Here is a 72,089-nt window from a genome sequence, read left to right on the forward strand (position 1 = left end):
TTACAGAAAACTTAAATACTTCTACAGTCAGACTTGCATTATGTTGAGAAATGTATATACTCACACACATACACATTGATTTCTCCAAAAGTAATGTCTCTTATTTATTTCCATGGAAACTAGAACAGATACAAAGAACAGTAACACTATTTGATAGAGAACATTTGTAGCTACAAAACACTGTTTTTCATAGCCATCACCTTTAGCTATGCATTTTCATCAGCCATGAACAAGAGACTGCATGCTGTGCTCATAAAAATTGACACAAGGTGAGATGAACTGCTGTTTCACAGCTGCTATGATAACACTGTTACTGAAATGCACCACCAACCACCTCGCTGTGTGATCATCCACTGCCTGATCTCCAGAAACATTCAGCAAGAATTCATGAATGTTAATAGGTACAATTTTTTTTCCACATGGAGGAATTCTGTTGTGCACCTTTTATTCCTACACACCTCTGTGTCATATGTCACTTTGTCAGACTGCTCCTCTGCTACTATTTGTCACGCAACAATAAAATTTAATGGTATTTTGGTAGTAGTGTTCATTGTTTACCGCCATTCATGCTTGAAATCATGGACCGACATGATGAAATAGGAGGCATTACATTCAGAGCAGCCCTGATGTATAAAAAGTTCAAATCTAGTACACCAGGCTTATATGAATTAAGTCACTATGAAACAGTGAAGTTGAAATCTAACAAAAATGTTTGTATTGCATAGTTAAATGTCAGAGCACATGTTTCAAAACTTACTATAAAAAAGTCTTGTAGCACTCATAGAAAGTACTTGAAGGAATAAAAGCAAGCAAACAAACAAACAAAGCAAGACATTTGATGCATGAGTAATAGAAATAAATGATAGTACACTGCCTACCAACAGAATTTGGATAAGAAATTGGGAAAATTTATGCAGCAGTGAAGAAAGTTAATATAGTATATTTCAGATCTTTGTGTAACTCTGCTGTTAGAAATATAGAGTGTATGTAAGGGAAAAAATGTGATTTAGCTAATGACAGCCAGTGAACCCTAAAAAGTATTTGAATATATTATTATATATATGTATATTAGACAATTAAAAAATACCTTGCCCCAAATTCTTCTAAAGAACTTAAAATAATTCAATAAATAATATAGAAGGTAATCTGAAACACCATTATTTTTCCCTTCTTCACAAGAACAGGATTTTTATGGGATGCTGTGCAAATGTACAAGAAAGTGACTTGAGTGAACTTTTGTCACAAGCTTTCCATTTAAAAGACATAAGATTCACAGGACACTGATCAAAGGAATGAAAAATCTCCCATAAACTCAAAGAGAGATAAGAATTCAAGTTCATTAAATGACTCAACAAGTAGGATTAATATCTTGCAGATAACTCTAGTTGAAACAGAAAGCCACTATAAATCTTAAAAAATAGTACTAATGGTCTGTCTCTTAAAAGTGAAGGCTAAAATATGAGGTGAGGAGTTTTGGACATACTGTAATCTGGACATAACTGCTCCCAGCAGACTGTAAAAGAGAGAAATACAATTCTTTGTCATTGCTACTAGTAAGATATAAAATTTATTAAAACAAAATAAAATAAAAAGGCAAACAAACTAAAAAAGATTAAATAAAATGGTGAAAGGTGTAGTAGTCCTTAAAAAATCTGTAACAGAAAAACTCAAAATGAAAAACAGAGGATTAAACTCTGTGTCATACATTGTTTTATTCTATACTATCTAGTGAAAAAGATTAGCATTGGACCTGACTGACATTTTTAAAAACTTTCCGAATGTCTGTCAGGTCTACCTCTCTAGTAATGTGTGAAATTAGTGTTCTATTTATATTTTAGACCAGTCAAAATCCAAATTTTTCATACACTAATTTTACATTATCTAAAAATAATTTGGGTTTTTTGGAGGTTTGAAAAAAATAACCGATTTGTAGTAAAAATGAAACAAGTCTGTTTACAGGAATGTGGTGGTTTAACAGATAGGCAGCTAAGCATCACTGTGCTCTCACACTAGCCCTCCTCAGTGAAAGAGAGTGATAACATGATAAAATCTCTCCTGAGTTGACATAAGGAAAGAGAGATTTCTCACAATTTACCACCGTGGGCATAACAGACTCAGCATAATAAGATTTGTGTATGCTTTTTATTTATATGCTGCATATTAAAGCAGCATTTAACTATAAGTAAATTAAAACATTCTCTTTCCTCATCTACACTCTTCTATCTCCCCTAGCAGAACAGCGAAAAGCAATTGGGGCAGTGGTAAGTTCATAACATTTTGTCCCTGACACTGCTTCATCATCACTTTTTGCCCCTGCTCCAGCATGGGATCCCTCCCACGGGATGCTGTTACTGATCCCATGTGGCCTCCTCACAGACAGCAGCTCTTTAAGCCTTCCTCCAACATGGATCAGTATCATGGGTCTCATTTTCCAGGAGCAGACAATTAAAGTATTGTTACCTCCCACTCCAAACTATCAAAATCTTGCTATATAAATTCAATGCAAGGAGCAGCTTCACTATTTGTGATCACATCTCACCTATCCAAAACTTTGATATGTGTCTGAGTGATCTTCCTTGTACTTTCTTATTTAAAATTACTTCTGTTTTATTTTCTGGTAAAGTGATATTTTTTGCTTTCACATTTTTCTTCAAATCTCGCATGCTGAGATTGTGAATGGGACAAATTTCTGGTGTATTATGCATTTAAACATGAACCTAGAGAAATAGGTTGAATTCACCTTTGTTTCTCTCAAAATTTCCACTTTTGCCATTTTTATGACATTGCTTGAACTGTAACTGAAGATCCTGGGAAGTTTTTTTCACAAAATGTCTTTACATTCTATTGGATAATCTAAGTTGTATCACGTCCATTGCTAGAATGATTTTGGTAGCAGCGGAAGTTACTCAGTTTTTCATAATAAAGCTATAACTGAATAGTAATTTTTCAGAATTTATAGTTCATCATAGCAATGCATTTAGCTGAACTGTTATTATAGCCTTGAATTATATATATATATATATATATATATATATATATATATATATATATATGTATGTATATTCTGGATGCTGAAGGCATTTTTTTTTTCCCCCCATGGTCAGTATTTAGGAAGAAAGCAGAAAACAGATTATATTCATCATAAATAGAATCTATTTTAAAATTTCAAAATGATCACTAATTATGTTTGGCTTAGCTAAGAATTTTTTATTGCTTATGTGTACAGCTTTATGCAGTATTATCATGATACAATGATTTTTATTTAACTGTGTGATTTATCCTAATATGTAGTGATATACATCAGAATATGTCATAAGTTCCAAATTCCTTCAGCAATTATTAAATAGATATCTGAGAGTCTTGGTAAATTGCCCTCTGGAAACTTCCATTTTTCCTTATTGACTACAAAGATTCCCAAGGTAATACTGACTTAGAGGTTTTGTTCACTGTAATATTAATATTGATGTAAAAGCTGAGCCCCATAACTCACTTGCATTGTTTTGTGTTATGCACATACCCAGGTTCATACATGCCTCCTTCCCCCCACTCACTCAAAGAGAAAAATAAAAAATAAAAGAAGGAGAAATTCAAGATTAGATTACTATTTTCAAGAATTTGTTCAAAACATTCCTAGATCCTTATACAAATACACTTACATCTTTAACCCATAGAGATTCTAATTCAAAATACCTAATAACGTGCTCAAAGCAGAAGCAGGATTGCTTCAGCCATGTTCCACATTGGCCAAAATTTATGGTCTTTTGGGTTTAAGCTAATGTGCTTTATTTTGGATACTGCTTCAGAACAAAATCTGGGAACTGGCATTCCTGAATGTCTATGGTGAAATCTTGAGTTGTTTTAAATCACTGCAGCCTTGACTGTGGGTTTAGATGTTTTGGGTTTTGGTTTTTTTTCTTCTCAAAAGCTATTCAAAAACATACATGCTTGAGAAGAATACTGAAACTGTTGTTGAAACGCAATGCACAGAATGGTCTTGCAAAATGTAACACGCATAATATTAGTTGCTTTTAAATAGTGTCATATACAGTGTAACACGTATCATTACACAAATTCATGTCCCATTTATTGTTGACAAACAGTAAGAATATTAAAACTGCATGCAAAAGAGAAGTGTCAAAGTAGGAATTATATAGTTTAAAAAAGACAGAAGAAAAACAAAATTGTAAATAGATGAAAAGATCCAAATGTTTTCAGAACTAAATTCTGTGCTAAAGATGTGAGGAACAGATATTTTGTCCATTCTGTGAGGAAAGTAATAATCAAATAAGAGCTGAATAATAAATTTTCTGCTTGATGAAAATTTGCATAGCATGCAATTATAGTTTGCAAAGAGTGCCACATGATTATAATCTGAGAATATCAAGAAATATTTTATGTTTGACTTACAAAATCAATCCCAGTAATATAACAATTGTTTGTGTGGTTTTTTTTGTTTTGTTTTTGTTGTTGTTGTTGTTGTTTGTTTTCATTCTGAAAAGAATGAGAGAGCGAATATAGATGCTAAAATATAAACAGTAGAAAAGTCTTTCTAGAGACATTTTAAATACAGTGTTATTATTAATAGAGCTGGTTTTGGAATGCAATTTGATATACAAAAGGCTGAAGCCAAACAGTACATATTATTTTTGATTAATACTGAATTCTGAATAAGTTCTATAAGTTCTTAAATAACATATATATGTATGTGTACATTCAAAGTAACTTACTGAATAAATATATTTTTTCAGGTACAGAATTAATTTGCTAATGGGTATGTGTCACACATCTCTAAACAAGTCTGAATCCAAGCAGCATTGTCTGAGAAGTAACTGAAATCAGAATACACATAGATGGTGAGAGAAGAGAAGACAGCCAACAGAGGATTATTCCTTCATCAATTAACATAGACAAATAGTTGAAATTAGTTGCATTTTGTAAGCTAGCAGATTCAGTGTGATAGAAAGAGCTTGAAAGTACAGTAGCTTAGAAAATATTGGAGTTGTGTTTATGACTTTTAGTCCTTCCCTGAAACCTAGACTTCTAATGTTGTATGATTATTACAGCTTATTATTACAGTAGTATCAGCTTATATGTAGATATGTTAATTTTATGCTGCAGAAGTTTGTGTAAAATTCTTCAGGCTACATATTCATAAGATAAATAAAAAATATATAGGATGCTTCTTTGGATCTGCCTCGTTGCTTACAGTATCCTGATATTATGGAAGATAAAGGGGAGTTCTGGGTTCTATGTGATGAGCTTGTTATATAAATCTTGATTCAGAACAATTCATATTAGTGCATAGTGTATGTGTGTGTACCTTTCTGAGTAATTTTTCTTGCATTTTTCTATTTATTGCTAATGAAGAAACTAGAAAAAGAATTATCATACATGAATAGTTAGGGACAATAGCAAATATTTCATTGACTGTAATAAACCAGTAATAATTACAATCTAGGATGAAAATTGGTAATGAGAGAACCAGATCTGTAAGGGAACTTTTCGTGTCATTTTCGACAAAAACTGCCACAGGTCAGGCTAGACAAGGCTCTTTGCAACTTTAGCTGTAGATGTTCCAGTTTACTTTTGGGAAGCTGGACTAGAACTTTAAAGGTCTCTTCAAACTCAAACAATTCTATGATTCTATGATTCTAAGGCCAGAGTATTATTGAAAGGACTAGAAAGGAAATAAAGCTAAAAGTACAATTAGAGAAATAAGAAATAAGGGAAAATGAAAGGAAAATACCATAGAAGACATGAGTGGATATAGTTACAATTTGATTGCAGTATGTGTGTGTTCTTGTTTGTCTGGTTGCTTGTTTGTTTTTGCTTTTGTCTGTCAGAAAAACTGAAATGTGTCGAGTTCAGTATAAGTTAATTGAACATTTCTCAAAATTTCTATTAGAATCACAGGATCTTACAATATCCAAGTTGAAGGGGACCCACAAGAATCACAGAGTCCAATTCCTTGTTCAACACAGACCACCCAAGTATTAGATCACACTTCTAAGAATGTTTTCCAAATATTTATTGAGTTTCGACAAGCTTGACGCTATGACCTGTTCCATAAGGAGGCTTTTCCAGTGTCCAGCCAATTTCTCAGTGGAGAAAATTTTCCTAATACCCAGCCTTGGACCACTCTTGATAATGGTTTATGCTGTTCTCTTGGGTCCTATTGCTGGTGACCAGAGAGGAGAGGACTTCCACTCTGCTCCCCTGTTGAGGAGACAGGAAGTTGTGATGAAGTCTTCCCTCAGTCTCCTCGAAACTGAACAAAACAAGGCATGTCACCTGATCCTGCCCCATATGTATTGCATTCACAAACGTTGTCCTCCTTTAGATGCTCTCTAATAGTTTTCTTTCCTTCTTACATTGTGGAGCTCAGAATTATGCGTAGTACTTGTGGTGAAGCTGCACAAGTGCAAAGCAGAGCAGGACAGTCCCTTCCCTTGACTGATGAGCAGTGCTGGGCTTGATGTTCAGTTGGCCCTTTTGACTACCACAGCAAATTGCTGATATTCAACCTGATTTTGACCAGAATCCCCAGATTCTTTTCTGCAAGATTTCTTTCATCCCCCAAGTCTGTACAAATATCCAGTCTTGTTTCAGATGTAGAATCTTGCACTTGCTGTTGTTGAACTCCATGATGTTTGTGATTGTCCAGACCTCCAGTTTGTTCAGATTTCTATACAGTCCAGGGATTCAACGGCTGTTCTGAGTTTAGCACTGTCCTCAGATTTGCTTAGTATACCTTCAAGTCTTGTATCTAAGTAGATGACAAAAATATTAAAGAGAGCTGGCCTAAAGAATCCCACTGATGACTGTAGACCAGCCTGTTGTAACTCTGTTTACTATGACACTTGGAGCCCAACCAGTCAGCAGATTATTCACTTATCATTATGTTTTTATTTATCTACACACTGGTCTTTCTGTCCAGAAGGATATTGTGAGAAACAATATCTGCACTTATATTATTTTGTAATTATTTTTAAACTTTCTTGTCTTTCACTGCAGAATATGTACTTCTTATTTCAAGATAGTAATAAATTATGTGTTGCTTATGTTGCAGGAGAAACTGAAGGAGGTAGGCGATTTTCAAGCATAAAAAATCCTCACAGTGCAATAGTTTTTGACTCTGTCAGCTATTTCTAGTTAGTCTTCCCTTCACCACAGCTTTTTTTTTTTTTTTGCTTTTTTTTTTTTCTGTACTTATTCAGATTATTCTGTTCATAAAATGTTTCTTTTTTCTTACTTACTCCATAGTTCTTCTACCATGTAAAAAAATGTTATTAATTACTGAAAACAACAACAACAACAATAATAATAAATAGTGATATGTTGCCTGAGAAGCTGTGAAAACTTGTGGGTTCTACAGACTGCTAAGAGCAGTGTGTCATAAGGTGCAAGCTACCCACACTGCCTGTAAATGCTTACTAATGCAGTGACTTTTGGTATTCGTTAGCAAGATCCACTCAGTGGGTAGATTCCTGAAGTATTACAATATGTTGTCAGTAAACAATATCTAGACAAAAGTTTTAAAACTACTGTATTTTATCAAAAACTTTCTATCTTGAGACTTTTTCCCTAATTTGATTTTTTAATTAAATACACCTGGCATTTTCTTTAAGGGTAGTAGAAATCTGACCTAACTAGGTATTTTTAAGGATTAAGAAGGAATTAGTCTTTTTTGGCAAAAGCTGGTGATAACTATTTTCTCTGGAATACTGACTAAAGGATATTTACAACACACTCATTTGCTTTGCTGGCCTTATTTTGAAGGTAGAAACTACAGTATTTAATTTTACAGCATATGTGACAAAAGAAATCTTCCATGAAATGTAATAAATCATTTTGAAATTTATATTTTTTCTGGCTATTGTTATTTTATGATGTGAATCATAGAACAGAATCATAGAGTAATAGAGACATTATTGTTGGAAAAAAACAAGAAGTTCATCTAGTCCAACTATAAACCCAACTCTGTGATCACTCTAGGCCATGTCACTCAGTGTAACATTTATACTTTTCTTGAAAACCGCCAGGGACAATGACTCCACTCCACCTGTTTCAGTGTCTCACCTGAGCAAGATGTCTTACCTGAGCCTTTTCCTCTCAGCTGCTCCTTACAAGACTTGTGTTTCAGCTTTGTTGCCCTTCTTTGGACATACAAAAACATGGAAGAAGATACGTGAATATTTCACTTGCTGTTCAACACAGCAGGTTTTTTGTTTGTTTGTTTGTCTGTTTGTTTGTTTTTCCCCCTCAGTTTCCCATTCAATGTTACTACTAAAAGTAATCCATTCAAATATTCTAAGGGTCTGATTTGGTTAAGAGAAAGCAGGATTAAATGGCTCTATATCAGAGAGTAGCATTAGAAACATTAAAATACTAAGCCTATTTAAGTGGAAGTGACTCATACATTCATTACTATGCTTTTAGAATTATATCATAATTGTCCTGAGCTTATGCACACTCTTTTTTTTTTTTTCTTTTTTTTTTTCCTTTTATTTTTATTATTTTTCTGGTAAGCCTAAAGCTCAGTAGTTCTTTCTGAATTTATGGTATTCAAGGAGATAAGGACAGAGATATCCCCAAAGAACATCCTAACAGATTGTGTTTTCCTTTGGGAAGCAATTATTTTGTCCATAGAGCTTTTCATATACTTTCTGATTCTTCATTATATTGCTTGTAGTTCACTTTTTCAGTAAATGCTGTAAAACAGTGCTTGACAGTTCTCTCCTTCACACACACACACACACACACACACACATAAAAATGAACTTAACATACACACACACAGACCCAAAAGAACTAAACACCACACCTCTTTCAAATACATCAAAATATATTCCTAAATTAAAATGTTACTGATGACAAAAAGATACAAATGCAATAATGTAAATGATGGCCATTTTCTCAATGATCTTGAACACATTTAGGACCATTCAAGTCCCCAGAAGTTAAGCTACTAATGTTGATCTTATTATAGCAGTATTTGGAGTTTAAGAGATGGGCTAATACTAAAATCTGTATTAAAGGAGACCATAGGACCCTTATTCCCTTAATATTTTAATTTTTACCGGGGAGTTAAGCAGGAAATAAAAACAATTCAGGAAAAGGTATAATAGATAAAATCCACAGCACAAAGATGTTGCATCAAGACCAACGGTGTGATGAAACAGCATTGATCTCCAGTCAGAGATTGCTCCCTCTTGAAGGGAACAGATGTACCCATCTGAAGACCAGACTCTCTTCACAGAGTTTTCTGCCTCTCTGGGGCCAGGATAAAGGACACCATATTGAAGCTTACAAGCTTAGTAGTCTTTAGACTATTGGCTATTATCCACTCTTTTCAAGAGTGTACAAGCACTGTCAAAACACAAAGTCTGAGGTCTATCAAAAGAGATTTTATGGCCCTGGAAAGATGACTAAAAGGATTCAGGAGCAGAAGCAGAGTTTTTCACAGTCTGCTCAGTAACGGGGAGAAACGTGGAAGGAAACAGATAAGCCCAGGTCAGTTTGTGGCTTCAACACCAGTGCTTTCCCAAGAATTTGGGGTTTTATAATGGAAAAGTCTTTGAGACAAGTGGTATGCTACTGGCTGTTGGGGCCCACCTGTCTCAATGGGGGAAAAGTTTATAAACCTGTAGCCAGGCAAGACTAACTGATAAAGCTTTAAACTAGGATTGATGGAGAAGTGTCCACTGGGAACACTGAGGTTAAACCAAGGGATGATATGATACTAGCTGAGAGGGGCAAGGATATTGGGAGCATCTGTGTCATCCGATGGAGTACTGTGGGTTCAGTATCACATCTTCATGGATGCACAGAGTCTGAAGAACAGATGGGATGGACTGCAAGTTTTGATCCTTTCCTGGAGCTATAAAGTCATTGATATTAGTGAGAGCAGAAGAGAATATATATATATAATAGCTAAGGACAATGGTACAGATGATTTATTCTATAGGCAGTGAAGAATATACCCTCAATTAGTAACCCCCATTCTAGTGGGCAATTTAAACTTTCATACTAGCTTGACAGGCAAGTCTAGGAAATTCCTAAATCACATTAAGATAACTTATGGCAAGAAGTATTGAGTGAACCAACTAGCAGAAGTGCCTCCCTGCATCTATTGTTTGAAAACAGGAATGGCTTTGTGAAAGAGATGATGGTAGGTGACTGCCTTGGCCACAGTGATCGTGAAAGTGTTGAGTTTAAAATTTCTACTGGCAAAAGAAAAGAACCACTGTGGACATTAAAAGAGATCTTTTCAGAGTGCTATCTAGCAGTGTACCCTGGAAATCACTTCTGGAGGATTTAGGGATCCATTAGAGCTGTTTGTTTTTCAGGAACAACCTCCTAAACCCAGGAGCAGAAAACTATAAGGCAGGTCAAACAAGTGCGGCAGACAGTCACTCTGACTGAGAAGGGAACTAGGATAGAAAAAGAATATTTGTCATCTCTGGAAGCCAAGTCTTGGCTTTACAGGGAGAAAACAGAGCTGTAGTTCACATCTTCAGAAAGAAAAAAATAATAAAGAAACAAAGTTCAACTTGAGCTGATTCTAGTCATGTGGTGTCAGGCAACATAAAAGACATTTTCAAATATGTCAACAGTGGTCAGAAGTCTGAAGAAAACATTGGATTGATGCAGATGTTCATATAATGAGTAGAATTGAGGAAAATAAGGGTACATTTAATGGCTTTGGTTTGTTTGTTTGTTGTTTGTTTTTAATAGTACTGACAGTACTGAAGATTGAGGATGTAATCCATCTACATTTTAGTAAAGGTCTTCAGTAATGCCTGTAACTGCATCCTTGTAGGTAAACTGTCCATCTGAGAGAGAACCATGTTAATGCTGTGATGGGTAATGAAATCCATGGTAGAGCTCAAAGGGTCACAGTGAATGAGCCTGCATCTGACTGGTAGAAGACCATTACCTGCGTTCTCCGGTACTCCATTCTATGATTTATCCCCTTCAGTGTGCTTATTAATGAACTATGCTGTGATAAGATGCATTCTTAGGAAGCTTTCTGTTCACACTGAACTAGGATGTGCTCTTGACCCTCTGTAGGGATGAGAGGGCTTGCAAAGCAATGGGCAATCATCAGTGGCATAAAGTTCAACAAAAATATACATGGAGTTCTGCACCTGGGATGAAATAACATCAAACATAAAAACCATCTGTGCAGAAGGGGATCTGGGGATACTGGTCTACAGTGTATGTCACCAGTGTGCCCACTAGGGTAAACTGAATTTTGGAGTACATGGCCACATGATCAAAAGAAGTGATTCTCCCTTGATGTTCAGTGTTAGAGTGGCCTTACCTAGACTATTGTGTATAGTTCTGGTTTCCGTCGCATTAAAATGATATTCGAATGCACCCAGTGAGGTGCAACAAAGCTCATAAATGTTCTGTGCACATCCTATGAAAGCAGACTGAGGACAAACAGTTTGTCTAGACTGGAGAAAAGAAGGATAAGAGGTAACCCTACTGTGCTCTTCAATTTCCGAAGTAGGGAAAATGAAGGAGTTGCCTTACTTCTCCTTGGCAACCAGTAATGGGGTATATGGGAACAGCACAAAGCTGCAGCAAATTTCAGACTTCATATTATGAAAAAGTTTCTTCACTTTGCGATAAAAGCAATGTTGATAGTGCAATGATATTTCTAGCTGTTGCTGAGTAGTTCTGTACAAAGTCAAGGACATTTCAGTTTTCTCAGTTTCTCCTACTGTTCTTCCAGTGGAGGATGGGGGGAGGGAAGGAAGGAGTTGGGAAGAGCAGAAGGCCTAAAGAGCTGGGCAGGAACAGAATCAAGAAAGATGACTTAATCTGGACAAAGGGATATTCTATACAATATGACACTGTGCAGAAGGAAAGTTTTGAAAGAAGTGGGAGTTCAGTGGTCTCCGCTTCCACTGCTCAGGGGTTAGCTGGGCATCAGTTGATGAGTGATAGAAATTGCTTGTGCATCACTTATTATATATATACATGTATAACTGTATCAGGATTATTATCCATTTCCTTTTCTCTATCTTAGTAAATAGTTTTTATCTCAGTGACAGAGTGCTGGAACACATTGTCAAGGGGCTGTAGAGCCTCCTCCAGAGGTATTCACCTGGACAAGATCCTGAGCAATGTAATCTAAGTAACTTGAAAACAGTTGGGCTAGGTGATCTCCAGAGTTCCCTCCCAACCTTGACAGAGTTTGTGTGAGGAGGAAGGAACAGGCCCCATAACCATCATGTCCAAGAAACATTTCAATAGTATCGTGAATAACATGCTTTAACTTTTAATTCAACCTAAAATGGTCAGGCAGATGGACTCACTGCCCTCTGTATGTCCATTCTAACTAAACTACTGTATTCCATTACATTCCATACTAGTTCTGTCCTATCCTAGTCAATGTAATAGTAGACACAAACTTGTTATAAATCTTCAGTTTTTTTTTCACTTACCTAGCAAATGCAACTTTGCTGTCTAAAAATAATAGTTGTCTGGATAAAAAGCAGCATCTGAGTGTTCAGCAGTAGATGAGGCAAATGTATGGTGAGCTGAGTGAAGCACTTAGAATGAGGAATCAGATCATCTTTTTTGCAAGATGTAAACGTACAGATAATTCATAAAGCACTTTTTTTTTTTTTTTTTTTTTTGTCTTTTTCATGTTGGAAATCAGGAGCCAATCCATTTAGATATTTTAAAAATATAAAAATACATAAAAATATCTGTTCAGATACTTTTTTTTACTTTGAAGCTTTCTCACAGCTGAAGCATTATGTTTAGGGACAAACATAATTTTTTTACTACGATCTGTAATTCCTCTCCTTTTGTTCTTTTTTTTTCTTTTTTTCTTTTTTTTTTTTTCAGCCTACCCATTTTCTCCTTCATTTTGATGAAACTGTATTTTTGACAGCTTCAACTTATCTTTTCCTTTTTGTGCTGACTTTCCTCATGAGAAATAATTGCTGATACTTTCACCATAGCAGTCATTTTAAGGTCCCTTAAATTTCATTCACTCAAGTCCCTATTTCATTCACTCAAGTCTTGGCTGGTTAATTTTTTTTCCACTATATGGTCTGTTTATATATTGAAAGAGAATATTTTGAACTAATTTATAACATTATCTTTACTTCCTTCTCTTGCTTTTGCTCACTATTTTACCATTGGGATTGCCTCCTGTACAGAGGTCACAGTTCTAACAGTTAGTGCTGGAGGACAGCTTTTGGCTGTGCAGCTGGGTTTATATCTCCTTTCACATTACCTGAGGGCACAGTAACAGAACATAACACACGTTTTTCAACATAGAGCGACATCATCAGCATTTTAACATATTGCTTCAGGAAAAGCATCTCTAAGAGATATAATGAGTATTGTGCTCTGACTTGGTGAGTTTATAAATGCAATCACCTTTTAAGCTGAAATTCCTATCCCCAGAGACCATCTACCATCCTCCAACATGTTGAAATTTTCCCACTGCAGAATTTATCTTGTTTATGCAATCTCCAGTTCTTCTTCTTCTTTTTTTTTTTCTTTTACAAAAAAGTTGATAATTTGAACCAAGTCAGTTTCCTTCAATACATTAAAATTATAAATATAAGAGTAATTATCACCATTTTAAGAACTACAGTTCTATGTTAGCATATTACAGAATCACAAAATTGTAGGGGATAGAAGGGACCTCTGGAGGGCATCTAATCAAGCTCTCCTACTAAAGCGGGATCCCAAGAGCAGGCTGCTCTACCCCCTCTATAATTTTTATTAAAACAGATTATTTTTTGAAAGTCAGTCTTCATTTCATGTTCTCTTATCCATCAGTGAGTGTTATTCAGAGATTTGCTCTAACTGAAAAGAAAGAATGAAAGGACTTTCACTTTTTGTTATTATATTCACAAGATATTTAGAAGGACTTTGTTGATCAAGACCATGTTTTCAAATGTTCTTCTGTTTTTTATATTCTTTGTTGATCTCAGTGTACAAGTATTAGTTTGGGAATACAAAAGCTACAAACAAGTTTGATAATACATTGTCTATAATGTTTGTGAGATATTAGCATCTCTCAAGAGCCTAATCAAATCCAATGAGATGGAGAACTCATAAAAAGATAGTACCATAGCAAATTCACAGCTGAAAGGATTTACTTCTTAAAAGGAAAACAGAGACTTCCCAGTGGGAAAAAAATAAAATAAAAAAATCAGCCAATAAATCAACCAAACAAAACCAAATAAACAACAAACAAACAAACAAACAAAAAAAATGTAGAATAAAAAGCAATGATAATTATTAGTTAAACTTATTTGAATCACTGAATACCATTCACTGGTGATTTACATGCTGACAGAGAAATGATTTGAAATTTTTGTACATGGCAGAATATAATAATCTTATCAAGTAAGATTATAAAGGCTTTTCACATTTTTTGGTGATGAGAAGATCATAGGCAAATTCATTAAATGAATGCAATAATTGTCCCTTATTTTAAAAGAACAGAAAACAGAAGTTAGATTTCAGCTTTTTAATGTTTATTACTTTATTTATATTTTATAACACTATTTATAACACTGACAAGTATAATCAAAGTAATGCAATTATAGTTACAAAGATGTAATGGGTTTGCAGAGCATTACAATATAATTACATCCTTAATATCTAAGTCTGATCTAGTCCTTATAGGCTTTTATAGACATGTACACATTTATAGGACAGTTCTGCATATCTATTTTATAGAAATCTTTTAGCAGAAATAGTAATACTGCCTCTATCTTCCACTTGGGAAAATATACATATATATATGTATATATCCACATAGCTTTTTAAAAATTCTATCCTTAAGAGGAGGGCTCCATCCCTTTGATAATCACTGTAGCTCTCATCTAGACTTGATTCAACATCTCATTCAAAATATCATGAATTTGTCTAGAAAAGTCCTAAATACCTAATAATATAATGATTGAATACAATTTATCTGTCTATAAATCTGTCAATTTATCTATATGTTAAATTTCTATTAAATTAGTAGAACAGTTAATGATTCTGGTTACTTCATTCTTTTATTTTTGTTTTTCTTTCTGTGTATGCACTAAATACACAAAACAACACAATTCAGAAAAAAAATAACAGCATAAATACTGTTACAAAATATCTGAAATGGAAGCTCTGTTTCTGTGCTGATATTAAACTTGTATTTGTGCATAAATTTCTCTTTGAACAACAACAAAAATAACTATTGAATCAGTTTAATTTTGAATTGTTTTCAGCACCAATTTATTTCACTGCAAATTCAATATTTTGGTCACTCAAAAAGTAAAGCTTCTCATTTATTTCCATGAAAACTTCAACAGATACAAAGAGCACAGTAACACTATTTGACAGAGCAAATTCTTAGCTACAAAATATTATTTCTCAGCACTTGCATTTTCACCAGACATGAACAAAAACTTGCATGCCACACTTGTAAAAATCTGCGTGGCCATCTGCAATATGACTTTGTTTTTCACATCACCATCACTGCTGCTGAAAAGTAATACCTACTACATCGCTGTTCTAATATCCACTGTTTAAAAATTCAACAAGAGTTGATGAATGAGAGTGGTTGTGATTTTTTCTGCCTAGATAATTTCAGTTCCATGTCTTTGCTACATATGTGTTTCCATGTTAGATGCTGTTTTGTTAAGACTGCCCTTCTGCTGCCATCTATTGCATGGCAATAAGATGTAATGGAATACTGATGGGAAAGTTCAACCTCATATCAACATCAACTACCACTGAAACTGTGGGCCAGCATAATAAAATTGTACTACTTTTGGAGCAACCTTTTTATAGTGTTTCTTCTTATATAAATTCTACTTTGAAAGTTCCTAAATTTGAATCTCTGAAGAATTTAAAAGTATATTAGCTTCTTTTTCTACTTTTCCTCCCAAACATCACCCCTTTCTTCCTCACTCTTTTTTTCTCCAGCCTGTTCCTAGATAAAATATGTATTATCCAGTGGGGGAAGTAATAATAATAATAATAATAATAATAAAAATAAAAATATGGGGTCATGTCAGTTTTTGTTTTAAAAAATCAATGTCTTTTATCATTACAGACTTTTTCGCTACATCCACAAGAAAAGCTATGATATATTGTTTAGCTACGAGATATGGTTTAATGGTTTAGTGTTTTGTTGTAGCTATGGTAATGGGAGGACAGTTGGACTAGATGACGTTGTAGGTCCTTTCCAATCTCATGATTCTATGACTCTAAAACGAAACAACCAAAGTAATAACAAACAAACAAATAAACAAATACAATCTTGGACCTTGTTGCTAAACTAGGAGAACATACTGTCTATTTTCACATAGAAGTATATCTTCTGAAGATGACACACACTGTTTATAAAGTTAAACAGCAAGGTGATAGAAGCTGCATTTGTTTTACACATTGGATTAATCTAACCATATTGTGTATTTTAAAGGGTACTAGTGAAAATCACAAGATTAAGCTGCAGCCCACTTATACAGTGCAGGATAAACAACATTTGATCATCTAACCTACTCATTGCTCAAGCTATTTTAGCAATGATGAAAAAAAAAAAAAAAAAAAGAATTTGGATGCTTAGGGACTCTCATGTAGTGATTAGTTAGCAGAGAACCATGGTTAGTGGTCTTGAGCACATGCCTGTGAAGAAAAAACAATGAAGAATAATATTTCTGTTCTGTAGAGAGAAAGTCAAAGGGAGACCTAAGTGTTGTCTTGACCTATAAAATTGGAAGATTATACAGCAAATTGAACCTGAAGAGATATGTGCATCAGAGATGCACAACAAAAGGACAAAAAAAAAAAAAAATGTGATATGAGTTTCAGCAAGAGATATTCTAACTAAATGGAAAAAGAAAGAAAAAAACAAAACAAAACAACAACAACAAAAAAAAACCAGATAAAAACAAAACAAAACTGTTTTTGTTTGACTGTCCACTGGAAAAGGTTGCTCAGAAAGACTGTCTAATTAATATTCTTGAGGATGTACTAATGTCCTATATATATATATATATATATATATAAAGCTGTACAACTTTGTTTAATCATGGAATCAACTCTTTTGGGGGCAAAAGATTGGATTTGAAGAGCTTATGAGTCCTTTTGAACTTGAATTATTTCATGATCTATGATCTCTGGAAACTGTACAGTATTCAACTCCAAAGTTTCTACTATAGAAGAATGAAGATCACTTCTTGTACTGGAGAGGAGCAGTGTTTCAATAAATGTTCATAAGATTTCCCCCTTGTAATAAAAATATTACAACAGAACTGGAAATGTATTTCATGCCTTTTATAAAATAAAACTAGTACCGGTGTGAGAATTTCAATATCCCATCTTTACCAGTGCAAGAGTTCTGTACAAGTCAGTACACCTGAAGTAGATTCTTGAGATGCATAAAAATTGTAACAGCAATAATCAGAATGCAATCACTATGAAATTGTCCTAAATTCAAATGGAAGTGAACTAAAGCAGTGTCATCAACTACAGTATATAAATTTGTTACCACATGGTAATTGTATTGTGAAATACAATTAATATGTATTTTATGTAAGTGTATAAGCAGCGTTACCACCACTAAAAGGGCAAATGGCTTTGACCTGACATTTAAAAGGCAAAGGAAAATGCATACAATTTCTTTAGACATATATAGAATCATCAAATATCTTTTGTTGGAAGGGACCTCAAAGATCATCTAATTACAACCCTCTGACAAAGACTGGGTTGTCAGTCACTAAATCAGACATTGGATCAGGTTGCCCAGGGCCCTTCAAACCCTGCAGGGATTAGGTGCCCACAGTTTCTCTGGGCAGCCTGTTTAAGCACCTTTCTCACAGAATCACAGAATGACCCAGGCTGGAAGGGACCTCAAGGATCATGTAGTTCCAACCTCCTGCCTAGCAGGGCCACTAAACAAACATTTACTAGATCAGGTTGCCCAGGGCCCCTTCCAACCTGGCCTTGAACACCTCCAAGAACGGGGCATCCACAACCTCCCTGGGATTAACCACTCTCCTAGTAAAGAACTTCCCCCTAACATCCAACCTAAATCTTCCCTCCTTCAACTTGGATCCATTTCCTCTAGTCCTGCTATTGTCAGCCCTTTTGAAGAGTTTACTCCCCTCCTGGGTGTAGGTTCCCTTCAGGTATTGAAAAGCTGCAGTGAGGTCACCCCGCAGCCTTCTCTTCTCCAGGCTGAACAAGCCCAACTCCCTCAGCCTGTCCTCACAGGGGAAGTGCTCCAGCCCCCTGATCATCTTCGTGGCCCTCCTCTGGACCCTTTCCAAAATCTATATGTCTTTCTTGTATTGAGGGCTCCACACCTGGACACAGTACTCCAGATGGAGCCTCGCAAGAGCAGAGTAGAGAGGGACAATCACCTCCCTATCCCTGCTGACCACCCCTCTCCTGATGGAGCCCAGGATCCCATTTGCTTTCCGGGCTGCCAGAGCGCACTGCTGGCTCATGTTAAGTTTCTCATCTATCAGGACCCCCAGGTCTTTTTCTGCCGAGCTGCTCTCAAGGACAACTCCTCCCAGCCTGTACAGGTGCCTGGGGTTCTTCTGGCCCAAGTGCAAAACCTTGCACTTTGCCGTGTTGAACCTCATTAGGTTCACCCGAGCCCAGCTTTCCAGCCTGTCGAGTTCCCTCTGAATGGCATCCCCTCCCTCCACCGTATCAACCGCACCACTCAGCTTGGTGTTGTCAGTAAACCTGCTGAGGGTGCACTCCATTCCCTCATCGATGTCATTAATAAAGATGTTAAAGAGCACCGGTCCCAAGACAGACCCTTGAGGGACACCGCTTGTTACCAGCCTCCACCTGGACATAGAGCCATTGACCACCACCCTCTGTCTGAGGCCTTTCAACCAATTGCTTATTGGAATTAGAATTTCTCTTCCCTTCCCTTCCATTTTTTTTCTTCACTTGTTAAAATATGTTACCTCTCCCTATTATTGTGCCTGTTCTTCCATACGTAGCCTATTCCTACATTTCCTTAAGTCGATCAACTCTCTGTGGGTAGCTCTCTCACGTTGTCTCTCTCTCTCTCTCTCTCTATTTTTTCTTTTTTTTTTTTTTTTTTTACCATGGCATTACCAGGAGGCATTTCCAGAGACTGAACTATTTCAAGGATCCTAAGGGGTATTGATGGACCTTTGGAATAGCTGCTGTATATCCGGACAACATTAAGCAGTTGTCTGTTTTGCCTGGCCTGTCAGAAGACCTGTCTGTTGTTGGGCTGCTACAAGTAAAAGCATTTTTTTTTACCATCTAAAGGCAAGCTACTGGCCCTGCTTTCCCAACAGCAAAGCAACCAAGTAACAAGAGTTTTGTTCAGGCACCATGTAATCTCCTTTTTTTGAGCCTTGGATTTCAGTCATCTTCAGGGGTTGACGAACAATAATAGAGACTTCCTCTTTACCCCTCTCCTCTTCATGCCTCTTAGTTTTTCCTTTTGCCTTTCTCAGTGCTGATGAGGGCCCCTCACCTGAATCTTGCTCTACCTTCTCCTCCACTTCTTCTTTTTCCTGTTCTAGAGACAAGGACACCCATTTTCATTTCTTGCCTTCCACAGGGGCAACTGACATTGTTACTGGTGTCTCCTGTGACTGACCAGATTTGACTTGGGGTTTCCTTCTTGAACCTCAGCTTGGAAACTCTCTCCAGAACAGTATTATATAGAGGACAGTAAGCACAAGCCAAGCCCCAAATAAGTCTTACCTCCTTAGATGTATCTAAGCTGACTCAAATATTGGCCCTTATTTGTTTATATATGAATACAATTCCAAGACAAGAAATCATGATATTAATAATTGGCCAGTGTGTTGAGAAGATCATAATTGCTTTCAGTCCCTTAGACAGAGCAGCTAGAATACAGAGTGGATTCATGGCCAGTAGCTGCTAAAAAGGGAAGAAAAAACAAAACAAAAGACACTCTGTACAGCGTCCAGAGTTTGGCAGACTGCCCAGACTACAATCTAATCTATGAAGGTCAAAGTAGCAATGCTTTTGCAGTCTCTGGCTTAAATAAATCCTGTGGTTTTTTGTTTGTTTGTTTGTTTGTTTGTTTTTGTTTTGGGGGGTTTTTTGGTTTGTTTTGGTTTTTGTTTGTTTGTTTTTGTTTGTTTTTGTTTGTTTTTTTGGGATTTTTTTTGTTTTTTTTTTTTCTCTTTACTAACGATAAACGCTTCAGAATACTCTCATTCTCCACCAAAAACTGTCACAGAGTTAAGCAGATCAATCTATGTCTATAACAGTGGGGCCATAAGGGAAGGGAAGAGGGAAAAGGGAGAAAGGGTAGGGAGATAGAGCTGGGCTCCAGGAAACAAACAGAGCAGTGGCAGCAATCTAAGGAGGAAAAAATATTTTACTAAGTATGATATCAGAATGCAAGATAACACAGTATAACACAATCTAACTGAAATTGAGGCTAATAAATCAAGTAAAATAAGAGAGAAAATTTTCCAAAGACCGAGAAGCCTACTTTGAAATTGAAGGCGCGTGGCTTGGAATCACACCCACCCCAGCTGCCAGGTAATGAGAGAGAGAGAGAGAGAGAGCAAAAGAGCATCATTTCCATGACACATTTTCCTTTCTGACCAGGAGGTCCTCTGGGACATGCTTCTCTGTGCTCCACATGATGTCATGATGTGGAATACCAATTGCAAAAAATATAAAATCATGACAAGGAGCAGGCCCTAGGCCAGGGCTGTAGTCCATGGAGAGGACCTTGTATTCCCCAGGAGGCTTGGGGAACACTGGTGGGGACCCATGCTGGAGAAGCCTAATCCTGAAGAATAGGCTCTATTTTATGGAACTATATGGGAAAAATTATTGAAGAACAGACCACTACACTCGTTCCCCATTTCTCTATGAAAGAAATATTGAGAGATCTGGAACTATTCAGCCTGGAGAAGAGAAGACAGACAGGGGATCTTATCAATACTTCTAACGGGTAAGTATAAAGTGGATGTGAACAGGCTCCTTCTTCTAGTTCCCAGCAACAGGACAAGGGGCAACGGGAACAAATTGGAACACTGGAAGTTCTATATGAACGTGAGAAAACTTCTTTTCTTTGAGCACTATTATAGAGCACTGGAACATGCTGCCCAGAGACATCATAGAATCTTTTTCGATGGAGATATTAAAAACTCACCTAGATGTTTTTCTACACAACCTATTCTAGCAAACCTTCTATAGCAGAGGTGGTGAACTAGATGATCTCCAGAGGTCCTTTCCAACCTGTTTTAGCCTGTGATCCTATGATTCCCTTACAGTGGTTATCATTGATCAATGTTAAATGGGGTGAGTAGTGTTTTCAGTCTACTTTTTAGTTTCTCACTGCTCTTGTATGTTAGAAATGGACAGTAAATTATATTAACCTGCTTGCTTTAAACCTGTTTAGTATGGGACAGTAACTGGTAAGTTATTTCTATGTCTTTATCTCAATCCATATGCCTTTTCTTTTCTCTGTATCTTTTTTCCTCTGCCTTGAAGAGTACAAGAATGATGTGGTAGAGCTGAGCTATCTACCAGTGTGGAACCACAACCAGATGAAACACTGAATTAGAGAAAACTTGACAGGAATTTTTAAAATTTAAACTAGTCTCAGAGAGCAAGAAGAAACAATACAAATAATATAACTTGTACCCAGTCTTTTGCATGTAAATTAATCCATAATTTATATAAAACATTAAACAAACAAACAAAAATAGGAATAGAAATAAAGTGGCAAGTAAAACCAGGAAAAGGATGAATATTTTTTCTAACCATGCCTTCGCAAGAAGTCTTATTATCTTACTCCCAATAGCAGGATGAAAAAAAGAAAAGATACAGGAAAATAGCAAAGTCTGTGGTGTGCTAACTCCATATATCCCAAAGACATCAGGAACACTTATATCCATTCTGCTCTTTGAGAAATGAAATTTGAAATCCTGTAAACTGAAACAAAGCCTAAAATCTTACAAGCTATGCACCACTTCTTCATTCAGTAGCCTCACAGTACTGAAAGGTCAAGATCAGTGATCATCTATCTCCATAATTTCAGTAACAATTGGAAAAAACAATTTAGAACCTGCTAGGAAGTTAAATTGAACTCATTCTCTGGGAAAGGAGTGTCTGCTATGATTTCTTTACCCTACCACAACAACTAAGAAATTCAATCATATTTGTTGCTTCCTCCTGTTATTATATTCCTGTAACGTGCATGATAACGTATTTTTAAGATTTTTTTTTCTCTACCTCAGACTACAGTGTAAAAATTTTGAAATCTAGGTACAAGAAACATCACAAGAATGCATTCAATTACCTCCAAGACTAGATTTTTGAAAAAAAACTATGAGTACTAATAGAGCACAGTTTTGATGATACTGAATGCCCGGCTTCTAGTAACGCTGAAGTGTTTTTAGTGTTGAATCATATTTTGGATGGCAGAAAACTGAACTAGGCATATATTCTAGTGGAAAACAAGCAGTGTTTGGAAAGAAAACAAAATGCTTTTGTATTTTTAAATAAACTAATTGAAATACACTTACCAGCAGATCAACTGGTTCCCCTTCCTTCCTCCCTTCCTTCCTCCCTCCCTTCCTCCCTCCCTTCCTCCCTCCCTTCCTCCCTCCCTTCCTCCCTCCCTTCCTCCCTCCCTCCCTCCCTTCCTCCCTCCCTCCCTTCCTCCCTCCCTCCCTCCCTCCCTTCCTCCCTCCCTCCCTTCCTCCCTCCCTCCCTCCCTCCCTCCCTCCCTCCCTCCCTCCCTCCCTCCCTCCCTCCCTCCCTCCCTCCCTCCCTCCCTCCCTCCCTCCCTCCCTCCCTCCCTCCCTTCCTTCCTTCCTTCCTTCCTTCCTTCCTTCCTTCCTTCCTTCCTTCCTTCCTTCCTTCCTTCCTTCCTTCCTTCCTTCCTTCCTTCCTTCCTTCCTTCCTTCCTTCCTTCCTTCCTTCCTTCCTTCCTTCCTTCCTTCCTTCCTTCCTTCCTTCCTTCCTTCCTTCCTTCCTTCCTTCCTTCCTTCCTTCCTTCCTTCCTTCCTTCCTTCCTTCCTTCCTTCCTTCCTTCCTTCCTTCCTTCCTTCCTTCCTTCCTTCCTTCCTTCCTTCCTTCCTTCCTTCCTTCCTTCCTTCCTTCCTTCCTTCCTTCCTTCCTTCCTTCCTTCCTTCCTTCCTTCCTTCCTTCCTTCCTTCCTTCCTTCCTTCCTTCCTTCCTTCCTTCCTTCCTTCCTTCCTTCCTTCCTTCCTTCCTTCCTTCCTTCCTTCCTTCCTTCCTCCCTCCCTCCCTCCCTCCCCTCCCTCCCTCCCTCCCTCCCTCCCTTTCTTTTTTGCATTAACATGCTTGAAAAAGAAAAAATACAAAAATGATAAGTCTAACTACTGAGAAACATCTCCTTTCAACAGACATTTAAGATTGTTTCACAATTAGTACAGCATCTTGTTTTTAACTGTATAGCATTACAAACTATCTACACAAGTTATAATTTATAGTGGCTAATGTCTGCCTAAAATCAAATTGTGGTGGAAAATTTCAGTTGATATTTTAGGACTAGGATGCAACTTCTTTTAGAAATGAAAATGTTAATAGCATTAATACTGAGAGTATAATTAGGATTTGGATTGGTGGAATAAATTCCAGGGACTCCAGAATTCCCATGTGACTCCAAGGGCTGCTTAGGCTGTGGGAGGTCCCAGGCAGAGTTCTAATGGCTATCTATGAGCATTTCTGTCACTTATAACACTATGAACAAGAACTTGCAGTCTAGGAAATGTGAGGTCAAAGGCACACTGCATGAAATATAAACCATCTACATTCAAGGAATCAAATGTTAGATGTCTAAGCCTGAGCTCATCCAGTTTACTTCAGAAGCCTGCTAGTGTAGAGTTCTTACAGATTAAGGTTATGTAACATAGTGTTAATTCCTTTCCTTTAGAGTCTCTCACTGTTAGGGAACTGATTATCCCCTGACCAGTTTTAGCTGTTTAGAAAATACTAAATAGAAATCTGTAAACTCAATTTTAATTAGCAGTAAACTTTGTCACAAACAAACAAACAAAGAGTACAACATGTCTGGGAAACTATTTTTTTTTAATTTTTATTATTTTTTTTATTTTTTTTTATATATAATAATATTTGCATTGATAATGAAAAATCCTTATTTGATGGTAGTTATTTAATTGTGTTGATGCAAGTTTACTTGCAGAAGCCACATATGTTCCTGGAAAATATTGATAAATTTAATATTTGTTAATTTACAAAAAATATCTAATCCCTTCAGTCAAGTATTCAATTAGTATCTTCATTTAATCCATTAGCGTGTCACTTCATTAAAAGGAAGGTTGTGACTTATTTCAGTGTTATGCAAAATTCAATATGCTGAGTGCCTGCACTGTAGAAGAGTTAAGTACCTCAAATTAACAGCAAATTTCATTTGTGCTGAAATTATTTAAATTAATTGCAATTACTGGTCTATACATGATTTTCCCTGTTATCTATTAAATACAGGAGGATTTCAAATATTTGCCTTAATAGAATTTTCTTCTGATAATACTCCCAGTATTATATGTACTTTAAGATACTTATATTATTCAATAATTCAAACTGGCACCCTAGAATGATACCTACTCAGATGATGTGACTTAAAACAACACACACACACATACACACACACACACACACCAACAAAAAACAAAGACAGCAACAACAAATAATAATAATAATAATAAACAAAAACCAAAGCATTCTGAGTAGTCTAGAATATATTGTGTTTGACACTAAGAAATTGTAATTTCCCTGACACATTTTTCTTCTTGAATAGAATTGTATACTGAGTTAACAGTTCCCCAGATATTGAAGACAGTATCTAGTAAAATTGTTTAGTAAACTGGATTATCTTCTGACACTAGAAAAAGAATTAAAATTAAAAATAAAATAAAAAAAACTTCTCTTACAGGGTTTGATACAATGCACACAGAATGACATCTTTGAGATTACTTAGAATCCCAGAGTATATTTTTGTATGGTTAAATTATAACTCTGAGACTTAAGAATAAATTCAAAGAAAACTTAAATTTTGTAAAGTCTTGAATAATTTGCATCAATGATGTGCATCTCAGAGACCAAATGGATGAATTTCAGTGTTCTGGTTGTCTTTCTGAGGCTGTCCATGTAAATTTTCTACATAGTACTGAAAAATATGTTCTTAAAATTCAGCTGTTTAATTTAGGATTTTCAAAACTAAAGTCAATGTTTAATCATGTTTCATAGCTAAATTGTGTATGTTGCCTTGAGTATAATCAAAGTAAAAAGGCAAATTACTCTCAGAAAACAAACAAATAAACAAACAAACAAAATCCCTATATGGTAAGTGGAAATTTTAAAATTAATGAAATTAAACTTAAGATGGAGTCAGACTAACTTTCTTTGGTTTCCTTCTTGCCCAGTGTAGTAATTGCTACACTGTACAAATACTTAGCTTAAATAAGAGAAATCTCAAGGAATATATGATCAGTGTAGGTAAGTGTCTGGAAGGAGTAAAAAAGATTTAGCCAGACTTTTTCATTTGTTCCCAGTGACAGTGCATGAAGCAATGACATCAAAATGACACTCAGCAAATTCCACCTAAACAGAAGTAATAAATATCTTACTGTCAGTGTAACTAGCCACTGGATCAGGTTTCCCAGAATTGATCTGAAGCCTCCACCCCATAGAGAAATTGAAAACCTGGGCTTATGACTTTAGACAAGCTGCTTTAGCAGCAGATTGGACTAGAGGAGATGAAGAGGCCCCAAAGAACTCAGCTGTTCTGTGATCCCATGTTTCTGTGAAAAATAAATAAATAAATAAATAAAATAATATAATATAATATTAAAATTATTAAATAGTAAAACATAAAAAGTAAAAGAAGCAAATTCTTAGATCATTATTTTCTTCTGAGTTAGAAAATAAAGCTGTAAAATCAGAGCCATTCCAGGGTTTATGACCTAAGGATAGAGTAACATTTTCATTTGAAGCGTCTTATTATTTTTATAGATATGGAAGGAAAACAATATTTCCTTAACACCTTGTTAACCACTTCTCTTCAGAGATTTTTCCTAGATATATTTCATTCAGTAGAAATAAATCCACATATTAGAGCTGTGGTAATTTATATCAACAACAACAGCAACAAATATATATATATATTGTATTTTTTCAGTAAGTACACATTCTCTATGAGTTCTGATTGCTACTTTGACAAAGATAATGAAACAGAAGAAATTTTAAACTATTTGAGTCTCTAAATAAAAATGATGATCTAAATATCTTGCATAGTATTTGTAATAAAGCAATATTTTTAATGAAAACATTTTTGAGTTAATTTTCAGAGGTACACTGATATAAGCAAAATAACTTGTGTGACTATACATTAGTTTGCTGCCTTTATCATAAATTGCCAGAATGTCCAGAAATGTTATTTCTAGTTTTTCTCATTTGTTATGTGCCACATTTTGACATTTTCATCGCATCATTCTTGTGGTCAAAAATATTTTGATCTTTTTTATGATCCTTTCTTCCTTTATTGATTTGGTACTCTTCTTTGTTACAGCTGACAATCCCATGATTGAGGTATTTAATGCCGGGGAACTAGGGATCTCTGCTTGCTAGGACCATAGTGACACTGACATCAATATGAGGTTGCAACAAATGGCGTTTATTGCAGCGCAATTAGCACCTTAAATACTCTAATTACTTCGTCTATTCCCCTTAAGCCTACGCGTGAAGTGTGAGCCAAATTTACATCACAGAGCAGGGGATGGAACAGGGGGGGGGTCCTGCCACATCACAGCCCGAATTCCCGCTAACGCCTACAACACCTCTTAAAATTTTCAACCCTCTTCCCTTTACACGCTCTCTCTTTTATTTCTAGTCACATTGATGTGTCTTTGGGGATACAGAGTATTTGCCAGACTGGTGCATAGTAACTTTGAATACACATTGAAAGTTAAATTAAATGTCTAATAAATTGTTAAAATAGTTTGAAATATTTCATAATGCATAACTTTGTTTTGATCTTTTCTACATTAATTACATAGTAAGTCTATCTTAGCTGAAAACAGAGCAATGATGAAAACAGATAAGGCTCTGAAATATAGCAATTAATGAAAGTCAAAATCATAAGGAAAGAAAGATCAATTTAAGTGTTTTGCACTCAGACAGCAAAACACCCACCCACCCATGCTAATGTAGTAGTAGCAGGGAAGGCAGACAAAAGAGGAGTCACAAGTCTGTCCTTCCTAACAACCCTACTGGGTGGAAAACAGAGGACATTTTTACTGGCTGCTTGTGTGACCAGAATCAAAAGCTTCACAGGAAATAATATGTTCCTCCACTTAAATTATGGAACACACAAATATTCTGCCTATGCAACACCCAATTTTAGTTGTCAACAAAACCAATGATTCATTCCGGTCTCCTTTCCTTTTCTGTGGTAAAGTAATAGTAATTACACTACATATGTATATATCTATCTTCAAAAGAACTGTTCACATGACCATTACGTCTTCACTGTCTTGAAGTGTTTGAAATGACTAAGATGAAAAGATCTCTTTAATAAAGAAGGGGAAGATTTACATAAACTCCTTACAAATGGTAAAAAAGAAAAGAAAAGAAAAGAAAAGAAAAGAAAAGAAAAGAAAAGAAAAGAAAAGAAAAGAAAAGAAAAGAAAAGAAAAGAAAAGAAAAGAAAAGAAAAGAAAAGAAAAGAAAAGAAAAGAAAAGAAAAGAAGAGAAAAGAAAAGAGAGAGAGAGAGAGAAAACACAAACTTCTCATTTCCTGAAAAAAAAACAACAAAAAACAACAACAAAAAAACAGAACAAAACAAACAAACAAAAACTTAAAGATTCTTGCATAGATCAGACTAAAAAAACATTATTTTCTATTTTGTTCTTTTTGTTGTAGTATTATTTATACTGCGGTAAAGCCTAAAGGCAACTGATACCACTGAGAGAAAAAAATTTCAAGTAGAAAGTTTTTGCGGGTACATCACATAAAAAACAGATAAACAGACAAAATAGTTTAAGGCTATTTCCTCCTGTCCTATCAAACTGAGTAAGAAGTTTGTCTTCATCTTACTTATAAGCGATCCTGAAGTACTAGAAACCTGATATGAGGACCACCTGAAGTATGGACTACAGAGACTACAAACCTCTGGCTAAGACCATCTAACCAATTCTTTATCCACTGAATTGTTTAACCTTCAAATCCATACGTCTTCAATTTAGAAGGATGTAATGAGGGACCATGTCAAAGGCCTTGCACAAGTTTGAGTAGACATCATCAGTTCCCCTTCCTTTGCCATTACTTCACCATAAAAGGCTACCAGATTCATCAGACATGATCCATCCTTGGTGAAGCCATGCTGGCTGACTCAGATCACATGCTCATCCCTCGTGTGCCTTAGCATCTCTTCCAGGAATATTTGTTCAGTGATTGTCCCAGGCACAGAGGTGAGACTCACTGTCCTGTAATTCCCCAGGTCTTCCTTTCTCCCTTTCTTTAAAATGGAAGTGAGGTTTCCCTTTTTCCAGTCGCAGAGGACTTCATTTGACAGCCACCATTGTTTCAGACAGTGGAGAGTGTTTTGGCAAATGTATCAGCCAGTTCCTTCACAACCTGGAGGGTATACAATATCTGGCTTCACAGGCATGTGCACATAGACACAAGAGACAGACTTGCACTGTTCTTGCAGTGGGTGAGATTTTGCTTCCACAATCCCTGCCTAAATGTGCAGGGACCCATGTGATATGGGAAGACTGACCACTAGTGAAGACTGAGGCAAAGAACTCACTAAGTACCTTGGACATATCCATGTCTGTTGTAGTGAATTTTGCCTTCTCATCTATCATATAGGATCCAGTCTCCTTTGTATTTCTCTCTGTCAAATGTACCTATTGAATCCCTACTTGTTATTTTTCAGTTCCTTGTTCATTGCTGGAAAAAAAAAAAAAAAAAAAAAAAAAAAGTAAAGCTAATGGTGTTGGCTATGTTGAAAAATATTGATTTATAGCTGATAATTTTCTCTAACAGTGTTTCTATGGTCTTTGTCTCTGTTGTTATTTCCATGAAAATAAGTAGTATCATATCATCACAGAATCATAGAATGGTCTTGGTTGAAATGGACCACAATGATCATCTAGTTTCAACCCCACTGGGCTGCCACCCACTAGACCTGGCTGCCCAGAGCTACATCCAGCCTGGCTAGTATTCCAAGTAGAGTAGTAGATGCAGATCTATATAGCTTAATGATTAATTTAGCATTAATTGATTAATGCTAAACAAAGAAGTAGTAAGGAACAAAGATGCTTAGGTCTAAAAGTCGGGAGACTGGTTATATAAGAATACGATCATTGGCCAAATATACTGAACAAACTTGTCAAAGTGATTTTCTTTTCCACACTTAAATACTTCCTTCTGTAAAAATCAGGTTAATACCTGTCTTCTTGCAGGGTAGTGGTGTCTTGCTCCAGTTTATAGGAGGGAGGCAAAGTTCTTTGATATATGTACACCCGGATTGATATTAAAAAACAATGGTTCAAATGTTGGTCCAACCTATTTATTATAAGTCCTAGCCATTTAGGGAGATGGGGAAGGGAAGGTGGGTGATAGGAAAGGTAGGATATATAAGCAAGGAGTCTCTGTAGAGAGCAAAAAAGATAGTCACCACCGTGGGTCCAGCGAGGTATGTAGTAGGTCCGTTGATCTCAGGAACTCGTCTGATCACTGCAGAGGATGGGAGAAAGTCAGGAAGCTCCACAGCAAGCCGGCCTCTGGGGTTCTTCTGAAGAGGTTTTCCCCTCAGGAAATTCTCTGTCCAAGGTGTCTTTGGGAGTTTGTCTCTAAAGTCCCAAGTTTAGTGAGGGCCTTTTATACCCCATTTCTGTGTTCTTTTTCTTCTTCTTCTTTTCTCTGTTTAGTGTGACATACCTGGCCCAACAGATAAGACAGGAAGGAGTGGTGCCTTTGTTGCCATGCACAAGCGTTATCACTTTTTGTGGTGGTCAGCTCCTTCAAGCCGCACTCCTGAAAAAGACTACTTGTCCTGCTTCTGCTTATCTTTACAATCATAAGCAGAAGTACTGTGGCATGGTGACACCCACCATTCACCTTCCTAGATAGTTAGAAGTTGCCAGTCAGAGTCATCATCAGAAAGGCCTCAGGAAGCAAGCTTTGAGACAAAAAAAAGAAACAGTTTTGTCTTTCACAAGTGGCTACACACGATAATATCCTAATTAAATTCAAAACAAATGTGATTAAACAAGAACAAAAGCAACACCACACACAAAGAAATTTCTAAACAGCAAAGGCTTTTAGGTCCTTACCTTTGGAGAAACGTAGAAAAGAAAATGATTAGTTTGAGCTTTTATTTAATATATTTTTGCTTGGAAATCAAGATATAACTTGTAATAGATTGCCTTCAAATGTTATTAGTTGTAAGAAAATGTTAGAATGACTAAAAGATAAAGTATTGAGACACAAGAGAAAACAGTAAATAAATACAAAACAGTACTTAGATTTCTCTCACTCCAATTATATTTGAAAAAAAGATTTTCATCGAATTTTACACAGATACTCCTCTGATAAATTCTTCGGATAGCTTTAAAATGAACAGCATTAAAACATTACCATATATTGTGCTGTTGTATTTGACACTTGCATGCTAACATGACAGCATGTTATATAAGACAAAGAATCATCATGACATATTTCAGGTTTAATATGCACAAGAGCATAAAAGTTCAGCTGTGGTAAAATGTTATTCACTTACACTGTCTATATGGACAAACAGTGCAGAGAAGGAAGAGCTGCTGTGGACTGTAAATCAGTCAGTGCAAAGGACATGACATTGATACTATGCATATTTAGGAAGGTTGGCCTCAGACTGATGTTACTTTGGTTTTGGGAGCTGAAGGACTATTACCAGTTGGAATGCCCTAAAGGCTCCAGCATGTGTTCTGCTTTGGTTTATCTGAAAGGAACCTAATTAATGTACTCCAGGATCACACTACGATCTAAACAAAAGAATATAAAATGGGAAAGAACATGAGATTTCCTTCAGAAATAAGCAGTTGATTCAGAATAAAATAGAAATTTTTGCCCTCAGATTACCCTTGGAGTACATCTGATAGTTACATCTCTCACTTTTTCTACACAGTTTTACATTCCAAAGAGACTTTTCTTGCAATCCAACTGTTCTATATATTTTTTTTCTTTACTGACTTGTCTTATACTAAATGCAAAGTGTCATGGTTTTGTAATTTTGCTATCAGTATCAGTATTCCACATCATAACATCATGTAAAGTATGGATACTTCTATTGAATGTGCAGTCCACAGAAGAAGACTACATATCCCAGAGAACAACAGGGTTAATGATAAGTCACGGGACCAGGACGCTGTATAATCTCGTTCCCAGGCTGGAGTGCCCTCCTTCTTCTCTCGAACTTCTCGGAGAGTGGGAAGCGTTCCAGCCGTGTCGCCTAAAGTTCACAGTAGGCCTCTCGGTTTTCGGGGACTCTCTCTCTCTCTGTTTCGTTCAATTTGTTAGCCTCAATTATATTATATTGTGTTATCTTGTATTTCGGTATCATATTTAGTAAAATAAGTTTTTCCTCCTTAGATTGTCGCTGTTTTATCCCACTCCCTTTTTCCCCCTCCTTTCCGGGCCCCGGGAGGGGGGCCCACGGGGTGGCTTCCCCTGTCACGGGCATAGGTAAATCTAAGTAACCCGTGACAGATTTTTGGTGGAGGATGCGGGCATAGAGCTTTTTAGCTTTTAGAACAACTCTCTCTTTACTCTTAAAGAGCTTCGTTAGGGGAGTGTTATCTTTTCGTAGCTGCTCACTGAGAACGTGACCTTGAAATACCAGACAAATTGTCAACATTAAGGGCTGCTGTACATTCTCAGCACTGCTATCTAACTTTTGTGTAGAAAACAAAGGGATTTCTTTCTCCCTTAGAGCAAAGCTAGCTAGCTCTGACTTTTACAGAGCCTGCCAGCTATGAATCCACTCTTCATCCCAGTTGCTCTGTTTAAGGGATTGAAAGCAATTATGATCTTCTTAAAGTATTGGTCAACTATTAACACCATAATTTGGTGTTGTGGAATTGTGCAGATATATAGCCTAATAAGGTGGATACTGATGGAGACACCTGCCTGGTACTTTTATGAGATGTGGTATGGTCAGAATTTTGGCACCTACATCCCAGATGGAATTGTGAATCTTACAAACACTTGCATCCCAGATGGAATTGCGAATCTTACAAGTACTTGCATCCCAGATGGAACAGGCAATTTTACAAACACCACCATGTTTAATTCATTGTACAGGCTAAAAAAACCCTTTTTATTTAGGTTGTACTCTCAGATTTCCACACGCCTTTCAATAACTGAGATAGGGTTCATACTTGCATCCATGTTATCACTATTAATGAATGCATATATGTTCCTATGCATTCGTTCTATGCGGAAGTCTCCTCCAGAACCAGAGAATGATGACTGGCAGGGAATATGGAAAGGTTTAGGAAAAGTCTTAGAAGCATGGGGACCCGCAGTGTCATGGGATTTCACTCTTGAACACCTAAGGGACCCTAAGAAATTAAGTGAGTATTTGGGTCAGAGATCTAAGGAGGTAAACCTTATGTGGGGTTTGGCTTATGCATACCGTGCTTTGTATCATACTATTCTGGAGAGAGAGAGTTTCCGATCTGAGATTCAAGCCCAAGTTAATTCTGATCAGTCACAGGAGGCATCAGTAGCAATATCAGTTGCCCCTGTGGAAGGCAAGAAATGGAAACGGGTGTCCACGCGTCTAGAACGAAAAGAAGGAGAAGCACAGGGGGGGGCTGCAGAAGACCCAGGTGCCGGGCATGGAGCAGTACCGAAAAAAGCAAAGGCAAAAACCAAGAGGCATGAAGAAGAGACTGATGATGAGGAGGAAATCACCTATTGTCGACCTCTGAAGCTGACTGAAATCCAAGGCTCAAGAAAGGAGTTCACACGGCGTCAAGATGAAGGTATCCTTGCTTGGTTGCTTCGCTGCTGGGACAACGGGGCCAACAGCTTGTCTCTAGATGGTAATGAAGCTCGCCAACTAGGAAGCATTGCCCAAGATGCAGGTATCGACAGAGGGATTAGCAGATGTTCGGATGGAGCTGCCACTCTCTGGTTGCGGCTGTTAGAAGCCGTGAGAGAAAGGTACCCCTATAAGGATGCTTTGAAGCCTAAATTTGGTAGTTGGAATACTGTCCAAAAAGGTATTCAGCGCCTGAGGGAATTGGCCATGGCGAAAATGTTGTACAGCCCTGATCCAAGCGAACTTGACCCTGAGAGAGTGAGGGCCGATCCTGACATGTGGCAGAAAATCACAAGTACAGCACCAGAGAGAATGGCACAGTCATTGGTAACAGGTTCTAAAGGGTTCGTGGACAGATGGCCCCGAGTTGTTGAGCTGATTATAATGCTTCAAACCACCGATCAGCAGCTCCCTCAACTGCATGCTGCAGTTTCTGCCATCTCACGGCTAGAAAACCGAGTAGATGAAATGTGCAAGAAATTGTTTCCATCAACTAATCGTAATGATGATCCCGTAATAGTATCAGAAACAACTGATGAAGGTCAATCCTCGTACGGGCCACCAGGTCTAATGAAGGATCTGATCAAAGTATTCCAGTCCTACTCCTCACCTGCATCATCAAAAGTCTCAGCTGTTAAACGCACACGCTTCCCAGCTCGAGCAAAGAACAACAGTACGATTGCACCGCGTGTTTCCATGTGGCGCTACCTACGTGACCGTGGAGAAGACATGAGGAAGTGGCATGATCAGCCCACTTCTGCACTACGAGCACGGGTGAAAGAACTACTAGACATACCAACCACCAGTGGAGTTGCTCCAGTCATCACAGGTAACCAATAGAGGGGCCCTGCCCTCAGTCAGGGGAGGGAAAGGGATAATAGAGTTTATTGGACTGTGTGGATTCGATGGCCTGGCACATCAGAACCACAGGAATATAAGGCGCTGGTGGATACCGGTGCACAGTGCACCCTAATGCCCTCCAGTCATGAAGGGACAGAATCAATCCATATTTCTGGAGTGACTGGGGGCTCTCAAGAATTGACTGTGCTGGAGGCTGAAATAAGCCTCACTGGCAAAGACTGGCAAAAACATCCTATTGTGACTGGCCCAAGGGCTCCATGTATACTGGGTATTGATTACCTCAGAAGGGGGCATTTCAAGGATCCTAAGGGGTATCGATGGGCCTTTGGGATAGCTGCTGTAGATATGGACAACATTAAGCAGCTGTCTGTTTTGCCTGGCCTGTCAGAGGACCCGTCTGTTGTGGGGCTGCTACGAGTAAAAGAGCAGCAGGTACCGATTGCTACAAAGACAGTGCACAGACGGCAGTATCGCACCAACAGGGATTCCTTGCTCCCCATTCATGATTTGATTCGCCAGTTGGAGAATCAGGGAGTGATCAGTAAAACTCACTCACCTTTTAACAGTCCCATATGGCCAGTGCGTAAAGCCAGTGGAGAATGGAGGCTGACAGTAGACTACCGTGGCCTGAATGAGGTCACACCCCCATTGAGCGCTGCTGTGCCGGACATGTTGGAACTCCAGTACGAGCTGGAGTCAAAAGCAGCCAAATGGTATGCCACCATTGACATTGCCAATGCCTTCTTCTCTATTCCTTTGGCTGCAGAATGTAAGCCACAGTTTGCCTTCACCTGGAGGGGCATTCAGTATACTTGGAACCGTTTGCCCCAGGGGTGGAAACACAGCCCAACCATTTGCCATGGGTTGGTCCAAACTGTACTGGAACAGGGTGGTGCTCCTGAACACCTGCAGTACATTGATGACATTGTTGTGTGGGGTGATACAGCAGAAGAGGTTTTCACAAAAGGAGAGCAGATCATCCAAATTCTTCTACAAGCTGGCTTTGCTATTAAGCGAAGCAAAGTAAAAGGACCTGCCCAGGAAATTCAGTTCTTAGGTAAAAAGTGGCAGGATGGACGTCGTCACATCCCAACAGATGTGATCGACAAAATCACTGCCATGTCTCCACCAACTAGCAAGAAAGAGACACAATCTTTCCTGGGTGCAGTGGGCTTTTGGAGGATGCACATTCCAAACTACAGCCTCATTGTAAGCCCCCTTTATCAGGTGACGCGGAAGAAGAACGATTTTGCATGGGGCCCTGAGCAGCAGCAGGCTTTTGAACAGATTAAACAAGAGATAGCCCGAGCTGTAGCTCTGGGGCCAGTACGGACTGGACAGGATGTAAAGAACATCCTCTATACTGCTGCTGGAGAGAAAGGCCCCACTTGGAGTTTGTGGCAAAGAGCCTCAGGAGAGACCCGAGGCCGACCCCTGGGATTCTGGAGTCGATCATATAAGGGGTCTGAAGAGTGCTACACTCCAACTGAGAAGGAGATCTTAGCCGCGTATGAGGGGGTTCGGGCTGCTTCCGAAGTAGTCGGGACTGAAACACAGCTCCTTTTGGCACCTCGACTGCCAGTGCTGAACTGGATGTTCAAAGGACAGGTTCCCTCCACTCATCATGCTACCGATGTCACCTGGAGCAAGTGGATTACGCTGATTACACAGCGAGCGCGAATGGGAAACCTCAATCGTCCAGGAATCCTAGAGGTAATCATGGACTGGCCTGAAGATAAAAGGTTTGGAACATCACCAGCAGAAGAGGTATCACGTGCTAAAGAGGCCCCACCATACAACGAATTACCAGAAAATGAAAAGAAATATGCCCTATTCACAGACGGATCATGTCGCATTGTAGGGAAGCATCGCAAATGGAAAGCTGCTGTGTGGAGCCCCACACGACAGGTTGCAGAGGCCACCGAAGGTAAGGGAGAATCAAGTCAGTTTGCAGAGGTAAAAGCTGTCCAGCTGGCCTTAGATGTTGCTGAACGGGAGAGGTGGCCAATGCTGTATCTTTATACTGACTCATGGATGGTGGCAAATGCCTTATGGGGGTGGTTACAGAGGTGGGAACAAAACAACTGGCAACGGAAGGGTAAATCTGTTTGGGCCGCTGAATTATGGAAGGACATTGCTGCCCGAACAAAGAATATGGTTGTAAAGGTGCGTCATGTGGATGCACATGTGTCCAAAAGTCGGGCTACTGAAGAACAACAAAACAACCATCAGGTAGATAAAGCTGCCAAAATTGAGGTGGCTCAAATTGACTTGGACTGGCAGAATAAGGGTGAATTATTTCTAGCTCGATGGGCTCATGAGACCTCAGGTCATCAAGGAAGAGACGCGACATATAAGTGGGCCAGAGACCGAGGGGTGGACTTAACCATGGACGCTATTGCGCAGATTATTCATGATTGTGAAACATGTGCCATAATTAAACAAGCCAAAAGGATGAAACCTCTCTGGGAGGAAGGGCGGTGGCAAAAGTATAAATATGGGGAGGCGTGGCAGGTTGATTATATCACCTTGCCACGATCTCGCAGTGGTAAGTGTTATGTACTCACCATGGTAGAGGCAACCACTGGGTGGCTTGAAACATATGCAGTACCCCATGCTACTGCTCGAAACACCATATTAGGTCTTGAGAAACAAGTCCTGTGGCGACATGGCACCCCAGAAAGAATTGAATCTGATAATGGGACACATTTTAAAAATTCCCTTATAAATACTTGGGCCAAAGATCATGGCATTGAGTGGATTTATCATATTCCCTACCATGCACCAGCTTCTGGTAAAATTGAACGATATAATGGGTTGTTGAAAACTATGTTGAAAGCAATGGGTGGCGGAACATTTAAGCACTGGGAGAAGAATCTGGCAGAAGCCACTTGGTTGGTGAATACTAGAGGATCTGTCAATCGTGATGGTCCTAGTCAATCTAGCCCCCTACACACTGTAGAAGGAGATAAGGTCCCTGTTGTACATGTAAAGAACATGTTGGGAAAAGCTGTTTGGGTCCTTCCAGCTTCTGGAAAGGGCAAACCTATCCGTGGAACTGTCTTTGCCCAGGGACCTGGGTGCACTTGGTGGGTAATGCAGAAGGATGGGGATGTTCAATGTGTGCCACAAGGGAATTTGATGCTGGGGGAGTGCAGTCAATAATTTTATGTATTTATATGTATATATGTTTGCATGTGTAGTGTATTTTAGTTATTATAGTTGTACATTTAGTTATGTTACATGTAATTCTACTGTTTAGCTATCATAATTTTACATACGTGTATATATATGTATATATATATTTACCATGATGTAATAATGTAGAATAAGGGGTGGAATGTCATGGTTTTGTAATTTTGCTATCAGTATCAGTATTCCACATCATAACATCATGTAAAGTATGGATACTTCTATTGAATGTGCAGTCCACAGAAGAAGACTACATATCCCAGAGAACAACAGGGTTAATGATAAGTCACGGGACCAGGACGCTGTATAATCTCGTTCCCAGGCTGGAGTGCCCTCCTTCTTCTCTCGAACTTCTCGGAGAGTGGGAAGCGTTCCAGCCGTGTCGCCTAAAGTTCACAGTAGGCCTCTCGGTTTTCGGGGACTCTCTCTCTCTCTGTTTCGTTCAATTTGTTAGCCTCAATTATATTATATTGTGTTATCTTGTATTTCGGTATCATATTTAGTAAAATAAGTTTTTCCTCCTTAGATTGTCGCTGTTTTATCCCACTCCCTTTTTCCCCCTCCTTTCCGGGCCCCGGGAGGGGGGCCCACGGGGTGGCTTCCCCTGTCACGGGCATAGGTAAATCTAAGTAACCCGTGACACAAAGTTAAACAGCTTATAGGTATTTAAAAAAAAAAAAAAAAGAATAAATATTTAGTTTAATAACAAGATTGTTTATAGAAAGAGGAATCCCAATAAATTTCAAATAAAATGTGTATAACTTCAGAGATATATTCTACAGAAATATCAACAGTCTGAATTTATTAATATAGCTATCTAGAAGCAGGGATTTCTCTTCATAAACATTTGGAAAAATTTGGATCGTCAAGGCAAAAAATGTTTCTGCAGTACACTTACCCCTCACCATCTTCATTGCCCTCCCCTGGATATGCTCCAGGGCTTCAATGTCTTTCTTGTTGCGAGGGGCCCAAAATTCAACACAGTACACAAGATGAGGCCTCACCAGGGTCAAGTACAGAGATCACTTCCCTTCTCCTGCTGGGGACACTATTTCTGATACAGGCCAGAATGCCATTGGCCTTAGCACCTGGGCACACGGCTGGCTCATGTTCAGTTGAGTTTCTATGTCATGGTTTTGTAATTTTGTAATTTTGCTATCAGTATTCCACATCATAACATCATGTAAAGCATGGATAATTTTATCGAATATGCAGTTCACAGAAGAAGACTACATATCCCAGAGAACATCACGGTCAGGTATAAGTCACGGGACCAGGACACTATATAATCTTGCTCCCAGGCTGGAGTTCTCTCTCTCTGGGACTTCTCAGAGAGTGGGAAGAGTTCCAGCCGTGTCGCCTAGAGTTCACAGTAGGCCTCTCTCGGTTTTTGGGGACTCTCTCTCTCTGTTTTGTTTGATTTATTAGCCTATATTATATTATATTATATTATATTATATTATATTATATTATATTATATTATATTATATTATATTATATTATATTATATTATATTATATTATATTGTGTTATCTTGTATTCCGATATCATATTTAGTAAAATAAGTTTTCCTCCTTAGATTGCTGCTGTTTTTATCCCATTCTTTTTTTTTTCCCTTCCTTTCTGGGCCGGGGGGCCCTACGGGGTGACTCCCCCCTGTCACGCACATAGGTAAATCTAGGTAACCCGTGACAGTCTACTACTGCCACCAGGTCTGTTTCCTCTACACTGTCATCCAGCCACTCTGCCCCAAGCCTGTGGCATTGCCTGTGGTTGTGGCCAAAGTGCAGGACTTGGCACTTGGTCTTGTTGAACTTCATCCCATTGGCCTCAGCCTGTCCAGATCCTTCTGTAGCACCTTCCTATCCGCAGGCAGATTGACGCTTCCTGCAAACATGGTGTCATCTACAGTTACTGAGGATTCACTCAATGCCTTCATCCAGGTCAGTAATAAATATATTAAACAGGACAGGTCTCAGTACTGACCCCCGGAGAATACCGCTCATGACTGGTTACCAGCTGCATTTAACTCCATTCACCACCACACTCTAGGCCCAGCCATCCAGCCAGTTCTTTAACTAGCAAAGACTGTACCATTCCAAGCCATAGATTGCCGGCTTCTCTTTGAAATACCATTCTATCTTGGAGCATGCTTTGAATCTGAACTATGAAAATTTTCTGCTGTCTGAATCACAGAATCACAGAATAACAGAATGACAGAATCACAAAGGTTGGAAAAGACTTACAGGATTATCCCGTCAAACCATCTATCACCTATAGTTCTCACTAAACCATGCCCCTCAGCACAACATCCAAACATTCCTTGGACACTTCCAGGGTCGGTGACTCCACCACCTCCCTGGGTAGCCATTCCACTGCCTGAACACTCTCTCAGAGAATTAGTATTTCCTAACATCCAGCCTGAATCTCCCCTGTTGCAGCTTGAAGCCATTCCCTCTAGTCCTATCACCAATTACTTGAGAGAAGAGGCAGACCCCCAGCTCACAACAACCTCTCTTCAGGCAGTTACAGAGAGTAACAAGGTCTCTCCTGAACTTCCTCTTCTCCAGACTGAACAGTCTCAAGAATAGCTCCCTGTTCATCCATGCTTGTCTTCTTTCCCACCATATAATTTTGCGTCTCAGGGGGACAGCCTGCTCCTGTGCCTTTAAGACTTCCTTCTTGAAGAGCAACCAGCTGTCTTGGACCCTTTTACTCTTTAAGACTGAATCCCAGGGGACTCCCCCTACAAGTTTTCTGAACAATTTGAAGTCCACCCTCTTGAAGTCCAAGGTAGCAGTTTTGCTGTTCCCCCTCCTGGCTCCACCAAAAATTGAGAACTCTACCATTTCATGGTCACTCTGTCCAAGACAGACCTCAGCCTCCACATCTCCCACCAGACCTTCTCTGTGAACAGCAGGTCTAACTGGGCACTCCTCTCAAAGGATCTCTCACCAGCTGCATCAGAAAACCATCCTCTACACACTCCAGAAATCTGGATTGCTTCTTCTGTGCTTTGTTGTATTCCCAATATACGTCGGTGAAGTTGAAATCCCCCACAAGAACAAGGGCTGGCGATTACGCAGCTTCTGCCAGCTGCTTGTAGAACACCTCATCTATCTCTTTATCCTGATTCAGTGGTCTATAGTAGACACCCACCAGGATATCTGCCTTGTCATCCTTTCCCAAATCTTTAGCCATAGGGATTCAACCTTATCATCCCCAACCACAGGTTCAGTAACACCAAAGCACTCTCTAACATAGAGCCATGCCACCACCCCTCCTTCCTTGCCTGTCCTTCCTGACTAGTTTGTAGCCATCCATTGCAGCACTCCAGTCATGGGAGCAGTTCCACCATGTTTCTGTAATGGCAACTATAGGTCATTGTCATGGTTTTATGACTTTGGTTGTTGGCATTCCACATCACATCAGGTAGTGCACTAGGAGTTAAAGTGTTAATGCCCCAATTCAGGGTACCTGTCCAGAAGAGAACAACAACTACATTCCCAAGGGGGCTTTGCAGTGAGAGTGGAGATATAACTCCACATATCTCCACTATAAGTGGAGATATGATGGGCTGCTGCCCATCTCTACTGCACACATAACTTCATTATTACTGTAAGGCCTACAGCTTTCAGATACTCTCTCATTATATTTGATTTATTAATTTCAATTCTAATTATATTGTATTGTAGCATGTTATCTTGCATTCCAAAACCATATTTAGTATATAGTATATATATATATTAGTATTATTATATTTATTAATTTCTGTTCTGATTATATTGTGTTACAGTGTACTATCTTGCATTCTGATACCATGTTTAGTAAATTAGTTTGTTTCTCCTCAGATCATTGTTGCTGTTTTAAATTATTTTGGGGTCCCCTGTTTCCCTTTTCTGGAGGCATGTATTTTGCAAAATCCCCCCACACCACTAGTCACAGAACTGGGCTGAACCAGCCCGTAAGCTGTTGACAGTCATAGTTCACCTGACACACAAAGGCTTCCAACTCTTCTTGTTTGTTGTCCATGATGCATGCATCAGTTAGACACACTTCAGCTGTGTCCCTTGCCTCACCCCTAATCCAGTCCTTCCCCGAATTGAGGAAAGCTTTAGACAAATTTTAAGATGACAAAATATTTTTATGTGTAACTAATATGCACCTTTTTCCAGTATTAAAAATCTCAACTGATGATGAATCTGTCAGGTAAACACATGATAAAGCAGAAAAACCTATGTGTTGTGCATTTCCCTAACTTGTGAATTTGCATACACATAGCAACAATATTTAAACAATGGTGAAACCTTTTCTGGTTCCAGAAAGGTGATTTATTATGAGTAGGAAAAGAAGGAAAGCAAAATTCACATTTGGTATTATTTTAAAAATATTATGCAAACTGTGTTCCAAATTGATACATTTTAAATGAACAACAAGAAGAACAAAATATTACACATTTGAAAAATTCAGGTGCTTAGAAAATAGACTACTTTATAGACTGAAGTGAGTTTTAGAGTATTTAAGTAGAAATTAAGAGAATTTGCAAGAAAAGAGTATATAATGGGTAGAAAACTAGGTAATCAGGGGATTACATGTACATGTTGGGCAGTTTGATTAGTACAGCACAGCAGGACAATAAATCTATTTTTTGACCAAAAGTATAGCTGATTTACAATTTTTAATGTTTTTTTTTTTTTTTTTTTTTTGGAGAGGTACCATCTCTCATACTAGTGAAGGAAGCCTGTGAAAGACGGTATTCTAGAGCAAGAGATCTGTGTTACTGTCCATGCTCAGGGAATGGACCATAACATCTGGAAGGAACTAACCAGATTATCTAACGTTATAATTATCACATTACTTTTGTTTCTTTCTTCTTCTTTGAGTTCTGATTTTTATTTCAATTATATCTTACCACTGTTATTGATATACTGAAGGTAAGAAAATATTTTTAGCACTATCTCATTAAAATAATTCTATATTCTATTTTTTTCTTTATATTTGATCTTTTGTTTAGCTAAATCTATAATTATTACTTGATCTAAGAAAAGATCTAACATTGTAAGGAAAAGAAACAGGTAAGGAAAGAAACAGAAGATTTATTTGTAAATAATAGAACTGTCAACTAGGAGAGGTACTGATTCACCTGTGGTCATGGTTGTCTGAAAGCCATGTTACCATTGCTGCCTCATTGAAAAGAAAAACTGTTCAAAAAGTTTTTCATCAAAAAGTGTTTTTTTCTTTATTTGTTTTGTTTGTTTCTTACTTTATTTTGTTTGTCACTTCTAATTCAGACTCTGTAGGGATCTTATTCTATTTGGTGACAAAATCTCAGTGTTGTGATCACAGAGAAAGTAAGTATGGAAAATTTAGTGCAGAACTTATTGTCTATTCTGAATACAGTATTAATTCTAATTAAATTTAGTGTAATAATGTGTGTCAGTAGTAGTGCTATAGAATTGCTGGAGTTGTTTCTTTTTTCAAACTCTGTCATGTCAGCAACCAGAAGTCCAATTACTGATCCAGCAACAGATATCTCAGCTGTCTCCCATATGGCCAACACTTATAATTATAGGTAATAAGTGACAAGAGACTGATTTCACCAACAAGAATGTTGGTAACTGTTGAAAGAAAACATGCAGTCAAATAAAAATAATTGTAGGATTTGAGTCATTGATCACAGAATCACAGAATCACAGAATCACAGAATTACCCGGGCTGGAAGGGACCTCAAGGATCATGTAGTTCCAACCCCCCTGCCTAGCAGGGCCACCAAACATACGCCTTTACTAGATCAGGTTGCCCAGGGCCCCATCCAACCTGGTCTTGAACACCTCCAAGGACGGGGCATCCACAACCTCACTGGGCAGCCTGTTCCAGGACCTAACCACTCTTCTAGTAAAGAACTTTCCCCTAACATCCAACCTAAATCTTCCCTCCTTCAACTTAAAACCATTTCCCCTAGTCCTGCTATTATCAGCCCTTTCAAAGAGTTTACTCCCCTCCTGGGAGTAAGTTCCCTTCGGGTACTGAAAGGCTGCAATGAGGTCACCCCGCAACCTTCTCTTCTCCAGGCTGAACAAACCCAACTCCCTCAGCCTGTCCTCATAGGGGAGGTGCTCCAGCCCCCTGATAATCTTTGTGGCCCTCCTCTGGACCCTTTCCAAAATCTCCATATCTTTTTTGTACTGAGGGCTCCACACCTGGACACAGTACTCCAGATGGGGCCTCACAAGAGCAGAGTAGAGAGGGATGATCACCTCCCTATCCCTGCTGACCACCCCTCTCCTGATGGAGCCCAGGATCCAATTTGCTTTCTGGGATGCCAGAGCGCACTGCTGGCTCATGTTAAGTTTCTCATCTATCAGGACCCCCAGGTCTTTCTCTGCCGAGCTGCTCTCAAGGACAACTCATCCCAGCCTGTACAGGTGCCTGGGGTTCTTCCGGCCTAAGAGCAAAACCTTGCACTTTGCCGTGTTGAACCTCATTAGGTTCACCCGAGCCCAGCTTTCCAGCCTGTCAAGGTCCCTCTGAATGGCATCCGTTCCCTCCACCATATCGACTGCACCACTCAGCTTGGTGTCATCAGCAAACTTGCTGAGGGTGCACTCCATTCCCTCATTGATGTCATTAATAAAGATGTTAAAGAGCACCGGTCCCAAGACAGACCCTTGAGGGACACTGCTCGTTACCAGCCTCCACCTGGACATAGAGCCATTGACCACCACCCTCTGTCTGCGGCCTTTCAACCAATTGCTTATCCATCTAGTTGTCCACCCATCAAATCCACCTCCCTCCAATTTGGAGATGAGGATGTGATGGGGGACCATGTCAAAGGCCTTGCTCAGGTCCAGGTAAATGACATCGGTCGCCTTCCCTTCATCCACCAATGCCGTCACTCCATCATAGAAGGCCACAAGATTAGTTAAGCATGACCTTCCCCTGGTGAAGCCATGCTGGCTGTCTGGCTTCAGCAGGACATTGATGGACAAAACAACGGTTGACAACTGGGATTCAGGATCTTCATAAAATCGAAAGATATTTGCTGCTAACATATAAAATATCTGGCAATGAAAGATAAGTTCGCTGTATTTAATTTTCTTTATTTCTGTTTAGAGAAAATTGCATAGTTGAGCAATATTTTTTCTTGTATATCTTTCAGGAGATTATTTCAATATTCTCCCAAACTTTTATGCTTTGTCTTGCTTATCTTTCTTCACAGTTTACTACTTTAGATAAATTATTTTTGTTCTATTTTCTAACCACGCCAGGAAAGAAGAACCATGTTGAAGACCCTTCAAATGTTAATAATTTATGTTTCACCAAAATATGTGTGCCCCGGTGGCACAGTGGTAGGAATGCCGCTTTGCAACACTGGGGCCCGGGTTCGAATCCCCCTGTGGCGCAAGTGGTAGAAGTGCCGCTCTGCTACACAGGAGGCTTGAATCCTGGGGGTTGGACTCGATGATCTCTAAAGTCCCTTCCAACCCGCACGAGACTATGATACTATGAAAAGCTATAGAACATCTGGATGCCTTTACATTTCTTGGACCGAGAAATCTTCTAATAAACCAACTTATACTAAATTAATAACAAAAATAAATAAATAAATAAGCAAATATAGATATATAGATGTAGATATATAGATGTACGGTGTATCCCAGTAGTAAAGTATGGAAGATCTATGGATTCTAAACCTGACACAGGTAATACTCTCTTGGTGCTTGCTCATTGGTTGAGCATCTCAGGTTCACAATCTCCCTGACACTGTGGCTATCCTACATTTCCATACAAAGTGGTTATGAACCTGTTGTTTTTGATGTACTGAAACAGGTGGGCAATTTTTATTAAAGCACATTTAATTTGGTTCTGTATTAGGATCTCCCTCCTCCCTGCACACCTGCCTTATCTTGTACCTGTGCTCAGTCCTACCCATGTCAAAATGCCCCTCTAGTGGAAGAAAAAACAATCTACCCCTATCAGTACTCACTGAACTAGTGGAAGAAAAATGACTCACCTAACTACTTCACTGTTTCATGAGAGGGTTCAGTAAAGGCCTACACTACACACAGAAAATGTTGGTCCCACAACAAAGGCCTTCTCTACATGCCAGAAGCACTTGCTTCACTGCAAAAACATGATCTACCTCCCACACTGGACAAAATCTTCCTGGAAAACATTTTCAAACACATAAATGAAAGATGTAAAAAGGAAAAAGTAGTGTTATACAAACTGAAGAACCTTTTACAATGAAAGGGCAAGCTAAGTGGGAAGTGTAATGGTTATTATTTACCGTGAGTTTGGCCAGGCTTTTGACATCGTCTCCTATAATACCTATACAGAGTATAGATGTAATAGATAAGTGACAGCAATGTGGACTGGAAACTGGATGAGCAATTTGGCTCAGACTGTAGCCCAAATGGAAGCCTTGGGAGGATCAATACAGGAGCCATGAGTAACTTGGATAAAAGGAAAAAAATGCACCCTTAGCAAATTTGCAGATGATAAAAATCTGTGTCGAGTTAGTACATCAGATGGCTGTACCATTCAGAAAGACACCAGAAGGCTCAAGAAGTAGATTGAAAGGTATTTAACATAGTTCATCAAAAATAATGTCAAGTCACACATGTGAGCAGAACATATACAAGTTTATGTTAGCAATCAGGTGGCTGCAAAGCAGTTTTGCACAAAAGTAATTGGAAGTTCTGGTGGACAGCAAGTAGCATGTGAAATAGCAACTTGTCAGCAGTTGACATCAGAATAATCATTAAGAAAAGTGTTGCCAGCAGGTTGATGGAGGTGATACTTTCCCTTTTCTACATATCCAGGAGGCCACAGATGGAGCGCTATATGGAGGTGGATTTAACTGTGAGCAAGTCACCAAAGAGCTTATCAGACTCTTTGGTAGACCTTATCACTCCGAAACCCTGGAAGACCAGAGTGTGAGACAAGAGCAAGCAGTTTCTGTTTGTTTCTAAGGATGGACAGGAGGTTCCACTGATATGCATTGTTAATCCTGTTATTCTTCAGAAATCTTTCATCCTTTATCACTGTTGTTTGGGAGAAGCTGGGACCAATTAACTGATTAGAAGAACTGTCAGAGGAACAGGAATGTCTTGTTTGTAAGTGAATGCTATATAAGATGTATGCTGAACACAATAAAGAGACTACCCTGATGCTACAAGAAACTAAGGGAGCTCTCTAACTCGACTGAGCACTGACAGTGCTGTGTCCAGTCCTGGGTTACCCAGCACAAGAAAGACAAGGACATACTGCAGAGAAATTCAGCAAGGACTTGATATTTGTCATAGATGGAGAGGCTGAGAGATCTGGATCAGCTTAACATATGGAAGAGGGAATGAACTCAAGTTGGCCCGGAGTGATTCTGCTTGGATGTTAGGAAAAATTTCTTCTTCAAAAGAATGGCCTGGTGCTGGCATGGGCTGCCACAGAAATGCGATAATTACTGTTCCTGCAGGTGTTCGAGAAAGGTTAGAGCGACATGATTTATTGAGGAAATGTTAGTGATAGTTGGGTGGTTGGAATGGATGATCTTGGAGGTCTTTTCCAACCTTGATGATTCTTTGATTCTAGTTAAAGAATGGCAGATGTCACTGCCCTCAGGAGAGAACCTACTGTTCTTAATTAACGAATCCATCTCTTCTTGTTTCCTCGTTGCACTTGCTACAAAACTGAAATTGTGCCATTGGATGCCTAGGACTTCTGGATAGCCAGACATAATTCAGATTCACCTACCAGTACCAAATGGTGTTATCCAGACACTCCAGCATAAACATTCTGATTCAAATTGCCAAATCAGTGTACCTACATTTAAATTTTTTTAAACTTAAATTAGCTAGTGAAAGAAGATGTATTTGCCACTCTTTTACATTTCCAGGTTCTGTATTCAAATTCTTGTAATCCAAGCCAGACATGAAAACACTTTTAAGAGATTCTGCTTGTTTGCTTTTTGGTTCCTTTTGTTTTTCCTGATGATCCTAGAAAACTTCTGTCTTATATTATCAATACCAATGCATATAAATTTGATTTCCTTCTTTCTACATTGGAGAGATGTTGATTCAAAGAGTGGACTACACTGTGGATAAGAAATCGGCCAAAGTCAGATGATGTGATCAATGACTTTGTGTTCAGGGAGAGGTCAGTGGCAAGTGGTGTCCCTCAGGGGTCTGTCTTGGGCCCAATAGGCTTTAACATCCTTACCAATGACCTTGATAGTGGGATCAAGTGTTCCCTTAGTAAATTTGCAGATGACACCGAACAGAATTCTGTAGTTGATATGACAAAAGAAAGAGATATTATCGAAAGGAATTTGGACATGCAAACAAGTGTGACCCTAATGAGATGCAACAGTTCCTGTTCCCTGTGGCAGAGGATTGGAAGTAGAAGATCTTTAAGATCTCTTCCAACCCAAGCCATTCCAGGATTCCATAATTCTGTGATTCTATGGATCTATGGTTCACTTTTGTATATTCTATCTCAGGTGAGCACTCCTATCAGAAATGGACTGTTTTATTCTTTACTACAGGAAAAAAGAAAACCAAATATGTTGTGCAAATTCCTCTCTTTTCAGAAGTTGTATATTATTTCTACATTATTATTATTATTTTTAATCCATGGTTATTATTAGTTTATAATAATACAGAGAAGGCTTTTCAGCAGCTGTTGGTATTGGTTAATATTTGTTCCATTAGCCTCTGTGTAAGTATAATGGAATCAAGACTGATTGTGGTTGTGAAAACAGCATCTGCAAAATTTTCTCCCCTTTTTCTAGAAACCTTTAGAGTGAAGTAAGAGTTCTGACAGTGACTGACAAGGAAAAGAAGAAATAATCTGTGTATATTTGTATATTTAATAGAATTCTGCATGATATTTGAGTCTGAAATAAAATCAAACATCTACAGAAGAATAAAAGAAAGGAAAATGAAAAAAGGAAAGGAAAGGGAAGGAAAGGGAAGGAAAGGGAAGGAAAGGAAAGGAAAGGAAAGGAAAGGAAAGGAAAGGAAAGGAAAGGAAAGGAAAGGAAAGGAAAGGAAAGGAAAGGAAAGGAAAGGAAAGGAAAGGAAAGGAAAGGAAAGGAAAGGAAAGGAAAGGAAAGGAAAGGAAAGGAAAGGAAAGGAAAGGAAAGGAAAGGAAAGGAAAGGAAAGGAAAAACAATACTTATATAGGATTTTTTTTTTTCTCTGTCTGATTAAATTTATTTCACTTTTATAGCAGAGACTGTCACTGTGATATAAAACCTCTGTTAGTTTTGGCAGTCATAACTTACCAGTGCTTCTCACAGTCCTCTGGAGACAGATTCAGTGGATAGATGCTGGTGGCATTCAATGCCACAACATTATTAACAGCAGTATATTGCTTAATAATACCATATTTTTGACTTAGAAAATTACCATATTTTACAGCAGAGAAATATTTCTCTTAGGGAATTTTATTAGCATCACTGAATGTAAATATTGAGTAATGAAAAAAGCCATAAGACATCATCTGTAATTTTGGATTTTATATCATATTAAACATTTTATCTGTCCTAAATATGTGTATTGTAAATTTTAGGGAATAAAAGATGCATTTAGATTGCAATGAAACTTCCACTGTAACTCAGTGGTTTTGCTTTGTAATTCTACTACCAGAATCAATTACAAAAGGGTTCTAATTTTTATTTTTATTTTGAATTTAAGCAGATATTTATTTCATGATTAAACTGTATGGAATATATTTATTATTCTCATTAGTTTCTATGAGTTCTGAGAAACTTAATAATTGTTTAGCTTAGTTAAATAAATGGATTACTTTTGGGATGTACATGGATCAGAATTAAATAGACTTTTTAATATATTTTGAATCCACTTTTATTCATCTGCTGTTGAACAAGAACATACAGCCAAGAATGTAATACTGCTTTGAGTTACCTACTGATACAACAGATAGAAGGTGGTGCCAATAATTCATATATAGGAGCTGACACATTTAATTCAGAGCTGGTACTGGGGCACGTCAACAGATTCCAGGTCAGTTTACGTTCTAGAAAAAGAAATGGTTTTCTTAAGGAGCTTTCTAAGCTACCGCAACTTCTCAGTTACTTTCTAGCTGTACATTTGTCTGAAAGCAACATAATACTCTTCTCTTAGATTATGTGTACATTTCATAACATTTTTTGTAAAACAGTAGAGGCTGGGATTCCTCCGCCATGATAGTAATAGTAATAGTCTCGTGCGGAATGGAAGGGACCTTAGAGATCATTGAGTCCAACTCCCGGGATTTGAGCCTCTGTACTGCAGAGCGGCACTTCTACCACTTGCGCCACAGGGGGATTCGAACCCGGGCCCTGGTGTTGCAAGGCAGCATTCCTACCACTTGCGCCACCGGGGCACATGTATATGATGCAGATATACAAAAGACACATAAGTAACTGAGGAACGTTATCCCAAATCACACACATTTGTAAGAAGAAACAGAAAATCTAACAACAAAAATGTACACATTAAAACAAAACAAAACAAAACAAACAAACAAACATCAAATTATAGTGAGCTAGAGGACAATTGCATTCCTTCAATTGCTATAAATAATAAGAAATATAGAGATAATAGCACTTAAAACACTTCAAGGGAACTATTTTTTTTAATTATTATTATTATTATTATTCCATAATAGGTAAGTAGCACCTTGAGTGCCTACTTATTACTAAGATATCAAGAAGTAGTTTGAGACACATTGTGTTTGCAGGCTCTAATTCTGATGGATTTCAGCAATCCAAATGTATGTTGGGAAAGCAGTATAGCAGACTGCAAGTAATCCAGGAGATTACAAACAAAACAAAACAAAACAACAACAACAACAACAAAAGAGAGAAGTGTTACTGGTCCTGGTGCTCAACCACGCAGAGGAGCTCATTAAAGAGATTAAGACTGAAGAATCTAGACTCCAGTGGCCATGCCCTGGCTGAATTTGCAATGTCAAGTATAAGGACCTGGCAGAATACAAAATAAGAATCATGAACTACAGGAGAAACAACATCAGGTTGTTTAAGGAATTAACTGATGAGATCCCCATGGGAAACTGTTCTTAGGGACACTGAGTTGTGTTTCTCCTGGTCCACAGGGGTCACTACCAAAATGGAGTCATCCAAGACTCAGTGTAATTATATTCATCGATTTATTGCGAGCTTTCTAACAGCAACTAATATTCTACTTAGAAATAAAACTGGCTAATTTACTACTTATAAGATCTATGGGTAGGACAGTATAAGGAAATGACAACTAAACAGAGTGAAAGTGTGAAGATAAAACAAGAATATATAAAACAGGAGTTTATAAAACAGGAGAGAGAAAGAGGCAAACAGACAGAGAGACAGATATACAAACACAGAAAAGCAAAATGGCTTGCCACTCCTTGATCCTGTCATCCAAAATCCAGGAGGAAAGCTCTTCAACTCCCACATGATTTTAGAAAGTAATATTATTTTATTCCTCGTGATATGACTCTACAAATCAAGCCTGTTCTTTCATAGTTCACGTTCAGTATTTAAACAGTTTAGACATACATATGTAATACATTTGTGTACATATTCATTCTTTTTCAAGAATTTATAGATGCTAATGTCCTTCTGAATATGTCTGATAAGGGCCTATGGTGGTCTTAGAGCATGTACTTTCTCATTTTTTTTTTCCCATCATAAGCTTTTGGCTGACCTTTAGCTGTTTTTCCCCACCTTGATAATTTTTCATTGTTATGCCATAATAAGCACCTTCCTAACTTACTGCACTATAGTGCTAAACAATATGTGAAATCTGAGGAAAAGGTCTTTTCACCTGGAGGATATAAGATGAAAACAGTCCATTGTGATTTCAGTGCTCCTCTAAAGCAGGATCACTGAGAAAAAACAAGACTACTCACACACCACACAAAGTTAAAATGGAAAGTTTCAGAACTATCACTATCAGGTAGTGCGTTGCTCCTTAAAATAATATCCTGATCTGTTAACCAGCCTCTATCAATCCAGTGATGTCTTGGTGATTCTGGTCTTGGTGGTGGTGGGTCACCTGAATTTCTGATGGTAAGCTGATGGCTAATGATAAACATGCATATAGTCCAGAGTGGTCAAATCTGCTCTTTTGAAATGACAGCTTCTGGCTTTGGGGATCTCAGCAAGAAATCTGTTCCTGTCTTCCAGGACTTGCTAATTCAAACCAGAAAGGAAATCATGAAACAGATCCTCCTGGAAGCTATGTTAAGGCAAATGCAAGACAAGGTGATTTCAAACATCCAGCATGGCTTTACAAAGAACAAATCATGTCTAACCAGTTTGGTAGCCTTCTATACTAAGATCAACAAGTCTGAGTGTAAGACACTTCACCTGGGTTGGGGCAATCTTGTACAGTCTGGGAGAAGTGCTCACTGAGAGCAGCCCTGTGGAGAAGGATTGGGGGATCCTGGTGAACAAAAAACTGGAAGCATGCATTTGCATCATGGAAGGCCAAAAGTATCTTGAGCTACATCAAAAGAGGGATGGCCAGCACATCCCCCTCTTCCCTGTTCTTATGACACCACCTGGAGTACTGCATCCAGCACAAGAAAGAAATGAAGCTGTTGGAGTAAGCTCAGATATGGGCCATGAAGATGAAGAGAGGGTTGGAACATCTCTCTCTGATTAAGAAAGATTGAGCTTGTTCAGCCTGGTGAGGAGTAGTTTCTGAGAAAACCTCACTCCTCACTGTGGTATTTCAGTGTCTAAAGGAATCAAACAAACAGGACGGAGAGCAATTTTTAACACAGTGATAGTGATAAGACAAGGGTGATGCAGAAATTGGATTTTTAACTTTTTTTTTTTTTTTTTTTTTTTTTCTTCTACTCAGAAGACGGTGAGACTCTGGAACGGGTTGCCCAGAGAAGTAGTGAATGTCCCATCCCTGGAGGTGTTCAAGGTCAGGCTGGGTGAAACCCTGGGCAGCCTGATTTAGGAGTTGGTAACACAGCCCATGTTAGGGGAGTTGGAGCTAGATGATCTGATGATCTTTAAGGTCCTTTTCCTCCTCAGCCATTCCATGATTCTATGACTATGATTCCACAGTCTGTTTGGCAGATGACTAAACGTATGTGTAATTCTTAGCAGTATCTATTCAGAAAAAGATTTTGTAAGTGCTCTGTACATTAAATATTGAATAAAATTCAATTATCAGCTTGCTCAGGGAATCACCTGAACCATAACAACCAATAATAACAGATAACATTCAACATATAGAATAGAATATAGAATATAGAATAGTTAATTAGAATCTATATTCTATATAGAACATATAGAATATAGAATATAGAATAGTTAATTTTACTGCCCCTTATTACACAACAGTAACAGTTAGAATGTTAATGTCATTACTAATATTAATACTATAAACATAGAAAACATAACACTGGTGGCGGCAGCACACACAGTCAAATAGACAGAAAGAATACTGTCTCTTTCATATTTGTAACTACAGTACCACCACATTTTTATCCATGAAAGACCCATCCACCTCACCTACTCCCGTACTATTTGTTATCATGGCGCATACTCACATCTTCTTTCCTGTGTGTGTACATTGTACACAAGAGACAGGATCACCTTCTTTCTTTCTCTGACCATTCTGACATTCTCAACTCTTCCACCTCCTTCCACTAGAAACAATGTAGAGGGAGGTAATGGAGGGTTATGATCAGTGCATAAATGTTACCTTCAGCTGTCCCTTCCTCCTTATGCTGTTTCCCTGCTCCATTGTAGGCTAAGCACTTCAGAAGCAAGTATAGCAAGCACTGGCTATACTATAGAGCATCTTCTCATTCTCTGGCTTTAGTCCGCAATTTTTTCACTCTTTTTGTTCCTCCTGCCTTACTTCGTCCAGGCTTTTCTTCTTCTTAAATGAATTTTATCAGATACATGATCAGCTTGGCTACTGGACTCAGCTTTGCTCATCAGTGGGATTGCAACTCGCTGTGTCTGGCATGAGCAATCCCTGGCTTCTTCCTACAGTGTAATTGTACATACAAGCAGACTTCCCCCCTGCCACTACCAAAAACTTTCCGCTTAACCAAATGTATTTTAATTCTGCAAGTTTTTTGCTGATTTCATAAATGGTAAAAAAAAAAAAAAAAAAAAAAAAAGAAAAAGAAAAAAAAAAGAAAAAAAAAAGAAAAAGAAATTGAATGACTATTTAATAATAGTTCAGGTGTACTTCAAATGAAAATAATGGCTTAACACTAATTGATCTCAGGAAAAAAAAAAAATAAATAAATAAATAAATAAATAAATAAATAAATAAAACAGCCATAATTTTCAGTATACAATGTTTAATTACAGTGTAGCAATTTTTCAACATTAGGGAATAAAGACAGGAAGAAAGTGCTCTTTCCTCATGAGTGAGCAGATATTTCACTTTTTCTTTTTTCTTTCTTAATTATTTTGTAAGTTGATCATCTTAGAAGAACTCTCAATTTATGTATATTAAATCATCTGGCTTGTGTCTCTTTTTTTCTTCCCTTACTAGGTAGTGAAATCTTACATAAATTTGTCAAGTTCATAACTTCCAAATGCCATGGAGAAATTTCAAATCAAGTAACAAAACTTATATTCATATTTTACATTGGAAAAATAGAAATGAGAAATGAAATCTGAGACTGTCATTAATATGCAGCTGACAGAAAACTCTGAATTACTGCTTTAAAAACAGGAAAGAAATATTGGAATTTCTATTAAAATAGTTTAAAGAGTCTCAGAGGCTGATGAATAGAAAGTATTTCTAAAATAGATAGATATTTAAAGAAGGTAATTAATAGGTAATTGTATTTCAAAATTTTCAGCATAAAATTATCAAAATAAACCTTAATCTTTTCACTAAGGTGACAGCAATGATGTAACACTAGAAATGATTTTTACTTTGAAAACCAAGCTTATGATTGACTCTACAGAAAATCAGATTACTACTTATGATGAAGGTGAAAGAAGTGAACCCCACTTTCTATGTTAACAAGTCAATGACAACAGAAAAAAAGACAATATGTATATAGACACTAACTAAATTCCAAAGCATTCTCATGGAATCTTTTGTGCCCCACTACTATATTCATGCATACCTAACAGGCTGTTAGGCTGAAATATTTTACTCATGCTGACCATGACATTCTCTCATGTTAATCAATCTGGATTACTGAAATCCAGATTCTGGTGTTTCTTTTGAAATCTAGATTCTCAGATCCTGATGATAATCTCATCTACAGATGAAGAATACACAGCATCTCAATTGTCAATGAAGAAACAGAGATATTTTCTCAGAGAGAGCCTTGGATAACTAAGTTATGTTTATGCATTCAGATTTTTATGATCTGAACATCAGGTGAAATAAATCTAGTTACTCAAAATTGGTTGTTCACTATTGACCGATATCTCTCAGTTTGAAATGCTAATATTGCTATCTCTCCAGTCAGTAAACAAAGTTATTTGGTGACCATACTCCTATGTCTTTCAAACTCAATACTTCCTGAAATCTCCTACTCATTTCTCCTCTGCTCAATGTGATGTTAGAGATAAGTATGATTAAATAACTCCATGGCAGATATGAAGTTGATTGCCATTTATATGATTTACAAGACTGAATAAAATATCAATATAAAAAAATGTGTCATGTCACTAGTATTTTTTGACTCTGTGTTGTTCAAAGCTTCTAATACCAAGAAAATGCTAATCATAAGAATGAGGAAAAGAAGGCATTAAGTACCTCAGCCTTATCCTTGGTCACCAAGTTGCCCTTAGCAACCAACAAGGGATGAAGATTCCTCCTAGCCCTCCTCTTGCTGTTGATGTATTTATAGAAATATTTATTGTTTTCCTTTACCTTAGTGGCCAAGTTCAGTTCTCGCTGGGCTTTGGCTTTTCTACTTTTCTCCCTGCACAGCTTCCCTACATACCTGTAATCCTAATAAATAGATTGCCCACTCTTCCAGAGGCTATAAACTTTCCTTTTCTTTCTGAGATCCAGCCAAAGTTCTCTGTTCAGCCAGTCTGGCCTCTTTGCCCACTGTCTTGTCTTCTGTGACTTGGGGATGGTCAGCTCCTGCACCTTTAAAATTACTTCCTAAGTATTCCAAGCCTTCCTGGGCTCCCACACTCTCCAAAGCTACCTCCCAAGGAACCCTCTCAACCATAGTCCTAAAGAGGTTAAAGTCTGCCCTCTGGAAGTTCAAGGTGGCAGTTCTGATGACTCTCCTTTGCGGTTCAACAAGGATTGAGAAATTTAGCATTTCATGATCACTTTGTCCCATACGGCCTCCAACCTTTACATCCCCCACCAGACCTTCTCTGTTAAGAAAACAGCAGGTCCAGAATTTTGCTTCCCCTTGTTGGCTCCTTCACCAGCTGTGTCAGGAAGTTATCTCCCACACACTCTAGGAACTTCCGAGACTGTTCCCTGTCTGGTGTATTGTAATTCCAGAAGACGTCTGGGAAGTTGAAATCCCCCACCAGAACAAGGGGGAGTGACCTCGAGACCTCCCCCAGTTGTTTATAAAGCATCTCATCCACCTCTTCATCCTGGGTAGGTGGCCTGTAGCAAACTCCCACAATAACATCAGTATTGTTGGCCTTAGCTTTTATTCTGACCCATAAGCTTTCAACCCTATCATCACCATCATTGATTTTCACGCATTCACAGTTTTTTAAAACTTTTAGCTTAGTCAAATTACATCAGAACAGAAAGAAAGGAGGCACAGCAGGCATGGGAACTGTTAATGCACTATTTTAAAAAAGTCTTGTCTGAAAAACTCTCAGTATTGTAAGGACATAGGACTGTTTGGTTTAGACATTTAATCCTAAAACTGAAAAGCCTGATTATCAAACAAGATGTCTTACTGGGAAAACAACTGTGCTATTGACAGATCAGAAGAAAAAACTGACAGAAGGACCAAAATGAAAAGGTCTTTCCAATGAAGAAATGTTTTCAGTGGAAACAACCAAAACTTTGCAACACATATGTTCTAAATCAGGCTTCCATTCAAGTGGAAGATAAAAGAAAACAATCAGCGTTAATTGACCCAAGCCCTCCCTCTTGTGCATCTGTGGATTTGTCATCATATATCCTGAGAAGAGTGAGAAGAGCTGGTGACCAATAAGTGTCCATGAGCAGCTCTCAACATGGGAAGCTGTGAGCCAGGGCTGTGGCCCAACTGTGAATAACAGTATAAGACAGGATCTGATAATTACTACGCTGTGAGTCCAAGAGATCTGTGCAGGAGATAAGCTACACAGAATGCTGTGCTGAAGGCCAGAAATGGGCCTGGGAGCTCAGACACTTGATATCATTTTAGTTGGGTTGGCCAAGCTGAAATGGGGTTCTTTGGATCCTTGTAAAGAGGTTATGGGTAAGGTTGTTAAAGGCCACTAAGGCCTGTTGAAATCCTCATGGACCCAAAGCCAAAAACATGAGTACATATCTGACCAGGACTCACATTCATGTAATCTTAAGCACAATTAACACTTAGATGTGAAAGCGACTTGAAATTTTATGAGTGATAAGAGTCGCAGAGACAAGGAGAACATTGGAAACGAGTACAATTCAAAGAACAGGGCATGAGGATGTGTTCTTATGATATAGAGAAAGAATTAAATGAGCAGTAGAATAGATGAATGTCTCAGATATCTAAACAAACTTCATAAATTTCAAGGAATGTTCCAGTATTTCCCTTTTCTTTCACATTTTCACTGATGTTCCAACAGTATCTCAGACTTGCTGAAATTATGGAGACATTTACTTCAGTCAGAGGAAACTGAAAGAGGGATAATGAATAGCTAACCTTTAGAAAGGTTATACTTTCATTTAAGAGCTATTTATGCTGCTTAGTGTGAATATGCTTCACCACCCTTGTCATGACACACACATCATATACTTCCATTAAAGTTTGCAGGCTTCCCTAATCTGATAGGTAGTGGTAGTTATTTGCTTGCAGTCAAAGGTTAGAGATCCTACCTAAAGACACTAGGCGAGTAACTGAGCAAGAAAGGAGAAAGGTATACAAAATCAGACCAGTGAAACTCAGCTTAAATTAAATCCCAAACAGAAACAGACCAAGCAGGAGCACAAGGGGTAATTCCAGTCCCAGGTATCAAGCAACTCTGTGGAGACTTGGACAAACTGATGCTGGTCTGGGACATAGGTAGGGATCAAGATCAGGCATGGTGTAGGGAAACAGGGTCAGACATGATCCCAGAGTGTCTAGGTAAAGCCAAAATGATAAATCTGGGATGAGTTCCAGCTGCCATATCAGTCCACAAGTCAGGGTCAGTGGGATGCATGGCTAATTACTGTTGTAGCTGAGCCTACCAAAGTCGGACAGCAAATGAAGATCAAGCGTTGAGCAGAAATGTGAGTCCTGGTCCTCTGGATAGGGCACTTAGGTGGAGGCTCAAATGAGACTGATCAGGGGCATTTATTAGTGCCTAAGTATTTCCTTCGTCTCCAACATAAACCTTAAAATCAAAGAATTTCTCAGATTGTATTCTATATAAACAAGAAGATACAGTTAGATTTTCAAAGAATATTTTTTCTTATGAATGCTTTATGCCAAACTACAGAAACAGAACCATCAACTGATGATACAACAAGAAAAGGAAGCCCAGGGAAATTGGCCTAGGAAAATTGCTTCCATCAGTTGAATGAACTGGGTTGTACACACATTTCAAAGATTATCCTTTGCAGAACAGGCTGGCTGTGTCCCGACTATTACAACAATGTCCTGGATCCAAATTAGTTCTACACATAACAATTATTTCTGAACTTTCCCTCGTTCACTTTGCTATCTTGCCCATATAATTCTTAAGAAGAACTGAGCTAATAACACTCTGTAAGAAACTAAGGCCCACAACAAAAGAAGGATATTGAGCTGTTGGAGCAGATCCAGAGGAGAGCCACAAAGATGATCAGAGGGCTGGACCTCATAGCATCTTCCAGTACCTGAAAATGTTCTACAGGAAATTTGGGGAGGGACTTTTAATAAAAGAAAGTGGTGACAGGAGAAGGAGAGCAAAGAAAGACAGATTTACACTGGAAGAAGATTGATTCAAACTAAATATCAGGAAGAAGTTTCTTGCTGTGAGTGTGGTGAGATGCTGGAACAAGTGGCCCAGAGAGGTTGTGCATGCCTTGTCCCTGGAAGCATTCAAATCTGGGTGGAGATTTGAGCAACCTGGTCTAGAGGGAGCCATCCCTGTCTATAGCACAGGGGTTGGAACAAAATGATTTTAAAGGTCCCTTCCAGCCTAAACCATTCTATGATTCCATGATTCTATGAATATACACTAATATTAAAAGGAAGGATTGGAGACCTAAAAAGAAGGGTCCTCCCTAAAAACTTTAGAAGGAAGTAAATAAATTAATAAACAAACAAACAACTTGAAACTCAAAGAGTTACAAACATAATGGAAGCAATATTTCTCCTTTGTCTGAAACCATTTCTGCTTCTCTTTGTTTGCAGTGCAGAACTGATTTGTTTCTAAATCTTGAATTGAACTTTGACATGGCCTTCAGTAACATGCTCTAGATGTCCTTGTTTGAAACAGAAGTTGCATCAGATGATGCCCCTTCTAACTTCAGCCATTCTGTGATTCTATTATAACGTTTGGAGCTAATCTGTTTGTCTTCTCAAGTAACCAAAGCATAATGTGCTTTTCTGAAAATGGCTAAAAATCTGTCCTGACAATAGGAAGCGTTGAATGAATTCCTTATTTTGATTCATTTTACTTGTTCACTTTTTGATATATCTATTAAACCAGATGTATCTAACCTAAGTTTTTCACTTTTACCTTTCTGACTCACTCACTTATTAGGAGTGAAACAGGCCAGCAGCCCTGTGGTAATTAGCTGCCTACTAGAATTAAACAAAAACACAGAGGAAATTGATAATTTCAGAAAAATTATTTGTGGCTCATCTGAACAAAGAACAAAGAAACAAGGCAGAAACTGAGTCAGGACAGCACTTGATTAAGGATATTTTTTAATTTTTTTATTTTTTTTTTAAAACCTACATTGCATTTTTGAAAACAGAACACATGCCAAACTGCAAGTGCTATTTGTCAAATTGTTTTCATATTTTATTTGTGAGAATATAAATATTGCATTCTTTTTTAGGCTCCTAATGGAATTTTCCTGTAATGTCTAGCTAGAATTAGAAGACTTAGCATTCTTAATTATAGATGTGTCATTCTACAAAGACAATTTTAGAAGTCATTAAAATAGTGTAGCAAATTCCATAATTTCCTCTTTCTTTTGTAGTTAAGCTGCAGTATACTAGGTTAATAACACCGATCTCTTGCTCTCAGAATTCATTACAAACTACTCCCTACTGTCATTATAAAATATCAGGTTTGAGATCTAATGTACTGAATTTTATATTCAAAATGCACAGAAAGATATTCTTCAGACACTGAATAAGACACTTTTTTTCTGAAGGAAAAAGAAAAAAAAAAAAAAAAAAAAAGAAATTTTAAGATTACCCAAGGTACCTGACATGCCATTTTGCTGTTTGGAAAAGTGTGTGCTAGCCATTCTATTTATGTGGATCGGTCCTCTTTCATATGCATCAAGCTGTGCATTATCTTCTGCTGTTACTACTTCACCTTTTCTGTGCAGAAATCTTCTGTGACCCATAGTTAAGCTGTATTTCAAGCCTTGGAGTAAGCTTATGTTTTAATCTCTATGTCTGAATATCCGCGTGTGAATCTCCAGATTCAGACATCTTTCTCTAAGTGGAACATAAACAACAATATATGAGTTAGGGGTCCAATCACAAGCTATACAGAATGTAAAACAGAGGTCTGGAAAAAACTAGCAGAGGCACTATGGAAAATTAAGGTTTAGTCTTCTTATTTCTGCTAAGTGACTATCTATGATATTACCCATTACTTCTAAAAGCAGAAGAATAAATCCAGGCTTCTGACTGCAGTGATATTACATCCAGCATACACTTACATCGCGTCTACACTTCTGTAACTGGAAACATTTTCAACTATCACAAAGTATAAAAAGATCTTTAAAATACAGACCTAGACTAGAAGGTACAATGATACCTACACATAAAGAATAGCTTTGTAAGAATGTTAAGACATTTTTGAAATGTTACTGGTATCTGAGTGGGTTAACCTTTGCTGGCAGTAAGACACTCACTCAACCAATCTTTCATTCCCTTTTCTTAACATGAGATGGAAGAAAATGCAATTAAAAGGTCATGGATCAAGATAAGAATGGGGAGAACACTAACTAATCACTATCACAGGCAAAATAGACTCAACTTGGGGGAAAAAAAAAAAAAGTATGGTCCCCATCTCTCTTTGTTTTAGCCTTTTAATTAAATGTTTTCTCCTTATTAAATATGTTTTCTCTTTTACTAAATAGGCTTTCCTAGAAGCACCTCCAACTTGGCCACTGGACTCAGCTGTGCCCAGTAGTAGATGTGTTGTGGCCTACCACCGTTACCTAATACTGTATCAAAGAAGAATCTTAACCATTTATAACCTCTTGTCTATCAAATAACACTTAACTGTTAATTTTGTATGCCAGAAGGAGCAAGTGGCATGCATTCTGATAAGAGAACACACTGAAAAAGTTCTATTCCTTCCATGGAGGAAGGCCATGTTTGTTTTTTTTTCATATTACAGCTGAGGACAGGAAAAACATTTGGAGTTAAACGAGTGCATTTTCAGAAAAAGACTACAGTTTACATTTGCAAATCATTCATTCACATTAAGGCTGACACACTAGGTTTTTGTGAATAAATGATATCTGTACTGAAGGTTTTTTTCCAACAAAACAACAACAACAAAAAAAGGCCAACTATTTCAATAGGATTATACTTACACATTTGGTATATTCTTTATTTTTGTCTATATTAGATTGTTTGAAAGAAGAAAAATGTACATGGCTGTATCCCTTCTGTTTGTCTTGTTTTCTTTTTATTGTAGTTTGGTATGTTTGATGTGAGACTGAATAGGATTTTAAGATTGAGTAGTGCCATATTCTAGTCCAAGGACTTTGTGAATGCTTCTGATATGTACTTCTAACTACATTCTCCTCATTCTCCTTGTATTGCCTGTCTTTATTTTTATCCTTGTGTAAAAAAATACATATGTATTCTGTTTATTTTTTGCCCTAATTGAATGCACCTTAATACCGTTGGTCATTTTATTCTTTCTACAATTTAAAAAAATGTCTGAGTAGTATTCTCACTAAAAAAAACATCTAAGACTCTGAAGATCTGAAAGTGTAGTCAGAGAATAGCTGTATTTATTATTATTATTTATTTTTTTACTTCATTCTCTTTCTCTGTGGGTATACTTGAATAGAAATCAAAAGCTTGGCAAGATATATTGTTATGTTTGTTGTTAATTTTTGTAACAAATGCGTGTTTCAAGCTCTATTAAAGAAAAAAAAAGGTCAAATTGTGTGCATATTTTTGTGCAGAGATGTAGTAGGCTGTGTGGATCCCTAGCTTCTGTGGCATGTTCTCCAGGCACTAATGTGCCTGTCTACCTGTCTTACATGACCTCAACCTCCTACCTGATATAAATGTGACCTTAACACTGTTTAGCATAGTTGGATGTGCATTACGAATACTCAAATGTAACTGGACTGTAACAAACAAAGAAATATCTACATTTTCATAGTTGTCAGATTATGCATAGTAAAACAACAAATGGATGAAATTTTCCAGAAGGCTAAGACCATAAGAATGTATGACTAATGCCAGTTTTTACCCATCTGGATGCTTTTGAGTCTGTTTGGAGAGACAGTTTATATAAAGTATTCATCATGCTGTTGTTATGTTACCTTGCTTTAAAGACTGATATGGATTTCAGAAATACACATTTTGCAGATAAAATGTATTGTGCAAGGTTCTCTGCTAAACAAAACTGAAACAAAGCTGCAAGTTATTTCCACCATTCCTTAGAGAAATTCATTTTCGCTTGAATTAAACTTAGAAATCTACAATTTTTTATTTACTATTTTTCAATGAACACAGTGTTGCACCTCCTTAGACACTTCAAACACTATGGACACATAAGAATTTAGACCTCCAGACTTGTGAGCCGCAGTAATCAGAATTTGAATGCTGATAGTATACATATACCCAGCAGAAGAAATTTAGCTGCATCCAGATAAAGTGTAATTTTGATCTGTTGTTGCTTAACAATTCAGTTATTTCAATGAAACTTATAATTTAAAGGGAAATAAAAAATTTTTTTGGTTTGAGTTATTATTATGATTTTATTTATTTAGTTATTTTTCAAATACATGTTTATTAGTGACATTTTATGCTTACCTGTTGAATTCTGCATGAGATATTTCCTCATTTTGCTAGAAATAATCAAGCTGTCACCTCCAAAACTATTTGGCTATCTCTTTTATGAACTTTTAATATTAAAGACATATATATTTATTTCTTGGATCCTCAGTAGTCTCTCAGGCTTTCTGAAAATCTATCCTGATACCTAAAAGAAATTCTTGGCTGTAATATTTACACATACATGTACAGGAAGCTACTTCATCTGCCTTTAAAGCATTTTAATTCTGTAACCACTCCTTGGCAATATTCAGCTTGGACAGGTGCACTTTGTTATATAGTTTGACATTGTGGCTTCAGAGGAAAACACAACTTAGGAAGCAGTAATTATTAGTAAGGACACTTGTGAAGAGATGTGTAAATAATCTAACTCAGAAAGAAGGAAATTTTTTTGTTTGTATAACAACAAGAAAATGTTGGAAATGTACCAACAATACTTAATAGCTTCTTGTAGAGGAAGTTGAAAAATAATAAAAGACAGAACTCACAACTAATGTTTGATGAATGGAAAAGTTGATGGTTCTATCAAGGATTAGATAAACACAAATTCTGATATAAAAATAAAATTACTACTTTAATTCATCAACTCATTAATGTAGAATTACTTGTAAAGCAGTGAAAAGTGAGAGGAATGTCCAAAGAAACTATTAATTGGAGTCTTCAGTGACTGAATCACAGTTAAACACACGGGAGCAGAGAAGATACTATGGAACTGAAGAAGAAACTATCACATACATAATGAAAGTAACACATTTTATATCAAAATATATTAGGAGGGGACTATGTAAGTTTTCTGTTTAATATTATATATTTGTTCACTTCTGTGCATTAGATTGTACATATAAAAATTTTAATGAAGTTGGAAATATTTCTGTTTCTCTGCTAATTTTCTGTAGGTCAAAAGTAACTCCCATCCTTTTCAGTAACATTTAAAGAGAAAATTCTAGCAGTGACAGAAGACTATATGAATGACATAAAAAGTATTGCTTGTATTCCTCAGACCTCACCTCAAGTCTCCGTGAACAAAAACTCAAAAGCTTCATTCCTCTTAGTATACTTTTCTTTGCTCTTTTCTTATTAAATGATTTCTAACAGTTGTGGAGAACAAAAGTATTGGTATAAAAACAAGATAGAAGTTTAAAAAAAGAAAAAGAAAAAGAAAAAGAAAAAGAAAAAGAAAAAGAAAAAGAAAAAGAAAAAAAGAAAGAAAAAGAAAAAGAAAAAAAGAAAGAAAAAGAAAAAGAAAAAGAAAAAGAAAAAGAAAAAGAAAAAGAAAAAGAAAAAGAAAAAGAAAAAGAAAAAGAAAAAGAAAAAGAAAAAGAAAAAGAAAAAGAAAAAGAAAAGGAAAAAGAAAAGGAAAAAGAAAAAGAAAAAGAAAAGGAAAAAGAAAAAGAAAAAGAAAAAGAAAAAGAAAAAGAAAAAGAAAAAGAAAAAGAAAAAGAAAAGGAAAAAGAAAAAGAAAAAGAAAAAGAAAAAGAAAAAGAAAAAGAAAAAGAAAAAGAAAAAGGAAAAGAAGAAGAAAAAGAAAAAGAAAAGGAAAAAGAAAAAGAAAAAGAAAAAGAAAAAGAAAAAGAAAAAGAAAAGGAAAAAGAAAAAGAAAAGGAAAAAGAAAAAGAAAAAGAAAAAGAAAAAGAAAAAGAAAAAGAAAAAGAAAAAGAAAAAGAAAAAGAAAAAGAAAAAGAAAAAGAAAAAGTCTTTTTGGCATTTACTATGAAAACAAAATTTATCTGTCAAACTTCTACAGTAAACCACAATTTCACCTCAGCTATTGTAGACTCCTTTTACACCCAGTGGAGAAATACAGCTACTTTAGGGTTGTCTGTTTTAGCGATTTGGATTGAACTGGAATATGAAAACAGTCTTTGGCATGCTTTTGTTCCACAGTTTGAACAATCATTCTATCTGTTTTTCTTTCCCTTATGTAATAGTAATAGTAAAAAAAAAAGAAAATCAACTATATTTCAAAATTCATAAACTATTCATATTATATACACTTCTTTTGAAGCCTTTTTCTTTTTCTCTCTTTTTTTTTTTTTACTAATAATCTGTACTAAATTCTGAAGTGTCTAACTCTTAGCACCTATTTTATATTTTTAATGTCAAACTTCTGTAAGATTTGCAGAAAACTAAATTATAATAAAAAAAAATGAAACTAGGAATTAAATACTTGGGTAAACTCTTTCCAGTATCAGGATTTTTAGGAGAACTTCTTTCAAGGTTGTATCACTGTGTTAGTGTCTTCATTTTTTCTTCTGTATAGTAGCCAATGAAAGCTCTAGAGAGAAAGACCTATTAGAAAGGCCAGGTCACAGTTCTTATTCTGGTTCTGGTTTTAATCTGCAAATGTTTCAGTATAGTCAAAATAGAATAGTTAAATCAATTTATTTTCCTGCTCATAAAATGCTTGTTTGTATTCTTCTACTTTACAGAATGATATTCTGACAAATCTGAATATTTAGTACAGTTTCTATTAAAGTTCCAATTGGGAAAGATATCATATTTGAGTACTTCCTTTAATGTCTCTGCAGCTATTTTCAGGATAGTCAATAGTCTAATTTAGGAAAACAAAAATAATCAGGCCTAAGATTGAATTAAGGGAAGTAAGTTACGTTAAAAGTTATGTGCCTTCATGGGTTGCTGAATCAGCAGCAGCAGATTTGACCTTGCTAAGCCAGGTTCATGTTGATGATAACAGATGCTTTTCTATTTTTTTTACAGACTTAGGCAATTAATGCAGACAGTGGGTCTCCTTTTTTCCAAGTAATATTGTTAGCTATCTTATCTCTGGAATGCAATGTAGCAGGCTCAAACAGGAAAACCACAACTCAACGAAGAAGCAGAGGACTAGGGAATGGAGTTGTGACCGATGAGACAACAATCCACAGCCAGCCAAGTGTCCTCCATCCTAAACCATGTCCAAGAAAATAATACAATTATATTATTTGGAAAGACCATTGAGAGATGTGTGTAAAAGAGCTGAGACTTGGGGCAGGGGGAATGTCAGTCATTTTGGGGAGTCATTGTAATAGCCCAGACTTTTCTTGGACATCTAATGCATATGTAAGAAGCTTGCTCTTTAAGTATGTGCCTTTCTTGCCCTCTGGTATGCATGCTAGGTGAGAATACCTCCTCTGCATCCTGTGTGTGTGCAGTGCAGATTAAACATACCTGCTTTATAACTACTATGTTGTCATAGAGTTTGATTTCTGCACGTCAGTAATATGATTAATCATTTCCACATTACTTTTCATACTATTCCAAAATATTCATTTTGAAGAAACAATAAAAATGTATTAAAATATACAAGCTTATAATAATCTCTCCTAAGCAATAGCTGATATTCTCTAGTTAAACCAAATCCACTAACATAGCATACTATAGGAACTGTAGTTATCTACTCAAAATTCATGTGCAATCCTTTAACTCTTTCCCACAGAATGAACCATTATATATGAAACATTATTCTTGTAAACACAAAATATAAATTATTGATGTGAGGCAAGATTTTTGCTAAGTTTCATTGCATTCATTTGCTGAGAAAATGTCAGAAAATAATTACATCTATTGAGCTGATATCACATTTTAGCATGTCTCAGTTTTGCTGCCAAGATTGCACAATGCAGTGAGTAATAATTAGTTTGTCATTATAATCATCTGTAAATTAATGATAGCATGAATACAGTTAGAGCTACAGTTGCTCTGTGTTCGAGCTGAACAAAGTATGATCCTAAATATATTAGAGTTTCTACTCTATTTATAGCAGCCACACATAATGAAGTTTATAATTTTTTTCACTTTTGTTTTCCAAAACTCATTTTGTTTTTGTGACATGCCAAAATATTGGGTTTTTTTTGTTTGTTTTTTGTTTTTTGTTTTTTAAACTGGGTTACATTAAAATTAACGTGTATTGTCCATTTCTTCTTTTTGCTTATGCAGACAATGCAAGAAGCATGAAAGACCAAGTGCAGAATAACGTAAGAGTGATGGAGTTCTCAGATCAAAGCAGCTCAGCAAAAATGTTTATGGCCCTTCAGTAATAGTGGAAATCTATAATAAAGAGTACAGCAGAGCTTAGACTTACAAAATGACTGATACAAATTCAGCTGTTATTTCTTAACATTAACTCTGTGCAACTAAGGTCACAGTGTTTAGTGGATAGAAGAAGTAAAAGTGTCAGCAATAATTCAGCGATAATACACTATGAAATGTGTTATTATGTGTATAATACACTAAATGTGGCAGAAATTCAATGATTCATCATTGAAGTACATTTCTCTTTCTCTTTAGAGGAAATGGCCACAAGTTGTATCAGATGAGGTTTAGACTGGACATAAGAAGGAACTTTTTCTCTTAGAGGGTGGTCAGACACTGGAATGGCCTGCCCAGGGAGGTGTTGGGAGTCACCATCCCTGGCAGTGTTCAAGAGGCCTCTGGATAGGAAGCCAGGAGATATGGTTTAGGGGGTTTCTGTAGGTATGGTATAGGGAGGATGGCTGGACTAGATGACCTTGTAGGTCCTTTCCAACCTTAGGATTCTATGATTCTATGATGTATACCCGGCGCGAGATTAAGAAACAACGCTTCAAATGTTGGTTTGACCAGTTTACTACAAGTCCTAGCCATTTAGGGATATAGAGAAGGGAAAACGGGCGATAGGAAAGATTGACTATTCAGTACAACTCAGGACAGCTTCTCTAAAGAACAAAGGGAAAAATCAAATTCATGAATTCAAAAGAGAAATGGCGTGTCAGTGCTTCAAGTTGACTGCTTATGGGTCAGCAATAGCTACACTGGTGAGCTATTAGGTCAAAGATAATATTCTCCATAGAGACAAATATAATGACATACATCTATAAAACTAAATACATAAACTTTTTGAAAACTTTAATCAGACTTAGAGATGTAAATGGTTTGCAGTTCTTTCCATTGATAGAATATGACTAAGAAAGCTTCTTTGTGTAGGCTGGAAATATTCTGACAGAGGAGCTTTAGAGGAGTAATGAATTATTTTATACAGTAAGTAAAATGCAAGTGATGGATCTGATAAACTGGTAAATTATATGCCATGAAATAAAAAAAGACATCAATCATGCTAGTTTCACTGAGTACAGTACCACATATGATCTTGTTAAAATATGTTCCTTTAAACTCCCTGCCAATTTTCCATATTATTTGTTTTGTAGCTATCACACACAGAAGAGAAAAAGTAATTCAGACCCAGTCTACAGTAATGATAAGAATAATCTTAACTCAGGAGCCTCAGCTTTGTCTATGCATGAAGTTAGATGAGGTAAGTATAATAATGTCTTGACTTAAATTGAAAACTGCATGATAAACTGCAAGTTCTTTTTATTTCTGATCTTGAAGCTTTATAATAATTGCAGATTTGCTATTTTATTTTATTTTAGTGAAGGAATAAGGGTAATTCTTCTCTCTGGCAATTTAGTACCAGTCTCAGTTTAAAATACATGGACATAAAGTTGTCTTTTCTCTTTTGTCTGAAATGTCTATATCTCTTTCTAGACATCTCAATCTGCTCTTCAGTAAGAACAAAAGGAAAATCAGAAACTTACTTTGATCTAATTTCTTGTCAGATGCAATTAAATCACATATACACTTTCAACATCATTAGAGTCAGAATGACCTTAGAATTATCCTATCCGTAGTCTTCAGATCAAAACAGATTAAATTTACAATGCTTTAGATGGGAAAAAAAAAAAAAAAAAAAAAAAAAAAAAAGTTATAACTATACTCTAAAGATAAGACATCTCATGATTGTATTGCCTTTCAGACAACTAGTCTTTCTTATCTTTCCCAAGTCAAAGTTAAGAAAAGTACTTTTATTTTAGACGGAGTCACAAATTACTCACATTGACTTTACAAATATCTAATTAATTTCTATGAAATACTTAAAATTCTAATGAAATACAACACAAATATCACAAAATCAGTCTTTATCAGAAGTATATATATATTCATCTTTAACTCATCTCTTTCTGCAAAAGTTCCAGAAGTTGCTGTATATAGAAAGAAAACCAATTCAGACTCAATAGATGTTGTGCTACAAAGCATACAACAATACATCAAAGTGGATAACAAACGTGCTGTATTGACTATGAACAAAACCAGGGAAAATTCTTATCTTTTTAAGAACATTTGAATAAATTTACCATTATTAATGTTATCTAAACTCAGTACAAGTAATTACAATATAAAAAGATTCTTCTAAGAATCTAAGAACTGTTACATTTTCACAGTACCTTGATGGGCTCCTCTTACTACCAAATACTGTCTGTGATAAAGAGACAACAATGACAAGAATATGTTAATAATACAATTACTGTGCATTAACAGTGTTAACAGAAGGTAGCTAGAATTGTGATAGCCTATTTATCAACTAGTCACAACAGATGTGAAACAAGTGCCAAAATAACAACTTATGATAAAGCCCCATCTATTGATGGCTTGCACAGGGTTTTAGAATCTGATATCAAACTTGTTGGGATACATCCTTCTGATGTTGAAGGAATACAAATCTGCAAGTCCTTCTTAGTCAAAGAATGTATGAGCTGCTAAACAAATTTGGAGCTCACTTTCATTCTTAAATTTTGTTTTAGTATCAAAATAATATTTCAAGATTTCTTTGAATCCAAGCAAAAAGGTTGCAGCAGAAAGGATCACTCACATAGCAGTCAGAACTCTTTTTCAAACATTTACTTATTTATTTATTAATAAGAAGTTGAAGGTTTTCAGTAGAACAGATTTCTCTCTTTCACAAACTTTCAAATAACTTAAAGACTGAAGTAGGGATGTCCAACCTTTTGGCTTCACTGAGTCACCTTAAGTAAAGAGGAATCATCTTAGTTCACATATACAGTGTATAAGTAATGTGTCTATAAGTAACAACAAAAAAAAAAATAAAAAAAATAAAAAAATTATTGCTATAATTAATTTATTACAATATTTTAAAATGAGAGTGACAAAAAATTAGTTAGATATTTGACCTTGTTTTTTGTGAAACTCATATCTGTTTTGATAGGAGTGTCTGCAGTTTTCACTGAGTTCCCAAGGTGCTCATCAGAGATTTTTTATGAAATTTTACTTGTTCTATATTTTGTCCTGGAAAAGAGCCATTCATTAATTGATCTGATTCTGAAAAGTGAATACATGAATAAGGCATGATTATGAAGTGAGGAATAGTTTTTTTCTGGTATGAATAGTCTTATAGAATTCTAGTTAAAATACATGGTCAGATTTTTGAGTTGAATTACTGATTTTAATTCCGTTCATTCAGTTTACAAGCAATATATTTATTTTGACTAAAAATGATGTCGCAAATATATTAAAACAATATATTTTTTTTTAGCAGTGTACATTTAAGATGCAACTTTTTGATGACAATATAAAATCTTTAATACTAAATATATTATTTACTCCATTATTTTATTTTATTTTTGTTTTAATTTAATTATTTACACAAATTACACAAATTTACACAAATTAGTAAGGAAGTTTGAATATGAAATCTGTCAAATATTTCTACAGAATTCCTGAAATTCCAGTAGATCAGACAGAAAGAAATGTTTCAGAATTTTAAATGAACCAAAAATATTCAGCAATACTAACATGGCATATGGCCAAATAATGGGTTGGGGGGTCCTGCCGAGTCACAACCCAAATCCCTGCAAACGCTTGCTACATCACCTCAGGCTGCTTATATTTGATATATATATATATATATTTTTCACAGAGCTCTTTCTTTAATGATTTGTGACTAAGGGAGTCTCACTACCTTTGTGTATTAATGTATTAATGCCTCATCCCTTCAACAAAAGAAACTCTCATTTAAACTCTCCTTTATAGCCTTTAACAGAATTAATTTAGGAAAATACTGAAATTGTATTATTACTATTAGTTATACATGAATAATTCAATGTTTTAATGTATTTCATAGTTATATCAACACCTAATGAGCACTGAAGAGAAAAAATATTTTTTCAATCGATTCACTGGTCTAAGAGTCAGAAAAAAATTGTGATGTTCATAGTAAGCTTTTTTATAACCTTAGTTTTACTGCCTAAAATATTACAGAGATTGCCTAAGGCATTACTACCAGTATTGCCACACAAAAGTGAACCTTGGCCCTATACACCCCTTTTTACATATCCATCCTAGGATACTTAATGCAGCTTTTGCTGTTGACTCTGCTGCCATTGTCATCATCCTAAATAATTAGACTAAACTTTGATACCTAGATGTGGTAAACCTCTAGAAAGTGATATAGAATTTTAGTACTTAACGTTCTCAAAGTGGGTTAATCTCCTTAACTAGATGTTTTATATATGACATCTATAACAAAACTAGGAACATCTTATATGCAAAACATTCCTCAAATGTAAGTGCTTACTATCATTTCAGACATTCTACAGTATCTGAGATATTTTTATGAGATAAGGAGAAACCGTGCAGTACATAATGGAGATGCACACCCATCAAAGTGACAGATTGAGGACAGAGATGTACCACAGGGTATAGATGTCTAGGCAATTAAATTAACTACAAATATAAATAAGAATCTTAGTACGAGATTCATGTTACTTATTTGAGACATCTGTATTAAGATGATGTCTACCTGCAACACTCTCAGCTCTGAGTTGAGTCAATAGTTCAAATAAAGAATGTGGGCAGAGTAAAATAATCAAGACAAATATGTAAAAGTCCAAAGGACAACCCTAAAATTATACGGCAGGTACCTGGCCAAGCCAGAAACAATCACCATGAATCCAAACACAGGGCCTACTGCATGACTGTCCAAAGATTTTTAAGAGAGACATGAAAGCAGGTGTGGGAATTTGAGCAACTCAAGATGTGTTAAATAATAGTTTAAGTTTGTATTTCCATTGTAAAAATTGTAAGTGAAGAAGAAATAAATATTGTGAAGATACAGCAATGTAGTAAAACAATAGAGTTAATTATGGTCTTAAAACTGAAATACCATTTTCTAACACCTTTGAAGAAGTTTTGCAAGCCATAAAAATGTCTCTGTTGTTTTGTTGTTAGTATGTGATGAACTAGTATTACCTTACTAAAAAATAAGCATCCTAGAAAACCCTAAATATAGAGGAAGATGCTTGATATTGCATATTGTATACAGTGAAACTAATTAGGATCCTAGTTCTGAACTATAACTTCTTTTTTTCTTTTTTAAACTCAAGATTCTCAGCTAAACATTCTCTGAATAAAGTCAAACATCACAGTCATGCTTGCTTTAACAGAAGGAAAAAAAAACAACAAAACAACAAAAAACCCAAAAACACTAAAATACAAGCAATAAAGATCAACAACTCTCATACATTTCCAAAAAAATTCTTCAAGAAAGAAGCAACACTCACTCTAATGTAGTCTTTGAGAGTCTAAATCTGAGATAGATGCTCCCTAGAAAGACTTATACGCCATTTGTAGGATGCTGCAGCTTACTTCAATACTTCTGTTAGCAGCAGATGAAACAAAAAAGACACGTTTAAACATCAGGGTCATTTTCTAATGTACTGT

This window comes from Coturnix japonica, chromosome 1 (genome assembly GCF_054131305.1).
Source record: "Coturnix japonica strain WE chromosome 1, WE-NBRP24, whole genome shotgun sequence".
Lineage (NCBI taxonomy): Eukaryota > Metazoa > Chordata > Aves > Galliformes > Phasianidae > Coturnix > Coturnix japonica.